General features: G+C 37.0%; 7 protein-coding genes across 7 annotated transcripts; 2 read left to right on the forward strand and 5 right to left on the reverse strand.

Annotated features, from left to right (window-relative positions):
- Positions 1-1,010: 1,010 nt before the first annotated feature.
- On the reverse strand, positions 1,011-3,879 carry LOC112012987 (uncharacterized). Its single transcript, XM_065775040.1, has 3 exons — positions 3,621-3,879; positions 2,221-2,998; positions 1,011-1,654 (listed from the first exon to the last, which is right to left on the reverse strand). The coding sequence occupies exons 2-3, from the start codon at positions 2,937-2,939 to the stop codon at positions 1,483-1,485; spliced, it is 891 nt and encodes a 296-aa protein (XP_065631112.1). The 5' UTR covers positions 2,940-2,998; positions 3,621-3,879; the 3' UTR covers positions 1,011-1,482.
- A 6,554-nt stretch (positions 3,880-10,433) lies between these two features.
- Positions 10,434-15,197, forward strand: LOC112012982 (protein CHLORORESPIRATORY REDUCTION 7, chloroplastic). The gene is made up of 3 exons (XM_024045358.2): positions 10,434-10,541; positions 11,496-11,626; positions 14,730-15,197. Exons 1-3 carry the CDS (start codon positions 10,460-10,462, stop codon positions 15,000-15,002), a joined length of 486 nt encoding a protein of 161 aa, XP_023901126.1. The 5' UTR covers positions 10,434-10,459; the 3' UTR covers positions 15,003-15,197.
- A 611-nt stretch (positions 15,198-15,808) lies between these two features.
- Positions 15,809-16,797, reverse strand: LOC112012983 (uncharacterized). Its single transcript, XM_024045361.2, has 4 exons — positions 16,667-16,797; positions 16,380-16,573; positions 16,179-16,284; positions 15,809-16,064 (listed from the first exon to the last, which is right to left on the reverse strand). The coding sequence occupies exons 2-4, from the start codon at positions 16,562-16,564 to the stop codon at positions 16,020-16,022; spliced, it is 336 nt and encodes a 111-aa protein (XP_023901129.1). The 5' UTR covers positions 16,565-16,573; positions 16,667-16,797; the 3' UTR covers positions 15,809-16,019.
- Positions 16,798-32,516: 15,719 nt separating this feature from the next.
- LOC112017095 (F-box protein SKIP23) lies at positions 32,517-34,631 on the reverse strand. Its single transcript, XM_024049563.2, is given in 7 exon segments — positions 32,517-32,652; positions 33,328-33,483; positions 33,485-33,617; positions 33,620-33,752; positions 33,755-34,182; positions 34,185-34,484; positions 34,487-34,631. Coding segments are annotated over 7 exon segments (1,320 nt in total). The 5' UTR covers positions 34,521-34,631.
- A 7,487-nt stretch (positions 34,632-42,118) lies between these two features.
- LOC136068205 (F-box protein SKIP23-like) lies at positions 42,119-43,556 on the reverse strand. The gene has a single exon (XM_065775046.1). The coding sequence runs from the start codon at positions 43,379-43,381 to the stop codon at positions 42,119-42,121; it is 1,263 nt and encodes a 420-aa protein (XP_065631118.1). The 5' UTR covers positions 43,382-43,556.
- Positions 43,557-51,146: 7,590 nt separating this feature from the next.
- LOC112017134 (uncharacterized) lies at positions 51,147-53,059 on the reverse strand. The gene is made up of 2 exons (XM_024049601.2): positions 51,766-53,059; positions 51,147-51,661 (listed from the first exon to the last, which is right to left on the reverse strand). Exons 1-2 carry the CDS (start codon positions 53,007-53,009, stop codon positions 51,352-51,354), a joined length of 1,554 nt encoding a protein of 517 aa, XP_023905369.1. The 5' UTR covers positions 53,010-53,059; the 3' UTR covers positions 51,147-51,351.
- A 7,174-nt stretch (positions 53,060-60,233) lies between these two features.
- Positions 60,234-62,752, forward strand: LOC136068206 (uncharacterized). The gene is made up of 4 exons (XM_065775047.1): positions 60,234-60,495; positions 60,552-61,096; positions 61,157-61,591; positions 62,297-62,752. The coding sequence occupies exons 1-4, from the start codon at positions 60,234-60,236 to the stop codon at positions 62,750-62,752; spliced, it is 1,698 nt and encodes a 565-aa protein (XP_065631119.1).
- The last annotated feature ends 6,903 nt before the right edge of the window (positions 62,753-69,655 follow it).

Here is a 69,655-nt window from a genome sequence, read left to right on the forward strand (position 1 = left end):
TAATTATTATATAACTTTATTAGGTGTCTGTGTATCTTATGATACATGATTCGATACGATACACGATACAGAAAAATAAAAAATTGATTCATGATACGATTCACGATTTGACAACTATGTCCTCCACTATTTATACATGTTGAATGCATTAATGAGAATTAAGTAGAAAATTAACCAAAAATTTCTATTTCCTCTCATAAGTGTAGGAGATTGGTCATCTCGAATTGACTACACTATCTTTTATTTCTCGGTTCACAACAAGAACAAATTAAGAATACATTATGGTGATAACTTTAAAGTGTGAGAAATTAGAATAATGGTCATTCCGTTTGGCATCAATATATTTTTTTTTTTTTGCTGAAAGTAGCTTAAAGTATAATTTATACTTTTAAAAAGTGAGATTTTAAAAATTGTATTTAAAAAAAAAAAATCTAAAAGTTAAACAAAAAAAAAAATTACAAACAGCGGTTGACATCTTGCATTCCGTTGCATCATGCAAGATGTCAAACTAGTTCATCAAAAGATGTGTGTGGTAGCCCGAAGATCAAGGAAGGGAATGTTAAGCTGCGGTTGTTCTTATTGAGGTATCCTGAGTCCGAAGAAGGGGCTTGCTCGAGTAGAGAAGGAGATAGACATTAGAACAAGAACATTGAGACAAGAGCATGAACAGTGTTTCATACAAGAGCGTGAACATTGTTTCATTTTGTGTATTATTTGCCTCCTCGGGCAAGCTTGTAATAAGCCTGTTACATACATTAATCCATGATCTCTAGCTTTTCTTCCCTGTTTTTGTCCTCAGGCTAAGCCCTCCCTTTTTGTTTGATCCATTCTCTTACAAATATATTGATTTGGGCCTAGTTGAACTGTGCAAACCTCACTGTTCTAAGTGGGTTTTGGCTGTTTGATATTTGAGTCCTTACAATGTGTATTACAATGAGGTAACTACGTACGCTGATCGAATTTCATTCAAGACAAGAAGCAAAATAATATTATGATACAAAAAACAAAAGTATTGATCACAAATTGGTGCTACATGATAACCTGTCTCAGATGAAACATTTCCAGAAGACTAAAAGAAAAATATATAAAAGAATGAGTGACGAGGACTTTATGAAGACACATATCAGGCACAAATATTTCAAGTGATAATGAAATATTTGAGAGAGATATGTACATGAATCTTCTCTTTGACAATCATAGATCCTCTTTCCTCCTATCACTTTTCATCACTGAAAGGTGAAAACAATTACTCTCACATACATAGGTGTAGAGAATGCTTAGGTACATGTTTGATTCACACTATGCACAATGATTTAAATCATGTCTAGTGGAGAGGAGGCCCATCTTGAGATCCGAAGCAAGTGTCTAGTTAGGTAGTCATTCTAAATGAAGTGGGAAAGTCATATAGTGATCCTTTTTTTTTTTTTTTTTTTGAGAGAGGTCATATAGTGATCCTTATAGAACAATTATATAGAAAAATCTCTATCTACAACAACGTGGGAAACAAGAAAAGTGAGAAAACCATTTGATCCTAGCAGGCTTTGAGGTCATTTGCGGCTTTAAAGGCTGCGATTTCTGTAGCAGCTGCTGCTCGGGTTGCTGGATTTCCAATTCCAATATCCTGGGGCTATTTACTGCACTATCACCTGCATAACTGGAAAAAACTAATCTATCATTGCAAGCATATATTTGAATAACTACAAAAACCTCTACAAATTGTATATGACTATCAACCAGGTAAAATCAGTCAAGATATACTAACATTTGGAGTGTATTTAGATATGTATAATGGAAAAAAGAATATTTCAAATGTGAGAATGAAGAAATCTAATCAAAGAAGACACCAGAATAAGTGAATAACTTTTTTTTTTTGGTGTTAAAGAACCTAGTTCTTGGCTAGACTCCAAAACCATTTTTAATTGATTACAATGAAATGATATTGCATGGTTCCTAGGAACAGTAATTGCTAAGCCACGCAAGAAGTGAAATGCTTGAGAAACATTAGAGTTGGAGCACAATGATCACCTTAATTTCTTCCTAATCTATATAGTTCCCATTAAATTTGAGAGAACCTTTCACATACTTACATTAACATTGTATGTTAGAATTCACACATTCATGAATCTTTGTGTGTGTTACATTTAAACTTATATACAGAATGGCATGCATTAAAGGGGAGATAAGATTATTTCTATCTAAAAAGTATAAAATATAGCTTACATAGGGAAATTGAAGGATCGGGTGCTGTTATCACTCGCATCAGAATGGTAAGAGATATTAAAAAAGTTTTGGAACCCCCCTGCAAGATTCACTCTTTCCTTTTTATCATCTCCTGGAGATTCCTTCCTAACCACCTTTGTGGTTTCATTTGATGCTTTGGTTACTCCAAAGTCCTTCCCCACATTGGCACTCTTGCTTTTATCATGCTCTGATTCTGTAAAATGGGGGAAGGTAGCTGGAATAGTTATCAATTCATCCGTCCTTGTTAACTCTTGAGATCTATTGAACATAATAAAATGATCTCTTGAGAAGCTGTTATTTCCGATGTGAATACTAAATAATGATTCATTCGAAGCACTGCTCCATTCCATTGGTGTTGTCGGTTTACTAGCAAATATTGATGATGGAATTCTATTTGGATCATAGCCTGCAGGCCGCCCCATCAACTGAATTGGAGGTAATTGTGTAGTTGATCCACTTTGCGTACTCCAAACAGAGGAAGATAAATTATCTGCTGATGATGTTGGTCCTTGTGTCTGAAGGTCAGGTTGTTCAGATTCAAGAGAGTGGCTATTAAGAACTTTCTCAATTGCATCCAGATCTTCTGAAGAGCCTGACCTGCTATGAGTTACAGGGTCAACTTCATTTGGAGGGACCTCAAAATGCACCCTTTGATTCTTACTATTTTCACTCTTACAACTATGATCCGTGGCATCCATTTTTTCGGTTAAAACCAAATCCTCAAAGTTCCAACACTGATTTGCAACTGGTATTTGTACTACACAACCAGAGGGGGAAAATAAACAAAGCAATTACAAATGTTAGACTTTACAACCCAATTGTGACAGCATAAGTGCCCAATGAAATTAGTGTAGTAATGAAGATCAAAACAAGCATTCTTTCACAAGTTAAACCATGCACATAAATGCCATAACATGATGTGCCTAGACCACTACAAGACAAAAAGAACTATGATGTGAAATTTAATAAACTTCAAGCTTGATGGCCTAGGTTTCTCACAAAATAAACCAACTATTAACTCGGGCTTGTCAAAACAAAGTTGCATTAGTGCAGAGTATGCAATGGTTTGCTCAATGGACATCAAGTACTTGACAATCTAATCCTATTTGGGATTTATTATTTATGAGAAATCCGAATGTTAATAATGAGTTTTTATGCAACCTGCCCAAAAAAGAAAGGAAGAGAGTTTTTGCAACCAAATAACTGGAAGTGTTGCATCTTGTTACATTCTTCACAATTCGGTGCATCACAAAATTAAATAAAGGTTAATAATTGGAAGCATTATTATCTTGGATTTAATGGGTTTTGTGCATGCAAATGCCTTGAACACTAAATAAAACACCATAATAATCAACATAAGTAAACAAAGCAAAGCATACTCGAATCTTCGACAACCCGTTTGATTATTGCCTCTTAGCTTCTTCAGTCAAAACACCCATTCAATCAACCACAAAATCCAAAAAAACCAAGCTATTTTAAAAATCTCAATCAGCCACAGTACCACTGAAAAGACTCATACAAATTTGGAAAAGGCATTGCCTTTAATGTATGAGTAAATTTGGAAAGCGCCTATTATGTGAAATGTAGAGAGGAAGTGTGAAAGAGAGAGAGGGTAGTTAGGACTTAGGAGTTTGGACCAGGCAGGAATCAGAAATAAAAAAGAGTGCAATGAATAGCAAACAACAAACAAGGAGCTTTTGGTTATTTTTGTTAGCTTATGAAAGGGAAAAAAGGGAAGGCCAAGAGAGCAACTCGGGGTTTAGAAATTGTGGAACAAAGTAACAAACTCTTGTACACAATGGAACTATTTTTAAGGATGATACATACAAATAATACTAAATTATTAACACACGCTCTCTCTCTCTCTTTGGAAGGAAGGAGTTCAGTTAGACAGTTTGATTGTTATTTGTTAGTTTTTTAGGGCCAGCCACCTCAACATAAAAATGAAAAGACTAAGGAAGACCAATATATATATATGTCATTTGACCAACCTCATAAGTTAACGGATTCATAATATGTTTTAACTTGTTATAACTTATAACTGGTATGACCTCCATATAGAACCAAAACCAAGCCAGAATCTTCTTATGCAATGTATCAACAAATAAAAGACCTTCTCATGCAAATTTTTTTTTTTTGCCAACAAATTAATTGAGATGATTGATGGGTTGATCATGTTGGCGTGAGCCTTAAGCTTACTATTTACCTATTAAAAAATCTATTAAGGATTACCATTATTAGGGGCATGTATGATTGGGCTGGGTTCAGTTTGGATTATTGTCTAATCTAACTTAATCTTATTGTGTTGAGAAATATCCAAACCAACTTAACCTATGGTACCTCTAAAAGCCAACCTAACCGTAGAGATTAAAGTGGGTTGAGTTGGGGCTATTACCTAAAAAAATTGGGCTTTCATTAATTTTCTTTGTTTTTTGATAATTCGATATTTACATTAGGGGAGGGCGGATTTCAATCTTGGACATCTCAATTGGAAACACTAGAAAGAGCTAATTGAACTAGAGCTAAGTAGGGAATTGCATAACTCAACGAGCTTTGGGCAGGTCAGGTAGGTGTTTGAGATTGGTTCGATTGCTAGGCTCGAGCCTATTTCGTCTTCGGGTCTCACTTGCGTAACTTGACCTACTCGATTTTAAAATCGATTTTTTTCCCCCTTTGAGTTTTTGCTCCTTTGGCGGGCTTAATAGGTTGCTCCTTTTGAGTAAATAAATGTACCATTTTTACAAAGAATTTTCCCATAATGGCTTTGACTATTATGTTCATACATAAAAGTATGACATTATATTCTTAATATAGTGTTTTGAAACCATAAAGGAAAAAAAATTATATTATAAATTCCTTCTTAACATATAGGGTTTCAGTTCATCATTTCTTTCTTAGCCAATTTACACCTCTTGAAATTTTCCTAATGCAAATTCATCTTTTGAAAAGCTAATTTTCATTTTGAGTCATGTTTTCACACGTGGCATATTTAATTTAGTCAAATTTTCTTCTAATTTAAGTTTCCTTTTGAATTATCCACGTGATTTATGGAGCCTAAAATAACAAGTCTTCAAATCAATCCCAATTGCTTGTAGGATACACGGGTATCAGTTGGAGATAATAGTGGGATATGGCTTTGGACTTGGTATCATGAAACAAAGGGATTCAAGGCTGCCCCCAAGTTGTGTTAAGAGTCAGTTTAGTTGGATGAGGACACATTTGTTTAGAACTTAAGTACAAATCATTAGCAACTGGTGACAACTATTCTTTCCAAAAATGACAGAAGTTTCCTTTTGCTGACAATTTTTTTTTTTTTTTTGAGAAAGAGTTTTAACTTATGACATCCATTCCTAATGATAGCTCTTTATCATCAAACCAAGACACTAATTAGTTTTTAGTGTAGGCGGAGATTGAACCCCAAATCTCTTATACAACTATCAGAGACTTTACCAGTTGAGCTAACTGGAACCCACTTCCGTTGACAAATTTTAATTGAATATATTGACCAAATTTTGAATGCAAGACTACATTAAAAGTCTAGGACCACAAAAATTTTCATGACTTTTTGTCACAAATGTGATGTGATAGAGTGTAATTTTTCACAACTTCTTTCTTGAGAGACTTGTTTGGAAATTAAAAAATTTTGTCAACCGTATACCGTGCTTAATAATTTTGAAAAGTTAATAAACAATAGTGTTTATTAACCTTTTTTTTTTTTGGAGGTGATACTATTTATTAACTAAAGATAAAATAAAAATTTACCAGGATGAAATCAACGTATACTATTTATACATACAAAGTTTTTGAGAACAAACTTCCTACAGTTATTCAATCTATATTTATTATCATAGCCATTGCTTTCCTTTTGTGTTTGATTTCCTCATCACACGGAACGACTTTCTAATTTGGTTGATGAATTTTCCTTAACAGATATGTTAAATTGTCTTTCCTTATTTTTGGTCTTCAACAGATAATTCCATATTAGGGAGACATGCATTATTTTTTATTGGGTGGTTATCTTCATTTTAGGCTTTTCTTCTACCCAAAATTATATATCCCTTTTGCATTCAGCTTCTTAAAAAAAAAAAAAAAAAAGTAAATTGCAAATTACACCCCTAAAGTTTAGGGACTTTTGAATTTTACACCCTAAAATTTGGAAGTGTTCGAATTTTACATCTTGAAATTTCAAAATTGCAAGATGTAAAATTCAAACACCTCCAAACTTTATGAGGTAAAATCTAAATTCTGAAATGTCAGGAGCTAAAATCCAGACAACCCTAAAAAAAAAAAAAAGTTTTTAGAAAGAAGTTGGGGATGGTAGCAGTAAAATCTCACAAAGTCTTCTCTTTCCCTCTACAATATGCCAGACACGTAATTCATGATTTGTGGCAAGCTGGCAGCCATGGAAGGTAAAAATTCCCCTCCAATGACCCAACATCTTCTTCCTCCTTCTTCTTCTTCTTTTTTTTTTTTTTTTTTTTTTTTTTACACCCTTTATCAAAAGTTCTATTTTTTTTTTACCACTTCATTTAAAATAATATAAACAACTCATTAAAATAATAAATAAATAAAAACCTCCATAAACACCAAAAGTAATCAGCCACTTCATCTAAGGAATATATATATATATATATAATTTTTTTTTTTTTGGTTGTTGTTGTTGTAAGTTTTAAGCTACAGTAGACTACCATCTACCTCATTTGCCAAAATTTATAAAAATAGCAACATTGTTGTAGTATGTTTTTTGTGGAATGAGTTGCTAAAATTTGACTTTTTAGCTTTTAAGAGCTTTATTCCGAATGCTCTAAAACTTTTTATATCTGTTATTCTCTTCTCTCTTCTCTCTTGAAATGTTCAAATCTTCAGAATGTTATCCTTTTTGAATATTTGGATTTTTTCCATGGATATTTTCCTTCTACATGAACATGAGTCCCTCTATATAAGAATAGTTGCTAAAAATCACAAACACACTACTCTAACATTTTTCCCCTCTCTGTCTTATCAGTGTTGAAAATTGCGTACGTCAAATGTACACAATTATGTACATTCCTTGAAAAATATCGTATATTGAATGAACACAATTGTGTAAGTTTTTTGATGATGTGCAAATTTTTTGAAAATTGTATACTTTGAATGTACAAAATTGTGTACATTGTGTACATTGAGTGTATATAATCGGGTACATTCTTTGATAATGGTGTGTGAGGAATGAATAGAATTATGTGCATTTTTTATAATAAAAAAAATGTGTAAGTTAAATGTACACTATTGTAAACATTCATTTTAAAATTGGTACGTTTAATGTACATAATTGTATAAGTTCTTTGAAAATTGTGTACATTGAATGTACAAAATTGTGTATATTCTTTGAAAATTTTGTAGATTAAATGTACAAAATTGTGTAAATTCTTTGAAAAATTGTGTACGTTAAGTATAACTAACTAAGTACTTTCTTTGAAAAATGTGTACGAAGAAGGTATAGAATTTTGTACATTCCTTAAAAAATTTGTACATTAAATGTACAAAATTATGTACTTTTTTGAAAATTGTGTATGTTGAATGTACATATTTATTTACATTCAACATATGCATTTTTCAAATAATGTACTAAATTCTATATATTTAATTTTCATAATTTTTCAAATAATGTATAATATTTTATACATTTAACATACACAATTTTCAAAGAATGTACAAAAATTATGTACATTTAACGTACACATTTTTCAAAAAATGTACATAATTGTGTAAATTCAACGTACATAGTTTTTAAAGTATGTACACAATCATGTACATTCTACTTACACATTTTTCAAGAAATATACACAATTTTGTATATTTAATGTACACAATTATTAAAGAATGCACATGATTTTGTACATTTAACGTACACATTTTTTAAAGAATGTACATAATTTTACACATTCATTATACATAATTTTCAAATAATGTACTCAATTATATATACTCAACTTACACAAAATTTTTTATTTTTTTTTATTTTATAAAATGTACATAATTATGTACATTCAACATATATAATGGTGTATGTCTTTGAGCTTGGTGAGAAAGTGTAATTAAATGTGTGTGTGCTTTGCAATTAGTTTGTTTCTTAAAATAAAATAAAGTGAGTGTTGTCTCACATCGCTTAAGTGTAACTCTTTTCCATTGCATAAAACCCCACTCTACTACTACAAGAGTTAAGCTCTTTTGTAGTGGTACTTTGGGTTAAGTAATATATTTGAGTTTAGTGAGAGAGTGTAATTAAGTGTATGTATGTGTGTAGGGGTGTTTGCAATGCCGTACGGTGCGGTTTTGAGCAATTTTTAGTATCGCACTTTACGGTGTGGTTTAGCTAAAACCATAACTGTATCGTACCTTATCTTTGTGGTCACATATGTGGTACGGTGCGGTGTGGTGCGGTTTAGAGTTTAGCCAAAACTATAACTGCACCGCACCTCATTTTTGTGGTCACATATTCAGTACTATACATAAGATATGGTTTGAACGGTTTAAAGTCAATATATTTTTCAAATTTTGGGTTTTTCCTATTTAGCCTAAAACTAATTTTTCCTTTTGTTTTGGGCTAAGTTTTAAACTATTGAGCTAGTTTTTCTTTATTTTGGGTTGGTTTTCCTAGTCAACACTTGCTAGGGTTATCAAACATAATATATATATATATATATATTTGAAAACTAGGGTTATTAAACTATTAATAATATATTTAATATTAAAAATAAATAAATATATTAATATATAGAGAGAGTGTAGTGTCGTATAGTGCGGTTATGCCATTTTGTGTGCGGTTTTGGTGCGTTTTTTGTGGTTTGGTGAATACCCCTATGCGTGTGTGTTTAGCAATTAGTTTATTTCTCCAAAAAAAAAAAAAAAAACCAAACGTAACTGTGTAAGTTGTTTGAAAATTGTGTATATTAATAAGTTTACACGTAGGAGGGGTGAGGTCGATTACGAAATGAAAATTGTGGGCTCAGCCCGAGGAGAAAAAAAGGCCCATTTGCACATCAATCCTAGCCCAACACGTGTATTAGAGCCCAAAGTGGAAAGATGAAGAGGCCGACCTTCTGAGGAGCAAGCGTTCCTTGGGAATTACCAAGCAAGTTGATAGTACCAGAAGACAAGAAATCAAAGAAGGTGGAAGAAACGTGTGAGTAAAGAAGAAAGGAAATATTTAGATAAAGTAGTCATTACCTCTGCATTTAATGTACTGTACCAACTCAAATGACCACATTAATGAAAGAATGACCACTAAACAATGAACTCATAACTTGCAGCACATTTTACCAGCTCCAGCACAACCCTGATGGGACAAGCATACAAAAGAAGGCCCCTATCTGTATAAGTGGAGGGCTAAGATGCAATTTAGAGGACCATATAAGGAAAGGAAACCCCTCCAAATGAGGGGGACAAGAGATTGAAAGAAAAGAGAAGAACTGTATAGGGAAACCTTGTATTTGAAAAACTTGAAACTTTTTATAAACATTGGCTCCTCAGCCAAATTCAAGGTAGTGTTATTTTCAGATTTAGTACTTCTTTTTACAATTCACTCAGCCCTATCTCCACTAACCTAATAGTTGGACCATAAGAGAGCATTAAAATTGACCTCGTCAGCCATACTTTAATAAATTAATTGCACTGAGCCTATAAAATCTAACTCCACTATTTTAAGTGAGCTTAGCATTTTTTGGGCCCTTACAGTATACATTTTTGAAAGAAGGTAAACGGTTAAACATTTCAACATAATATTTTGATTTCATCAATATTAAGTAATAAGATATCAAAATAAATTTAACTAGCAATTTAAACTAAATCTTAAAATCCAAAATTAATCGAACTAAAAATTTAAATAATTATTTCTAAAACTATTGGGTCAGATTACTTGGGTTGTAATTTTATTAATCAGAACCCAACCCAATCCAAACCCAAAAAAAAAAAAGAAAAAAAAAAAGAAAAAAAAAACCCCCCACAAAACTTGAAGCATCGGATTGGGTCGAGTTGTTAAGTTGGTGTGCTGAATGTGCACGGTTACAACTGAAGCTCAAGAGGGTAGTTTTGAAAATATAACCCAAAAAAAAAGAGGGTAAGGCATGTAAGGCAGTTGGAGGTTCAGTTTTTTTTTGTAACGTTATCTACAACATTTTTGTTGGTATATATAATATAAGCTCTCACCCACATTTCATTTTAAAGCTAATGAAGAAAGATGTTGAAAATCACAGGCAAACTGGCAATGGAGGGAGCTTTGGAGAAGCAGCTGTTCATCAATGGAATTCAGAACCTCAGTTGTAAGCTCTATTCTTCTCTTTGAACTGCTTATCAGTTTATTAGCTCTCTTGATATTTGTACTATGACAGTCCACGTATGTTTTTTAACTTTATGTAAGTGTGAGCATGAAATGAAAGAAGATAAGGTAATTCTTGGTGATGAATCTGATCATTTAATAAGATGTAATGGGGCACTAGGTTCTGAGTCAATGGTTGTTACATACATGTTTTCCTACTGGTTGCATAGGATTCAAGATAAACTTAAGAATTGGAAAACAAAGAAAAGGGGACCTTATTGAAGGAGTAAACTGTGACTGTGCAAGTGAAATTGCTAATGTATTGTAATATTAAACAATGAACATTGATTTAAGTAGAGTTGTCAAAAATCTGTAAAAAGTACAGTTCTCAAATTAGGATAGCCTGGATGCTATTTTGTCAAGAAGAAAATGACCTCAAAAGTCAAGAGACACAAACAACTTTGTATGGAATTGAAATAGGCTGGCAAGCGTGAGGTCACTAATAGGAAAGTGCATGTTGACAGTCTGAAAATACTTGAACATCAGTACATGTCATTAATCAAAGCATAATTTGGAGCAACTTAATGAATCATGACAATGCTAGCAATGACTAGATTGGAAAGTATACTGTTCATATTTTATAAAATCAACAAAAATTCAACATTATTTACATTGCATTGTAAACTTATAAAAATAGAGTTTGTGACTTCCTGAATAATACAAGGTGGATGTGAGTTCAGACATTTAATGTTGCAAGGAATCCCTCAAGACAAAGTCTTAGCGTTCTCCTCTGTTTAAAAGAAATGGTGAACATGTTAAAAAGTTCCCTTTTGAATAATGTACTTCAATTACTAGCAGAAACAACACCACTAGTTACCTTAAATATATCAGAGAGTATATTTGATTACCTAAGGAAGAAACGTTGTGCAATTCAAAATGATAGCAGCATCACACGCAGGTAAAGAAGCAAGACAACATATTCGAAGTCCATCAATTCACTCAAGACCGGTGGATGTAACTGCATACTGGAATTCTTCAGTCCATCCCAAACTGCCTAAAATGTCAAGCAACAACAGACATGCATTAAAGGTAGCTTACTTCTTTGCCCCCTTATCAACAACAGAAACGCATTGAAGGTTCATCTAATATCCTTGTTCTTTGATTTCTTAGACAATAGATATCCTTATCCTCAAACCTTCCCATGCATTAAGTGAAACCGATAAGTTTTTTGTATATTGTATTGCATATGAAAATCTTTAATACATAATTTTTTACCAAGCAACAAGAAATAGCAAACTGACAAAAAAGTGTCCAAGTCCCCGAGCTAATTTTTCTTCACCAAGATTTGGATACACAGATGGAAATGTCACTCTTAATCTTATAGTGAAAGGAGCATATCAGAAAGGATTGAAAAGTATATATCATAGGGCTCTTTTATACAGCTTTATTGTACAAAAAGTACAATACAGTGGTACTAGTAAATTCAATCTAGACTGATTACAATGGGTTTGGGCCTATAGGACTAAGGATATATTCTAACAGTCCCAGCTAGAGGAAGTGGCCTGGTAGATGGAACTTGGTGAAGATGTATGCCAGCTAATCATTAGAGGAAATCGACCACAACTGCATGTCAAGTACCCTAAAGCAGATGATGACAAGAAAAAATCAATCCCAGTGTGTTTAATTTGTTCATGGAAGATGTAATTGATCGCAGTTTGGATTGAAACCTATTTTTAAATAGATAGTGACTATTGTGGGTAAGGAATTTTCCCAAATCTAGAAAAGCCATAGAAGTTTTGATGTTATATCAGCAAGTGCCTTGTATTTGACTTTTGTGCTAGATTCAGCAACCTCTTGCTATACAAGGAGATGAGAGAGTCGTTGAGCAGGAAGCAAAATCTTGTGGTGGAACGACAATCTATAAAGGTTTCTTGGCTAGTTAACATTAGTAGAGGCACGGATCATCAAAGGTGACACTGAGAAGTTTAGGCCACAAAACAAGTGCCTTTCAAATGGTAAAGAATGCAGAGAATTATGGAAAAATGGGAAGATCACGGCGTTGCCATGAATTTGTTGATGATATCTATTGCATATGAGGTATATAGATGTATAAACTGTGAGATACACTAAACTCCCAAAGAACTTTCTACAGCTGGTAGCATAATGAATAGACTCCCCATCATGAGCATTGGGTCGAACATTAGGCTCAAGAGGTGTATCATACGTCTTATTGTCAGTAAATACAGCTCGAGAAAGGAGCTTCGTGTTATCTTTTGCTTGAGTGAGATAGTAGCCATCAAGAGAAGAGGATACCTCAAGACAAACCAAAGCAATCTCAAATCCTCCATCTCAAATTGTTAATTGAGGAACTACTTGAGCTTGTGAATGCCCCACAAATATTTACCAATAATCATGTCATCAACATAGAGCAAAATATGAATGGTGCCATGGTTTGCGCATCTAATGAACAATGTTGAGTCATAAGAGCTAGCTGAATAACTGAGCTGGGAATGGTTGAGCTGAATTTAGCAGACCAAGCACGTGGTGCTTGCTTTAGTCTATATAATGCTCTACAAATCTGACCTATTATTGAGGATGTCATAAGAGCTAGCTTAATAACCGAGCTCAGAATGGTTGCGCTGAATTTAGAAGATCAAGCACGTGGTACTTGCTTTAGTCTATATAATGTTCTACAAATCCGACCTATTGTTGGGGATGTCATAAGAGCTAGCTGAATAACCGAGCTGGGAATGGTTGAGTTGAATTTAGCAGACCACGCATGTGGTGCTTGCTTTAGTCTATATAATGCTCTACAAATACGACCTATTGTTGAGGATGTCATAAGAGCTAGCTGAATAACCAAGCAGGGAATGGTTGAGCTGAATTTAGCAGACCAAGCATGTGGTGCTTGCTTTAGTCTTATAATGCTTTACAAATCCGACCTATTGTTGAGGATGAGAAAATCCTGGAAGTGGCTGCATATAAACTTCCCTGCTAGATCCTTATTGAGAGAAATTCTTTACATCCATCTGAGAGTAGTCCCTGTGGAAAGTGAAAACCACTGCAATGAGAGTGCAAGCATAGGAGAGATGGGTGACAAGAGCAAAGGTCTCTTTATAATTAATGGCATACTCCTACATAAATCCCTTAGCTATAAGGCATGCTTTGTAGCATTCAATAGATCCATCTGAACAAGTCCTCCCACTTGCATCTTATGGTAGATTTTCCTGGAGGCAGATCAACCATATCCAACACCTTGTTTTTATTAGTACATCCAATTTCCGCTTCATTTCTTGTTGACATAGAAGGTTAGATGAAGCCTCATGAATGGTGTGAGGTATGCATAAGGTGGCTAAGGCATGATAACAATAATCACGAAGGTGGATTGGTGGAGCTTTTACCTGAGAAGATCAATGTTGTTCGCTTGAAAGAGTGCAAATTGGAAGTCATCTGGGATGTATGGTTGATAACCAATGGTTCATGAAAGGGATGCAGTAAGTTTTACAAGCGGCATAGTATGCTAATGTATAGCCAAGTTATTCACTAATGCCAATTTAAGAGTTATTGTAGTTGAGAGTTAGCATAGAGCAAAGTATCTGTACCAAGCTATCATGTTAACTATTGTGCTTAAGTGGGAGATTTAAGTATATGATGGTGACAACATCATAACTTGGTGATATTTGACCCCTGAAGAATTGTTTGCTTTACAATACGGTTGTGTTATTTGGTGATGTTTGCAACCCTTGAAAAAGATATAACTCTTCAAAGAGGTGTAACTCTTCAAAGAGAGACAACTCCCCACAAGATTGTAAACCATCCATGAAGTGGCGTATGCTCAACTATAAATAAGGGGGATGTGTGAGCATTCAGGGTCTACATAGCTCTAATGCTACAAAAAAACTGAAAATTCTGTACATTTTATGTGTCATAATTCTTTAGAGGGGGCTTTTATATAAGGCTTACTGATCTAAGCCTGATAGTACAAGCAATAGAATGTAGTATAAGTGCAATACTGTAATGGGCTTAAGGCTGCTGGGCCTAATACAGTGAACCTACTATACTAACTATAATGGGCTTAGGGCTGGTGGGCCTAGGATATACTCCCAACACTAGTTTAGATTTTAAAAATAACTATTTTCAGATGCATATCTTATTACAAGTGCATTTTCAATTCTCAGTACATTGTTTTCAGGTTTATGCAATTAGAAGAAGTAGGAAATATCAGAAGAGTGAAACTTATGTTCTAATGGAACCAGGACAGGAAGAGAGATTTGTTTCTGAGGAAGAGTTAAAGGCGAAGTTGAAAGATAGGCTGGAAAACTGGCCAGGCGAGGCCCTCCCCCCAGATCTTGCCAGATTCGAAAACATTGACGATGCTGTTTTGTTCCTAGTAAAGTCTGTTTGTGAACTTGAAATCGATGGAAATGTTGGTTCAATCCAATGGTATGAAGTTCGTTTGGATTGAGAAAATGTTAAATTTGCCTGTTCTAAAGATGATGGAACCATGCTACATATAATTTTGCTACAACTAAGAAATAGTTATAATGTAAGAAGCAGCCATTCATTCATGTAAGTTGGACATGTTGAGATAAAAGGTTTGATTACAATTTACTAAAGTTTGCAAACAAGAAAGAAAATATTATTCCTAGGGGGAACTTCATAGAGGCCAGCCTTTACATCCTTAAAACCAAGTATTCACCCACATTCAGTTAGCAAAAATAGAATATTAAAAAAATACTATTCAAAACTTGCTCCAGTTTGGGTCCTAGGGAAAGCAAAACTGAATTGATCCAGTTTGGGTTATGTTTCTCATGTTCTTAAAAGCTGGAATGAATTTGATGTTGCTTGTGGGGCATTTTATGGAACTTTTATGCCTGTTGTACTCTAGTTGTCCTGCCTAGCAGGCTTTTCTCTTCTGGTTTGAATAAAATTTCTTACTCCATCATCGAAAGAAAATACAGAATTTAGTAAGGAGAATAGACATCCTTTTTAACCATGATTTTATTCAATGCGCGCGACTGAGCAATGCATTGGGAAGTGGGCTGTTGCCTAGTCATGACTTAGAACTGTTTCATTAGAGTGTGTACTGCACCTTTAGCCTTCAGTATATAGGCTGTACTAAGGTTGCATTGTGTTCACCAATCTTAGGACCAGTCAAGACTCAATAGTACTCCTAGTTTTCTTCATCATTTGCATTCTTCTAAACAAGTACAAACCCACTCGTTTCCCTGTCAATCATTTTCTTCAACAGAAGCATTTGCACATAGACTCTAAAGAGTGAACAATTTCTTTATTACAAAACTGCAGTCAACTTACATATGAAGCCTCAGAGAATTACAACATTACACGCATCTTACTTAAATGGAAAGCAATAGGGTTTCTGCACATACAATCCCATCAAATGTTCTTGAATTTGATGACATCGTTAGGATCAAGAAATCCATCTGATCTTAAAGCATTTATCCAACAGCTTTAAACTTCTTCACTTTTCAATGAGACCCACGTCCTGAACACGCAAGTCCTGGATCTAAAGCAATGACACAACACAAACAAGAAAAAAACAAATGGGTCAATTATCTGAACCCCAAACTCCAAAGTTTGCTAAAAGTAAAGTTCCATAGTTCAATAACATCTTATATACCTTGGTTTGATTTATACTAGGTGGTAAAAGCATGCCACCTTTTCTGCTTCTGGCAAGAAGGCCTTTTGTAACTGGGGACATCATCGAATCAGTTGGGCTTCTATACCTGCCAAAGAAATATACACAAAAAAAGTTACAAATTGCAATACTAAACATGAAGTGTATTGCTAAAACTGCAGGAAACACTGAAAAAAAGTGTACCTTTCGGGGAACTTGAAAGCCTTGGGGACTTCAAGGCGTTCTGGGGTGCTAGGTTTGCGCAATTCATTGCTGGGATTTCGATTGTTTTCATCATTTTGTTGAATCTGGGGTGGCGTTTTACAGTCGATAATGGTGTTTTCTGGTTGGATTGGGCTCTTGGGAAGCATAGTGAGCACGTTCTCCATTGAATTTACCTGTGAAAAACGCAAAGCATTAATTAAGCATCTTGAAGAAAAGTACTAATTAATGTCAGACCTTGGTGAGAGATAGGGATTAAGAAGTATAACCTCTGATCAGAGAGAGAGAGAGAGAAGAGAGGGAGAGAGTTTTACTGGAAAATTGAAATAAGCTTAAAGCGAAATTTAATGTATGAAGGAAATTTGAGTGGTAGAGATAACCGTTGAGGGGGTGGTGCTATTTGGTTGGTTCAACGGTCGAATTTAGACCTTGGATTTGTTTGAGGATTCAAAATAAAGTTGCCCGTTGAGGGTGCTGAGGGAGAAAGTATATCCTGTTCTGCCACCTCAGCATATGGTCCACCATATAAAAATATGAATGAAGTTAAAAATAAAAATAAAAATATGATATGGGTAATTGGGAAAGACCCAGCAAAATTGGATTGAAGGAAAATATCAAATCCTTTTTTAGCTATTTTCGGATTAACTCGTATGACCCGCAATTTGACCATTTTTTTCAGAAATATTTTATTATGATTATTATTTTTAAAATTGATGGGATTTTAGGAGATGGCATTGTGTGTTTCCAGTGCATGCTTCTTTACCCTCACATGAGGGTAAACTCCACACTTATGAGAGTGAAAAAGCATGCACTTGAAACACACAAAAGTTTCTCGGATTTTAGGGCTAGGTTTAATTGGTATGGGAAAATTTATATGGTAGATAACAGTTCTCAAATATTAAGATTTTTAAGTGCTAGATCTACTATTTACAGTGAGTAGATTAAGGTATAATTCGTATTCAATATATACTTATTTTTCATTATCTAATATTATCTAATATGTTATGTTTTATTTTTAAAACATTTTTTCTATATTTATATTTTTAGGTAATATAACTTTATTATTATTATTTTACAAGTAATAGGAACAGATGTATCTAAGAAGGTTGATAACTTGACATGATCCACAATACTTAGTGAAAAAAAAAAAAAAAAAACACTAATATAATAATCACTTGAGATTTTTTTGTAAACTTAAAAATTTATTTTTGAGTTTTAATTTTTAATTTTTACATTTATTACTTTTTTCATTTATTTATTTATTTATTTTTGAATGTGAAAAAATACAGGTCACTCATAACCTAACCAATCCAACCCATTTACAACACATTTGGGATTGTATGTTTTTTTTACCTAAACATGATTATCACGGCCCAATCTTAATTCGACCCAACTCGTTTCTAGGCATTTGTATTGTTAATTGTGAGGAATCCCCAATTTAAGATCAAATTATGAATGAAATAGATTTTTAATAAATAAATAGGGTTTGGAACACACAAATTCTTCATAACCTAATCTCTCTCTCTCTCTCATACATCCAAGTAAGAAAAAGAAAAGGCAAGCAAACCCCAATAAACCATGGCCGACAAGAAAGAAGAAAAGTTAAAAATACAAAAACAATTTACAAAATACAATGTACATGTTGAAAAATCACAACTGAAAATACAGAAATACATGTTGAAAATATGAAAAATGTGTAGAGAAAAATACAATGTACAATATAAAAAGACTAATCTAAAATACAATTTCCAATTGATTCTAGCTCTAGTTCCATTCAAACCCCTCTATCCAACACATTTCTCTCATTTAATTGTTGACGGTCATCTAGACAAAAATAGGGGAGAATGAGAGAGTTTTGAACGGGAAGAAAGCTGAACCCAACAAAAATAAACTACATCAAACAAAAGCTTAAGATAATCATCAAGGCAGTTGCTACCAACTTTTTAGCCATGTTCTTATGGCTTACAATTGCATGACCCCAGTAATTCATGGATCTAGGAGATATTCCCAAAACAGGGACCCAATTCTTCTTGAACTAGAAGCAAAGGAGATGACACTAAGAAGCTGACAGCCCTCTTTATTTGACTAGTGAGTTGTGACTAACTGGAGAGAATATCATTCATTTGGTGAGCTTGATCTTTCCAAACAAACCACCATTAATCAATTTGCACATCTGTGTCAATTTTAAAATTATAAGTCTTAAGATTCTCAAATCTTTTCGCTTAAGTTGTTAACCCTTGACTGTAGATATCAATTGAATTGACTCAGAACTCTCTTTATTTTTTTGTGACTCAGACCCAGCTTTCATGGCCACAATCATGGAAAACATTTACGACATATCGTATATTAACTAGATTGTTGTTATCCCAAAAACAAAAAAAAAAAATCTAGATTATTTGAACTCTTTGTGGTTGGAATCTAGTTAGGAAACAAGACGCTTGCTTAGGTAGATCTTTTTATTATGGAGTATCTGATTCTTGATGGGGAGTTCTCGTTTATTGCCTAAAATTTTGTCTTTGGACTAGTGTACTCCAATTACCCAAAAAAATATACACCTTGATTGTTTTTTTTTTTTTTTTTTTTTTTTTTTTTTTTTTTTTTTTTTTTTTTTTTTTTTTTTTTTTTTTTTTTATTTTTTGGGTTTACATTAAGTTATAACTAGCTGGCATTATATTTATTTGGCGAAAAAAAAAAAAAAAAAAAACTGACCTTATTTGGCTTTTGAGAAGTTAATTATTCCTCCAAGTGTGTTTCGCCCTCCATATACACTGTAATTATAGAAATGAATTCTTTGAGGTAGTTCCAAAATGTTGGTTAGGAGATTTAAAATTAAGATCTCATCAATCACATGAGACCTAAAAACCATTAAACCTACGATAGATATTGATGTAAATGTTTACGGTCAAGTTCGGCTCCAATTGGCCAAAGTCCAAGAATTTAATAGGCGGAGTAGTTAAAAATTTAAATAATTCTGTCCATGATAGATTATTAATTGCAATTTGGAAGTATGCTTAAAATTAAATTGGGATGATTGTGTTTTCAAACGCAGAATGAAATATTTGCTAAGGTGGGGTTTCAAATTTGATGGTTCTAGTTACCTAACTTTTCCTGTCTTCATCTAATGAATGGTGATAGAGATTAAACAGGTGGTCAAGGCAGCCCTAAACAAAGTATTCACGTAAAGACAGTGGATCGATCCAGATAATAGACAAAGTACATTATAGAGAATCCTACAATCTGGACTTTACTTGTAAAGCATTAATCATTCATAAAAGAACTTTAGATTTTTTTTATTGAATACTTAACAACTGGTTCTTTAAAAATAACCAAAAATGTGAATTAAGAATTTGAAACATAGCATAGCAGTCAGAAGTCTGAGTTTCTATAAGAAATGAGATTAACAATTGTTTTTTGTTAAAGGAAAACTCTTTTGCAGTGGTTTAAACTCTAGAGATTGAGCTGTATGAAACAAATTGTATTGACAAGGTTGTTCTAAAAGCAGCGCCTCTATAACAAAACTCATTAATTATTGAGAGATAAGTTTGGTGGTTAGACTTTTTATTCAATTTATGAACTACAAAATAACAAAAACAATTATATGTGTAAAATGTCTTTATTTGGTAGTGGACTCATCCTATTCTATGTTAATTATGCGGGTAAAATACAAAAATCACCCAGATGTTTGAATTAATACCAAATACCATTAAATTTTTTTTTATATAAAAATGTTCAATTCGCTCCATGCATGAGTACAGACGGCACTTGATACCGTTTGTGAGTTCCCTAAGTACATAAACTACCTTTTTTTAATACACTATCTCACTAATTAAATCCCCTCATCCAAGCTTTCAACTAATGCAATTGATGGAAATATGAAGAACAAGCTAATCCTAACTCAAATGCATGAATGTCAAAAAAAATTGATGAACATTAAGAGCAAGACACAAATTAGGATGTACCAATTGAGAATAATCAAGAATTAATTCTTGAAGAAATATGCCTCAATCCAGGATTTTGACAATTGGAGATTGAATAGGCCAAAGGAAGAGTAGAGAGAGAGTGAAATAAATAAAAACCTATTCAAATGATCACGGAAGAGAAGTTTGAACTCTTAAATCCGGAGTCTCAATCAAGCGAGAGGCAATCCAGACTCAATTGAGAAAGAAGAAAGTTTAGGAACTTTTTGTTGAACTACCTTGTTCAAGCAAGGGTGAAAAGAGGCTCAGTTGAGCATGCTCTTGATCAATCGAGAGTTAATAATAATAATAATAAATAAATAAATAAATAAAAAACTTCTAGAGATTGGCTCATGATATTTTCGATTGGTCAAGGATCGATAAAAAAAAAAAAAAGTCTAAAAATGCAGAAAATTGCAGTATGCATTATATTTCTAAATGAGACTTAAAAACTATGATACTAATGAAATGAATACATGCAATGTATGCATGGCTCAATATCATGAAATTTAAGCTTTCATTCTCTCAAGAATCACTTTAACCACACCAAAAAAAAAAAAAAAAATTCAAGATTTATCCCATCAATCACATGAAATTCACTAAGCACATATGTAACCACAGCTGACCACATACATGACAAAAGTGCAGTGAACCAAATTAACAAAGTTTGCAAGTAGTGTGCGAGAGGCATATCAAGATCAAGGCAGTGTATGTAAGCATGAAGATCAGAAGAAGTAGCAGATGTCCAAGATAAAATGTGTGAAGATAAAGCTGTTGTAGTTTAGCTTTTATATTTGTATCATAAGTAGAATACGACTTGTAGCTTTTGTTAGTTTCCATTGTAAGTGATAACACGTGAGTGGAAGTAAGGCACGTGAGAGAGTTTGTTATTCTGTTATTAGGCCTAACTGCTTCTGTTATTGGTGCTTAGTGATACTAACTGTATATAAGGCATAAGCTAAGTTAATAAGAATCAGTTTTTAGATTTTCCCAATTATATTTTTTTCATATGGTATCAGAGCTCTCTAGAAACCCAAAATTCTAGGGTTCGACATTTGGGAATTTTCTTTCATCTTTGTCTGCCATTGTTGCTTCTCTTCAAGCTTCTCATATCCTTTCAAAGTTTTCTTTCTCTTCAAATGGCAAACACAACAGCCACAAACACTTCCACTGAATCATCATCTTCTTCGCAAGACTCATATCTTTTCAGTGATCCTCTGTTTTTACATCCTAGAGAAAATCCAGGTGCTGTTCTTACCTCTCAGCCTTTAATTGGAGAAGAAAACTACTTTGCTTGGGCAAGGTCAGTGAGGAAGTCTTTGATTGGCAAAAATAAACTTGGCTTTATAGATGGTTCCATTACCATCTCTTCTCCATTGTTGAATTCATCTACTGCAATTCAAGCATGGATCCGTGCTGATAATATTGTTGGTACGTGGATCATTAACTCAGTGTCACCAAAGCTTCAAGGTAGTATTATATACAGGGATACTGCACTTGAAATTTGGACTGAGCTTCGGGATACATTCAGTCAAGGAAATGGCACCAAGATTTTCAACATCTAGAAACAAGTTGTTGAGACTCATCAGGGAGAGCAATCACTCACTGAATACTTCACTCAGCTTAAAGTCTTGTGGGATCAGCTTCAGAATTTGAGTCCATTTCCTCAATGTACTTGTGGTAAGTGTGTATGCAACATCAATCAGAAATTGAAAGACCTTCAAGCCAAAGAAGCCATAATGAAATTCCTTATGGGAGTCAATGATGTGTTTTCTCAGGTTAGAACACAAATTCTCCTCATGGATCCATTGCCTTCTGTTAATAAGGCTCATTCTTTGTTTGTTCAAGAAGAAATGCAAAAATCAGTTACAAATTCTGTTAGAGTTGAGTCTACAATCTTGGCTACCAAGAGCTCAGGCAATAATTCAAGAGGAAAGGAAAGACCATTATGTACCCACTGTGGAAAGTTAGGTCACACTGTGGATAAATGTTACAAACTCCATGGTTTTCCCCTGGGTTACAAATTCAAGAACAGAAATGTGATGGCTCATCAAGTTTCAACCCTTGCAAATCAGTTTCAAGGTCATTGCTTGGCTCCAAATACTGATCACAATCATGCTACAAATCAATTTCAAGGTTTTTGCTTGACTCCAAATGCTGATCACAATCATGCCCCAAATTTTGTCACTGCTCAAGCACCTACATTTACTCCTGGTCAGTACCAGCAGCTTCTGTCCTTAATTGGAATTCCTCACAATTCAACAGCTCAGGAACCTCACATGGTCAATGCTATCTCTTTACCATCCAATGCTGTAGCAGGTAATGTTTCTCACTCACCACACTCAGTCTTTTCTGCTAAAGTTGTGAATAGAAAGGCTTTTGGTGTGGAAACTTGGGTTATAGATACTGGTGCTACAGATCATATAGTCTGTTCAGTGAATTTATTGACTTCCTTTGCTGCAATTGCACACACTGTGGTTGAATTGCCTAATGGGGAGACTGCTCTTGTGACTCATGTTGGTACAATTAAGCTTTCCCCACATATTACCTTAACCAATGTTCTGTGTGTCCCTTCCTTTTCTTTCAATTTGATATCTGTCAGTGCTTTAACTCAATCTCAAACTCTTTGTGTTGTTTTCCTTTCAAATTACTGCTTTATACAGGCCCTTACCTCTTGGAACACGATTGGAATGGGCCAAATGCATGATGGACTCTATCTGTTACAAAGATCTAGCCTTTCCAAAGCTTCAAGTCTCTTAATGATTTCTTCTTACAAAATAAGCTCAGTTCTTTCACTGCTTTTTCATCTACTGTTTCTCATGCCAATTTGTATTCTCTATGGCATTCTAGATTAGGACATCCCTCGGACATAAAAGTTCATTCTTTAAGTCATCTTTATCCTTTCTTACAAAATTGTTGTACTAAAGACTGCCTTGTATGTCCTTTGGCCAAACAAAAGAGATTACCATTTCCTTTTGATAATAAAAGAGCTATTCATTCCTTTGATCTTATTCACATGGATGTTTGGGGGCCATTTTCCATTCCTACTACTGCTGGTCATAAATATTTCCTTACAATTGTTGATGATACATCAAGGGCCACTTGGGTTTTTCTCATGAAAACTAAATCTGAGGTCAGACCTTTGATTCTCTCTTTTTACAATATGATATACACTCAGTTTCAAACCAGAATTAAGGCCATTAGAACTGATAATGCTTTGGAATTTAATATGCTTGAATTTTACAATTCCAAAGGCATCATTCATCAACAAAGCTGTGTTTACACTCCACAACAGAATTCAATTGTGGAGAGAAAACATCAGCACATTCTAGCAACAGCTAGGGCTTTACAAATTCAGTCCAAGCTTCCTCTTGTTTTCTGGGGAGATTGTGTGCTCACTGCTGTCTATTTGATTAATAGACTCCCCACTCCTCTTCTCCAAAATAAGTCCCCATATGAGGTGTTGTTCAATAAAATTCCTTCTTATTCTCACCTTAGGATTTTTGGCTGCCTCTGTTTTGCTACTAATGTCAACCCTCATAAGAATAAATTCACTCCTAGAGCTAGGAAGGCAGTTTTCTTAGGATATCCTTTTAACATCAAAGGCTACAAACTCTTTGACCTTCAATCTCATTCTATTTTCATCTCTAGAGATGTCATCTTTCATGAAAAGGTTTTTCCTTTTGATTCTAATCATTCTCTTACTTCTTCTGCCTTAATTCCTTTGCCCAGTTTTCCTTCTATTTCCCATATTCCTCTTGCTTCTGTTCCCTCTGTCAGTGCTGATTCTCTTCCCTCTGTCAGTGCTGATTCTTTCATCCAAATTCATCATGATCTTGACAAAGATGACCAGGCTTTTCCTGATGCCTTTGATCATCTTGCTACTGATGTTCTTGATCATGATATTCCTGTTGTTCCAAATGTGCACCCTGATGCTCCTAGAAAGTCTAGTAGGGTCTCTAAACCTCCATCCTACCTTAAGGCTTATCATTGTAACCAAGTTTCCTCAGCATCCATTGCCAATCAGTTCCAATCAGGTACTTCACACCATCTTTCTTCTTATCTCTCTTATGCCACCTTATCTCCTTCCTACAAATCCTTTTGTTGCTCAATTTGTACTAACACAGAACCACAGTTTTTCTTACAAGCAGTGGTTGATCCTAAGTGGCAAGCTGCCATGGACACTGAAATTGCTGCCTTAGAGGCCAATAACACATGGACTGTCACTCCTTTGCCTCCTCATAAACATCCTATAGGGTGCAAATGGGTCTATAGGATTAAATATAAAGCTGATGGGTCTATTGAAAGATATAAAGCTAGGCTGGTTGCAAAAGGTTTCACTCAAAAGGAAGGATTGGATTACCTTGAAACCTTCAGTCCTGTTGCCAAAATGGTTTCTGTGAAGTGTGTGCTTGCTGTGGCTGCTGTGAAAGGCTGGTTCCTTAGCCAACTTGATGTTAACAATGCATTTCTTCATGGTGACTTACATGAAGAAGTGTACATGGCTCTTCCACCTGGTTTTCACAGCAAGGGGGAGCATGGTGAGCAACTTGTATGCAGACTGAACAAGTCTCTCTATGGCCTTAAACAAGCCTCAAGACAATGGTTCTCAAAGTTTTCAAGCACACTGATCCAGCTTGGGTTCATTCAGTCCAAGGCAGACTACTCACTCTTTACCAGGCAACAAGGAGTTCATTCATTGTTTTGTTAGTATATGTTGATGATGTGCTCATAGCCAGCAATGATAAGGAGCAGGTTGATCAGTTTAAGGTGATGCTGAATCAGAAATTTCAGTTAAAGGACTTGGGTGCATTAAGATATTTCCTTGGTTTGGAAGTAGCTAGGACAGAAAAAGGCATCTCCTTGTGTCAAAGGAAGTATGCTCTTGAGATCTTAGAAGATGCAGGGCTTCTTGGATGCAAACCTGTCAAAATTCCTATGGATCCAAATCTCAAACTCAGCAAACATGAAGGTTTATTACTTGATGACCCAGGGCAGTATAGAAGGTTGGTGGGAAGGCTATTGTACTTAAGCATCACTAGACCAGATATTACATTTGCAGTCCACAAATTAAGCCAATTTATGGCTAAACCAAGAAAACCACACCTTGAAGCAGCACTGAAGATTCTGCAGTACTTGAAAAATGAACCTGGCAGAGGTATTTTCTTCTCAGCCAAATCAGAGTTGCATGTGAAAGGCTTTACAGATTCGGACTGGGCTTCATGTCCAGATACCAGAAAGTCAGTCACTGGATATTGTATATTCATTGGAGATTCTTTAGTTTCCTGGAAATCAAAGAAACAGTCTACTGTTTCTAGATCCTCTGCAGAAGTGGAATACAGGGCAATGGTAGTCTCCACTTGTGAAATAGTTTGGATTCTCTATTTGCTAAAGGATCTTCAGGTCAATCACAGTAGGGAAGCATTGCTATTCTGTGATAGTCAGGCAACTCTCCACATAGGTACTAACCCTGTTTTCCATGAACGAACGAAGCATATAGAAATTGATTGCCATGTTGTAAGGAATAAAGTGTTGGAGAAGGTTGTCAAGCTGATTCATGTTAGAACTCAATCCCAGTTAGCAGACCTGCTTACTAAAGCCTTGAGTCATAAACAGTTTTCAGAACTATTATCCAAGATGGGACTTATCAACATTTATCAACCTGAAGTCCATCTTGAGGGGGAGTATCAAGATCAAGGCAGTGTATGTAAGCATGAAGATCAGAAGAAGTAGCAGATGTCCAAGATAAAATGTGTGAAGATAAAGCTGTTGTAGTTTAGCTTTTATATTTGTATCATAAGTAGAATACGACTTGTAGCTTTTGTTAGTTTCCATTGTAAGTGATAACACGTGAGTGGAAGTAAGGCACGTGAGAGAGTTTGTTATTCTGTTATTAGGTGTAGCTGCTTCTGTTATTGGTGCTTAGTGATACTAACTGTATATAAGGCATAAGCTAAGTTAATAAGAATCAGTTTTTAGATTTTCCCAATTATATTTTTTCATAAGGCATGCCAGTGATCAAGTTACAAAACATTTGTGAGATGGTTTAGGTGATAAAAGAAACCAGTCAAATGACTTACACACCTCACACCACAAAGGCTTAAGGAACATTATTCTTTAAAAGAGTTACATCATATGACTCCTCCTTACTATATGTTGTTTCCAAGAGAGCAACAAGTATGAAGACAATTAACTTTATGTTCAAGTGCAACTTTAACCATTCACCCATTTTATCATGCAATGCTCACCTTTTGCCTAGTATTTGAGGATAATTTTTTTAAGAACAAACAAATATAGTAGCAGTAAGATAGTCATGTATAACTTTCTCTTCAGAGTGACAATGTAGTGTATGGTTTTACAGTGTGACACATGAATGATTACCCTCAACTCATTCACACACAGCCAAAACTTAAATCATTAAGGGCCTATTTGGTTTAGACATGACTTAGTTTTCATACCTCATAACTCAAACTCATAACTCAACACCCATAACTCATAACTCAAAACTCACTCTTACTCAAAAACCCCAAAATTTTTGTTTGTTAACAAAACCTAGTCATATATGTCCACTTTTAAGTCCACCTTTTGCCAAAATGGTGGAGCCCACCGATCAGTCTTTTTCAATTGTCTTCTTCCCTTACCCGCGTGACTCTACACGAAGAACATGAAATCCACACCCAAACCTAGTATCATCACCACCACCAACGACAAACCCGGATTCCACTACCATCAACACCACCAACAGCCACACAAAAAAGCCAAAAGAATGCACAGGAAACCCACAACCACAACCAAAATTCCAAACCCACCAGCAGCCCTCAACCACAATCATAACCTTCCACAGAAAATCCAAATGAATATACAAACAACATCCACCACTGCCCAAACCTTACCAACCACAACCAAAAACCCAAACCCACTAACACACAAATGCATAGCAAACCCAAACCACAAACATAGCAAACTCAAACTCAGAATCCTTAGATCAGAAACCCAAATCACGAAATTAGACACAGGGATGAACCGATCTGGCAAAAGGGATGAGAGAGAGAAAAAAATGCCTAAGAGAGAAACCGATCTACAAAGGGAGGAGAGAGAGAGAGAGAGAGAGAGAGAGAGAGAGAGAGATAGAAAAACGAAGTCCCGATCTGGGCTGAGCTTGAACTAATCTCACGGTGACTCATAGTGGTTGCTTATGATGGTGATGATCTAGCAAAAGGGATGAAAGAGAGAAAAAACGTCTAAGAGAGAAACCGATCTGGTAAAGGGAGGAAAGAAAGGAAAAAAAAAATGAAGGCCCGATCTAGTGGTTGCTCATGATGGTGATGATTGGTGTACTGGTGGCGGCTTGTGGAGAAGCAATGAAGGGTCAGTGAGAAGAGAGAACTCTAAGTAAAAGAAAAAAAAAATAAAGAAGGAGAAGAGATAGAGAGAAGAACGGGTTGGAGTAAAAATGCCAAACTAATTTTTAGAGAGAGACGTTATGTGATGGGACAAGTCATACGGGTGGGTCCCATTCTTTGCTTAATTTTACAAAAATGTCATTGAAACTCAATTCTCAAAAACTGAAAACACCAAAATCTTGTTTTCATTTTCTATCATCCAATCCAAAATTTTGAGTATTTGAGTCATGAAAACAATGATTCAAAATTAAGCCAAATAGATGGTCATCTGTAAGACATACTCAGTTTAGATGATGGATCAAGAAAACTGAGTAATATTACTCAATTTTCATGTTATCCAAACATGCTCTAACTAGCTAGTGCATTAAAATGCATAACTAGGGCAAAAATTGGTCATATGTCTTTTAAAATAAATAAAATAAAAATCTGGGATATAACTTAAAAACATGATATAGATTTTAAGCCTTTTAATATAATATAATTTATTATCTAGGTAATCACCCAAAAAACAAAAAACAAATTTAAGAGATGGCTTTTTTTCTCTTCTGAAAAGATGTGAACTTGTCCGGTTGTCCCGACGTGAAAAACGAAACTTTTAATCAAAAAGTTGATGTACGTTCATCCCTATTGCACGTGCGCCATGGAAACATATCGTCATAAATTCAACGTGCGATTGTCTTCTTTTATGATAGTTAGTGAGTCAAGCAATCAAGCTAATCACTTTCTTCGTGTGTATTGAGATGTGTCGGTCGGCGTAAATATAGAGAAAAAGAAAAAGCAGACCAAACAGTGACTGCTTACTAACTCTCTCCCAGCTGATAAAGAAGCTCCTTTCAACAAAATTTTAAAGAAATGGTCCAAGTATTCATTCATGTGTATTAATTAAAGTAAAAAGTGCGGTATTAGTTTATGATTTTTTTTAATAAAAAATTATGGAGAAAAAGTAATTAATTTTTTTATAGATTTTAATATTGCTTATAAAATAATGTGAAAATTTGTCTAAAATAATTTATTAATAATTTTCTTAAAACACCATTAACATAATCCTTAATTAAATAATTTAAATAAATCATATGACTATTAACGTACCTGCAGAGTTTTGAGTTGCTACATAAGAGATTGGAAGAAAGCGCAACTTTCCTCCAAAATCATTTGGGTGAAAAATTTGTCTAAATGGTAAGAAATACGTGCCAGTTTGCTTCCAAGACTGAAAAATGTTATGCGTGATTAAAGACTATCTACCTATATATTAGTACAAATTACAAAATGATTTTTTAGGGTGTGGGTCAATTAGAAAAGAAAATATTCAATTTAGTGTTATTGACTCTGAGAATTAAAAAATATAAATTGACCAATTTGTTATATCTTCATTAATTTTAAGTGATAGGAGGTGGTTATGTGTAGGCAGGTGACCACTTTATTATAAAATAAAATTCATTTTTAATGAAAATTTATTTAAAGCATTTTATTATTTTTGTTCTTTCTCTTTCTCTCTTTCTCTCTCTCTCTTGAGTCTTTTTTTTATTATTTTTTTTTATTTTTATAATATTTTTTTTTTTTTTTTTTTTTTTTTGCTTTTATCTTAGGAATTTCCTTTTGGTTTTGTAGGTATTTTAGGTTTTGTGTTTAGCAAATTGTGTTTGGCAACTAAGAAAGCTTTAGACTTCTTTTGTGAGTTTTTGTGTTTACTTTGTGGAGGGCTTTAGAACATAAAAGAAAATTAAAGTTTAAATTAGTATGAATTTCCTTATATATGTTTCTTATGTCCTTTTGGTTTTCTACGGATGAAAAAGTTTAGGCTAAGTTCAGCGGTATATTTTTTTAATTTATCGGTTTAGTAAAATGGAATTGTTATCAAATTTTAAAAATTATTTCATTAAATTTAATAAATAAAATTTAATAATTAAAAAGGTGGAGGTCGTCGCTCAAAACTAACGAAAGTGAATATAGATGGATCAATTTTATCATTGCTTAGATTTAGATGCCAATAGCACTAAATTAAGCGTAATGATTTTTTTGAAAATTTACCCTGCCCCTAAATAATAAATATAGCTATCGGGTGCTTATTTAATTGTTGTTGTTGTTGTTGTTGGTGGTGGTGGTTGTTTATTTGTTCTTTAGCAACCGTGGAACCATGCATAGACGCGCTATATAATTGTGGGATCCCTTTTGTGTGAGTGTTTTTTTTTTTTTTTTGGATTGGAAGTTTGGAACTTATGTTTTTCTCTATAGACTGTGAACTATATATAGAGGCAGAGTCACCATTATTTAATTTTTTTTATGATATTATTTTGATATATAATATCCTAATATATTTTAGAGATATATTATGGTTACAACATTTTCATAACACTTTCGTAACAAATTCTAAGTGATAAATTATTATAAGCGATTACTAATTGGCAAAGAAGTAATTTTAGTAATAGATTTAAATTAAAAATTTGTAACAACTTGCCACTTAAGATTTATTGTAAAATATTGTGGATATAACACTTCTCTATATTTTAATATCTCTTCTTAAGCTCAAGGTGGAGATTTGACTAAAATTGGATTTTAGAAGAAAAATCTTCAATATGAGAAAGGTCTTTAATGCCTATCAAATGAATTAAAAACCACCAAAAAATGCCTAAAAATAAAAAGAAGAAGATCACAATGGAGGAAGAAAAAGTTCGTGAAGCGAGTTATGCATGTGAAAGAGTTCATCTTGTTGGGACCATGCAAAAACAATTTTAATGAGTGTTTGCTGTGTTGCTTGGGTAAAGAAAACATGAAGAAGATGCTTAAATACAAAGACTAGCTCAATACAATGGCAATAGGGCTCTAGCAGTAGCACGGGAGCATAAGTAGAAGCGTCTCCAACACACACTACAACAAACAAGATTTATAGTGATGAAATTTTTTTATCACGGAATTTCCTTATTTCATTGCCTAAGACATATGGTGATGAAACACCATCCATCACGTAATCTCAGTCACCGAATGTCCTAGTGATGAAAATATTCGTTACTAAAATGTTTAATTTTTTTTAATGAAAAAAATGATAGGTGATGAAATGTTTTCATGACCTAATATTTTCGTCACGAAACATTATATTCAAAAATGAAATAAATTCGTCACCAATGATTTTTAATTTGTAATTTTTTTATTTGACCATATTAGATGACCAAATATTTCATTGCTGATTGTATTTTATTTTATTTTTTCAATTTTGAACCAAAAAACCCACAATATCAAAATTAAAACTAGGAACCAAAAAAAAAAAAAAAAAAGCTTATAATCATGGCAGTCTTAGGGCTTCATGCTTTCTTAACATGGAGGAAAAACATTCAAAATTGAAAAAACAAACTGAATAAAAATTGTAGCTCTGAGAGAGAACAGCAAAGAGTGAACATCAAAAGTGTAGATCCAAATTGAATGTAAACTTTCAGAACTAAAAAAGAAAAGCATGTACAATTCTTACGAGATCGCACACAAACACAACTAGCTCCAAATTATAGATGAATATTCAGAATTGAAAAAAAAAAAAAAAATCAATCACAGCTTTTGTTATGAAGCAGAAACTGATGCTATGAAATTAGGAACCCTAGAACTACACGAGAAAGAGAGAAAATAGAGTTAAGGAATGGAGAAGATACCTGAGAGAGAGCTCTAAACAAAGAGTAACGATGAGAGAGAGAGAGAGAGAGAGAGAGAGAGAGAGAGAGAGAGAGAGTGATAGGGTGTTTGGGGTTTTTTTACAAAAAATATTAGGTACTGGAAAAAAATTAAGTATGTGCCCAAAAATTGGCACTGTGCACTGGTATTTGTACCAAATAGGTGATGAAAAATTATTTTGTCACCAACAATGCCTAAATCTTAATATTGGATGACGAGATTAGAATTTCATCACCTCTGGTAAGTAATTGGTGACGTGAATATTTCATCACCATAGACACCCCTAGATCTAGCGTCCTTTTTCCCATGACCTACAATGACGAACAAAATATTTTGTCACCAATTTGAATATCTTTAAAGACAAAATATTGATTTTGTCACTGTACGGCCCCCGCGTCGTATCCTACATTGGGCATTGGACCCTGGCTTGGGTATATGGCCCATGAGGCCAATCCCCTTATACCCGGCAGCCCACCCCCGGGCCACGCGTACTGCAAGCCCGAGCCTTGCTTCTTCATCGTTTCTCGGCAACACCTTTCCATGGAGTAATAGATATTTGACTCACAGGAAGACCCGCACTGTACCTACCCGGCCGCGCCCCGGAGAGCCACCGCTCCCGAGGACTACCGTGGAGGCAGGAACCAAGTTCCAACGCCACCCTCACAATTTCCCACTCCTACCTGACCACCCACTTACGATCGATAATAGTGGACTGCCGATTGCACTCGTTGGCAAGTAATTATGACCTCTCCACTAAACTATGGCCTATAAATGCAGGAAGTTTGGAGAAGAGAGGGGTTGGAAAAAATGGCGCGCAGTAAGGAGAGTGTATGAAAAGAGTGAGCAAAAAGAGAAGGTGACTCAGACCCACGAGGAAAGAAAAGAAAGGGCCTTAGGTCTTAGCGGGAAGAACGACCCAGTGTGGGAAATCCAAACCCACTATACAAGTAAGTTGTGAGCCCAAGTGAGGCCCAGTCCAACGGGTTTCGGTATCGGGCGCGCACAACAAACATTATGTTCATTTATACATCATTACTTATATGTATCGATTTTAATCCAATTTTCAGAATATGCCAATTTTATATCCTGAGGGTTATCAGGCAAGCCTACCATATTTGCATCACGAGGTCCAGATCTCTTGCCTCATTCACCGAGTAAAAGAGACATATATTATCATCCTCATATATCATAGCCAAAAACCCAAGTTTCGCATCAAAGCACACTTTGCTTATTATATCCCTTCTACAGTAAAATTTTCAGATATTGTCATAAAGTTAATCTGTTCAAAGACCTTATGATCGCTAGGATTCCCATCTGAAATAAATATCTAAACCATCATGTAGAAATCCAATAAACAAAGTCACTTCAGGTAAATGTAATTACTAAAAGCATGCTAAAATCATCAATTGAATTCAAAGCAATTTTACAAGCAACATATATGTACATATAAAAGAAAGAAAGGACTAAAGGATTAGGACCCCCAGAAGTGAATAACTTACATCAATTCAAGGCTTCAAGCTCCAATATTATTATTTAGCATGGATTGGGTGAAACCCAAAGAGGAGGCCAATGTAACTGTTAAATATTAGCTCTGATACCATGTTAAATGGAGAATATTATCAAACGCAATGTGTTATACCATGTTGTGTATGCTAGAGTGGATGCGGAAGAGGAAGTATAGAATAGGAACATCAAGAACACGAGGGTTACGTGGTTCAGCCTTGACGGCCTACATCCACGGAGGAATCCCTTAAGGGCTACATCTTTATTGTGTAGGAGTGTAGTACAATAACCTGTGTTACAATGAACCCTAACCTGAGTATATATAGGCGACTAAACCCTAGACTACTAGTACAAGCAGGAATGGGCTTGGGCCTATTACATTGGGCTAATATATGTTTAATATATATCTCTAACAGTAACTGAGAATGTGAATTTGGGTGATAACATGGTAAAGCTTCAATACTTCCATCCCATAATTTAAAGATCCCTATATCATAATCTCGAAAAGCACCATCATAATTCGATTCACAGTAATCATCCGTGTAATAGATACAATTCCTAAACATCCCGGAAATCCGAAGCCGACAACGACAACGATGAATTCTCTCCAACGAACAACATTCGATCACCTAAGTCCCAAACCCTCTCCCACATCGGCGGTCCTCCGCTAAAATCCATTCTAAAAACCTCAAACTGCACCGTTTGTAGAACACAGTGGGACTGTTGTAAGGGTCTCCGTCTTCGTATCCAAGATCCAAGTACCGTGTAACCAACAACAAATCGCCCCCAGATTTCACCAAGTATTGCATATCGCCCCCGAATATTCTCGGGGTTCGAATCTTTCGATAATCGAAAACCTCGGCGAGTTCTCACCGTGTACATCGCACACAGCAACACCACCGTTCTTGTCCACCGCGTAGAATAGGTCGTTATGGTATATCACATCCTCGCAGAAAAACCTTGCGTCGTGTATGAAAGTCCAAGCTTGATCACCATTCTTACAGAAAACTAAATCGCCGGTTTGATTGAGAATCGCCAGCGCAATGAAGTTGGTATTTAGAGCGGGACTCGAGGAGAGGACGAGTTTTTTGATGAAAGAGTCACGCATTTCTTTCAAACTACGGCGGTAGATGTTTCCAGACAAGGATCGGAGGGCGTATTCTTTGCCGACTTCGGAGTAGTTGAAGGTGACAACGTTGGGGAAAGTGAAGAGAGGAGGCAAATTGAGCTTGGCTCGAGTGAGAGGGTTAAGGAGAAGAATTGTCGGGTTTCGTCGAGGATTACGAGCCAGCCGTGTGAAGACCCACATCGGCGTTTAAGGTGGGAAGCAGCTTCGGGGAGGTTGAGGAGGTGGATTTTGTGGTCGGAGAGGTCGAGGAAAGGTCGGTGGGATTGAGATCGGGATTGTTGAGAGAGTGGGAGCATGAGCCATGGGAGTTGAGGAGGGAGGTGGCGAGGGATCTTTGGGACAGAGATTCGCCACGTGTGACATACGGCTTGGAATCGGAGGTAGTCGGTGTAAATTGTGAGATTCTTGGATATTGTTTCCAGGATGTCTCGCGGGAGTTGGTCCAGTCAACCGCCATTTCTATTTCCCTGGAATTCATGTTTTTCCAGGAATTCCGATTCTCAGACTAATTTGGAATCTCAGAGAGTCAATGCCCCGTAACAATTGATGCCGACCTCGAAGAGGCCCATTACTGACGCTGGCGGTGAGTGTTGCATTATTGCATACCAACAATTTTAATAGGAAAATGCTAAAGTTTCTAACCAATGATTGATCGCCACATCATCATAAAATAAGTATCAATGACTCCATTCCTTTCACAAATGCTTATCGTTTGCTTGCTTCTTCCATTTTATTTATTTATTTATTTTTTATTTTTTATTTTTTTGCCTAATGGCAATGTACGGGCCTTTCCCTCTCAATTGGGTGCCTAATCCTATCATTTTTCAATGCCCCGTGATAATTGATAATTTGATATTGACCTCGAAGAGGCCTATGCTTAAGTTAGCGGTGAGTATTGCATTATTGCATACCAACAATTTATTGAGAAAATGCTAATGTTTTCTAACCAATGTTTGATCGCCACATCATCATAAAAATAAGAGTCATTGACTCTATGCCCTTCACAAATGTTTTTTTTTTTCTTTTTTTTTTTTTTGAATAACATCATTTTATTGCAAAGAAGGCCAAAACCAACCAGCTTCGGCCCCAACCTATCTCATTCCAAAGCTTGAGCTAAAATAGTAGGAGGGCAAGAGAGCGGAATAGGCCCAGATTTATGCCAGAAGGCAGCCCGACAGGCTAAGAGATGGGCTGAAGAATTGCCCCCTCTTCTAACAAAAGAGAGAGATTCACAAATGCTTATTGTTTGCTTGCATTTTTTGTTGCCTAACCTATAAACGGGTCTTTTGCCTCTCAATTCCTAAAAGAAAGTCTTTTGCCTCTTAAATTCTTAAAAAAAAAAAAAAAAAATACTACGTCCACAATATTTTAATAAATCCCAAGTAGGTACACAAGTTATTTTCTTTTTTGCCTATCCATAAAAGGCTAAACAACAATTAACAATTTAGTACTTAAATTTTATTGTGAAAGTGTTTTAAACATAGCATTTCTCATTTCCAAAAGCTTCATTTGTGATTTTATCACCCACAGAATTTTTCTTCTGCTATTTTGTGTCTAATATGAAGACAGTACAAAATTAATTCTGTGTTTTTTTTATTCTCCAGCTCTAATGTATTCTTTGTACTTGATGAATTTTTTTTTTTTCTTTTGAAAGGGAAAGAAATTCTCATTAAACTGAATCCTGAAATTGAAGTACAACAGAGGGGAGAAAGGACAAAATATAGAAAACTAACATTTCACCCTATCAATGATGAGCAAACTTTGCAGCAAAGGTGGGTCTATTCCTTCCCATGACTGAGTAGCCCCAACAGTTTTTGCTAACTGTGCTAAATCATGTGCAGCTCTGTTGAAATCCCTTTTCAGATGTTTCAAGTTCTAACTTCCAAACACCCTTAATAAGCCAATGATTCCTTGAATAATTGAACCCAGCTCTCCCAAGTTTGAGTTTGAATTGATTGCTTGGACAACTGACAGCGAGTCTGACTCAATGACAACTTGATTGAGTCCTCTTTCACGGGCAAGAAGGATACCTTCTTCGACTGCAAAAGCTTCAGTAGTTGCTGCAACATACATGTCGTTCAACACCTTGCTCCATGTTACTACTACCCTGCCCTCACAGTCCCGAATGATCACACCCATACTAGACAGCCTTCTATTCTCATCAATTGCACCATCAACATTAATCTTATAAGATCCCGGTGGTGGTGCTGTCCACCCAACTTCTGTATGCTGCTGTCTTATCTGGTGTACAACCAAAGCTCCTTTGTAGTCCTCTCGAGTTCGCTGCGCAAACCCCCAGATTTTAGATGGAGCAAGGCAAAGGGATTCATGGACCACTTTATTCCTTCTATACCAAATGGACCAAGCCGTGGCACAAAGAATTTCTAGGTCATTAAGTGTTCCCCTGCACAAAATCTGCAATGCAACTTCCACAAAAGTCATATTCATTGCCAGCAAGCTTATTGGGCACTCATGCCAATACCACCACACATCCCAATTTCTTTCACAATACAGTAAAGCATGACTAGTGCTTTCTATACCTTTCTCACATAAAGGGCAGTTCACTTTGGTGTTTATCCCCCTCTTATGCATATTCAATCTTGTTGGCAATCCTTCCATGCATGCTCTCCAAGCGAAAATTCTGATCTTGGAGGGGAGTTTGAGCTGCCACATTTTCTTCCATAGTGGGGTTCTACCATCCTCACTTGAGCATTCACCCAATTTAGATTTTTCCACCAATGGCAAGGCCACATAGTATGCACTCTTGACAGAAAACTTGCCATGTTTGTTTCCTACCCAAATTATTTTGTCTTCTGGCAGGTTATAACTAAGCGGAATGTTAAGTATGGTATCAGCCTCAAAAGGTAGGAAAAACCTTCTGATTCTGTCCATTTTCCGCCGCCTTGTTTCTTCATCTATTAGGGACGATACCATTGGGAAATCACCAATATCTTGCTGGGGAGAGCAAATTTTATATGTGGTTGGGGTCGGCAGCCATTTGTCCTCCCATATATGTATCATCCTTCCATTTCCCACTCTCCATCTAGTGCCTTTCCTAATTACCTCTAGGCTACTATGGATACTCCGCCAAGCATAAGAAGGGATGCCCCTAATTTTGACCCTAAAATGTCACTGTAGGGAAAATACCTTCCTTGTATATTCGTGCAACCAAGGATGTTGGATTTGCCAAAATGCGTCATGCTTGCTTTGCTAACATTGCTAAGTTGAAAGCCCGGAGATTGCGGAAGCCCATACCCCCATGTGTCTTTGGCATGCACATTTTCCTCCAACTAACCCAGGACATTTTGGTCTCCTGGTCTTTTTAGCCCCACCAGAAATTCCTCTCCATCCCCTCCAAATCCTCACACAAGCCTTTTGGCAACAAAAAACAGCTCATGGTATACGTGGGTATTGCCTGAGTTACTGCTTTGATGAGAATTTCCTTCCCACCCATTGAGAGTATTTTTTCCTTCGAACCCGATAATTTCTTCCCAACCTTCTCTTTTATTTCTGCAAAAACTTGATTCTTTAACTTGCCAATAACCGATGGGAGGCCAAGGTATTTTCCTTGTCTTATGTCTTGCATGGGTCCCAGAATTTCCAAAACTTCACTTCTTGCTTCCGGGGTTGTATTATGGCTAAAATTCATTGCTGACTTATCTGCATTTACTTTTTGTCCCGAAGCTGCCTCATAGAGTTTTAGGATTTCAACCAATTTGGTGCATTCTTGTCTTTCTGCCTGACAAAACAGTAGGCTATCGTCCGCGAAGAACAAATAGTAACCCTCGGACAGCCCCTACATATAGATACTCCAGTGAGACTTTGGCTGTTATTTGCTTCCCCAATAAGGGCTGAAAAAGCTTCTATGCAAAGGAGGAACAGATAGGGAGACAGAGGGTCTCCTTGTCGAAGCTCCCTGCTCGGACATATTGTACCATGAGCTTCCCCATTGATCAAGACTGAATACGTGACAGTTGTGATGCATTTCAGCACCCATTCAATCCATTTTCCATGAAAACCCAGCCTCCTCATCACCTCTTCAACAAAAACCCATTCAACCCTGTCATATGCCTCGCTCATATCGAGTTTAACTGCCATAAAACTCTCTTTTTCATGTTTTTTGTGATCTAGATAGTGCATAAGCTCAAAAGCTACGAGCACATTATCCGTTATCAACCTCTCCGATATAAATGCACTTTGGTTCTCTGAGATTATCTATGGAAGAATTGTTCTCAAACGGTTTGCAAGGACCTTGGAAATTAGCTTGTAACATACGTTGCTAAGGTTGGCAGGACGAAAATCTTTCATTCTAGTGGGTTTTTCACTTTTGGCACCAAAGCAATGTTAGTGTTGTTTATGTCAGTTATGGGAACATCAGAATTAAGCACATTAAATAGCATATTTGTGACATCATTTCCTACAATATCCCAAAATTTTGGTAGAAGATAGCAGACATACCATCCGGGCCAGGCGCCTTAGTTGGATGCATTTGGCTAAGAGCTATTCTGACCTCCTCCATGGTGAAATCCCGAGTTAGATCAGCATTCATCTCCATAGTAACTCTGCGAAGGAGCAGGTTCGTTACTTCTTCAACTTGGGTTGGGCGTGTGGTTGTATATATCTCCTCAAAATATGCAATAGCTGCACTGGCAATACTTTCTTTACTATCACACCATACCCCCTTTTCATTCCATAAGCCATTGATTGAGTTCTTTTTCCTTCGTTCTGATGCTCTATGATGGAAGTATTTTGTGTTGCGATCTCCCTCGCCCAACCACTGCACCCTAGATCTTTGTTGCCACCACATTTCCTCCTCATCCAGTAACTCATTAATCTCCCTCCTACATCTATTAATTTCAACTCCATTCTGTCTGTCAATATCATCCTTGGTCAAGGCACTTAGAACTTTCTTTTTCTCTTGAATCTTCTTTGGTATTTGGCCAAAAGCTGAATAGCTCCATTTGGAAAGAGCATCAGCACATTGCCTCAGCCCAGTGATGAGCCCACTCGGATTATTCAAACCTGTACCTTCATTCCAAACTTGCTCAATTATATCCTTACAATCCACCCGTCTAGTCCACATTGCTTCAAAGTGGAATCTACGCTTACCCCGTTGTTGCAAGACCCGTGATTCCGCAAGTATCAGAGGGCAATGGTCAGATGTTGTATCTACCAAATGTCTAACCTTAATGTCTTGGAAATATTCCACCCAGTCCATTGTGGCAAAAGCTCTGTCTAACCTCAAATACATCCTGTTTTCCTCTTCATGTTGATTGCACCATGTGTACTTTGGCCTGCTATATCCCATGTCTTTGAACCCACATCTGTTAACCACATTGCAAAAGGCATCCATCTGTTGCTGAGGCTCGGAGCTCCACCCAACTTATCTTCACTCGACAGAATTTCATTGAAGTCGCCAAGACATAACCATGGCAGATGGTCTTGTTGGTTCAGCGTATTTAGGAAACTCCATGATTCCTTTCTACGATGGGTCTCTGGGTGACCATAAAAACCAGTTATCCTCCATTTAAAACCCGTTGCTTCTTCAATAATCACAGCATCAATATGGTGTTTAGAATAACTTTTGATCTCCTTCTCTCCAAAACATTGCTAAGCCCCCTCCCTTTCCTTGCCGTTGGACATAAAACCATTCACAAAATCAAGTTTCACTTTCACCCTTTTCATTCCTGCAATACTCTTCTTTGTCTCCAATAAGAAGACTACCTTGGGATCCCAACGCAGCACACACCTGCGCAACGCTCTAACTGACCGGGGGGTCCCAAGCCCCGCAGTTCCAACACATGGCAATCATGGCTTTCGGCGGGGCTGTCTCTCAGCCTCCGCCGTTTTTTCAAGTACCAGAATATCACCAGTAATGACTTCAACACATTTCCTTTTAAGCTTTCTATCTTCCTCTTCTTCTAAATTTTCTAACTTACCTTTCCGTTTAAGTCCAATTTCTCCTTCGTGGTCCAACATTACTTCATCTCCTGGTGGGCCTCTTTCTCTTGCTAATTTCTTTAATCTTCCTTTTTTTGGGCTTTTTTTCTTGCACTGTCCCATATCAAGGTAGCCCATTTCACTCTCAACCTTTGTGCTTTGCTTGGACTTTAATGGGCTGGTGACCTCGTGCTCTTCACTTAAGCCCACTAACTGTGAGCCCACTGCCGAGTTTGCATCAGTACAAACTTTTATTTTCCTTTAGCTAGTTCAAAATTTAAAAACTTGTTTTGAGGCACGTACCTGTTCTATGGTTGGTGTTCCCTCCTCAGTGCTGTCCCATCCTCTAGGGTGACTAGCTTCCTGCCTTCCTGACACCACACCATCACCTAGAGCTCCCCAATTTTCAGATTTTTCTTTTCTTCTGTCACTATCAAATCTTTTGCTTCCGCCTCCATCGTCAATCCTCACCAGATTTTTTGTCCCTCCATTGACGGTTGAGAGCTTGGTTTTCCACCATCACCACTTGACTGGTTATCTTCGTTTTTCATGGACTTCATCTTCTCGTTACTTCCTTTGTAATTCCCATTGACTCTAATCCAATCACCATACTAATACTCCTCTTGATGACCATCCATGGCACTATTACAGTGCCTCTTATCATGGCCTATTTTTCCACAAAGAAAGCAAAACGTTGGGAGTCTCATACTTGAAAGTGACCCATGTTTTGTCTCTCCTTCCATATCCATCAAGTATCCACCTCGACGAAGTGGCTTGTCTATTGGTAGTTCAATTCTGACTCTCATAAACTTGGCTTGGTCCATCTGCCATGATCTCTTATCCATTTCAACAAAAAACCCATTCTGTTCCTAATGTCTCTTCCAGTTTCCTTTGTTATTAACTCAAAAGGCACTCCCCACACCTGAACCCAGATGGTGTGTGTGAGAAAGTAATGTTTGCAACTGTTAGACCTTTGCGCCATCTACCTAGGAGCAGGAGATTATTGTCGAAATTCCATGGACCATTCTTCTCCACCCATTCCAACTGGTGCTTCAAACAAAACTTGAACTGGAGGATGTCATTTCCTACATCCACAATCCTCAAATCTAACCCCATTCTCCAAACTGATCTTAGAGTGCTTTTCAAAGCACGTTGATTTTGCTGCCGATCTGATAAAAGCTTCCCAAAAAGACTCAGATGGCACTCCTCCAATAATTCGTTTCTGCCGTGGCTTGAGATCTGTATGCTATCTTCTTCCTCCTTGGTGAGTTGCAAGTTTTGCAACCCATCCAGCACTGCTTGTTCCATGTTATGAGGTTATAGACTGACCATACTCTGGCCGGTGACAACAAAGTAGTCTAGGGAAAGACCCACAGTCAGTGACTATGGGAGATGACTCTTACTCGAGAGAGAAAAGGCTCCTACTTGGGAGAGTACGGTAATTTGCTACTTGATGAATTAAAGCATGAAAGATGTAAGTATCAATGTATCATGCCTCTACAGTGTAATCCAAGTGCTTTACAGTAAGTTTGACCATGCCAAGATGTTTTCTGCCTAATACTTGATGGCTATTTGCATTTGTGAGAAATTGCCTGTCTCTTCAATATTTTATTTGAATATAATATTGATGTAATGATGAAATCCATATATCCAATACAAATATTACCTTATTACAACTCATTAATATCTACATCTGTGTGGCGCATATAAGATAGAACATGATATTTTCGATGTTGAAATCTTGATTTTGCCTCTGGTGTTTACCCAGTTCTAGTGCTCATAATACGCTTTGGCCTCTCCACTCCTGGAGGCTTAATCATCCTAAAAAAAAGTACCAAGCAACATGATATCCAAAATGCTCAACTAGCATTAGGCTCCTCTAATTATCCAACCATCTAAACACAAAAAGGGTGGGAAAGAAAAGGTTAAAAAACTTTCACATACCGAAGGAGCATGCCTCAGATTTTTTCCCCCTTTTTTAAACAATAATTTTGAGTAATAATTTGGTGGCACATGCAAGGCATGTGTTTGTTTCTTTTTCTCCAAAAAAATTACTAATAAAAGCTTATTAGGAGAATGATAACTTAACAAAGCTAAAATGAGTAAAATGAATTAAATTTTGATTCATCAATTTTCTCAAAAACATAATTCGGCTTCATAAATGCCACAAATGAAGAAACTGAAAAAGATGCTGCAGAAAAGTAACTGAGAATGTGAATTTGGGTGATAACATGGTAAAGCTTCAATACTTCCATCCCATAATTTAAAGATCCCTATATCATAATCTCGAAAAGCACCATCATAATTCGATTCACAGTAATCATCCGTGTAATAGATACAATTCCCTAAACATCCCCGGAAATCCGAAGCCGACAACGACAACGATGAATTCTCTCCAACGAACAACATTCGATCACCTAAGTCCCAAACCCTCTCCCACATCGGCGGTCCTCCGCTAAAATCCATTCTAAAAACCTCAAACTGCACCGTTTTGTAGAACACAGTGGGACTGTTGTAAGGGTCTCCGTCTTCGTATCCAAGATCCAAGTACCGTGTAACCAACAACAAATCGCCCCCAGATTTCACCAAGTATTGCATATCGCCCCCGAATATTCTCGGGGTTTCGAATCTTTCGATAATCGAAACACTCGGCGAGTTCTCACCGTGTACATCGCACACAGCAACACCACCGTTCTTGTCCACCGCGTAGAATAGGTCGTTATGGTATATCACATCCTCGCAGAAAAACCTTGCGTCGTGTATGAAAGTCCAAGCTTGATCACCATTCTTACAGAAAACTAAATCGCCGGTTTGATTGAGAATCGCCAGCGCAATGAAGTTGGTATTTAGAGCGGGACTCGAGGAGAGGACGAGTTTTTTGATGAAAGAGTCACGCATTTCTTTCAAACTACGGCGGTAGATGTTTCCAGACAAGGATCGGAGGGCGTATTCTTTGCCGACTTCGGAGTAGTTGAAGGTGACAACGTTGGGGAAAGTGAAGAGAGGAGGCAAATTGAGCTTGGCTCGAGTGAGAGGGTTAAGGAGAAGAATTGTCGGGGTTTCGTCGAGGATTACGAGCCAGCCGTGTGAAGACCCACATCGGCGTTTAAGGTGGGAAGCAGCTTCGGGGAGGTTGAGGAGGTGGATTTTGTGGTCGGAGAGGTCGAGGAAAGGTCGGTGGGATTGAGATCGGGATTGTTGAGAGAGTGGGAGCATGAGCCATGGGAGTTGAGGAGGGAGGTGGCGAGGGATCTTTGGGACAGAGATTCGCCACGTGTGACATACGGCTTGGAATCGGAGGTAGTCGGTGTAAATTGTGAGATTCTTGGATATTGTTTCCAGGATGTCTCGCGGGAGTTGGGTCCAGTCAACCGCCATTTCTATTTCCCTGGAATTCATGTTTTTCCAGGAATTCCGATTCTCAGACTAATTTGGAATCTCAGAGAGTCAATGCCCCGTAACAATTGATGCCGACCTCGAAGAGGCCCATTACTGACGCTGGCGGTGAGTGTTGCATTATTGCATACCAACAATTTTAATAGGGAAAATGCTAAAGTTTCTAACCAATGATTGATCGCCACATCATCATAAATAAGTATCAATGACTCCATTCCTTTCACAAATGCTTATCGTTTGCTTGCTTCTTCCATTTTTTTTTTTTTTTTTTTTTTTTTTTTTTGCCTAATGGCAATGTACGGGCCTTTCCCTCTCAATTGGGTGCCTAATCCTATCATTTTTCAATGCCCCGTGATAATTGATAATTTGATATGACCTCGAAGAGGCCTATGCTTAAGTTAGCGGTGAGTATTGCATTATTGCATACCAACAATTTATTGAGAAAATGCTAATGTTTTCTAACCAATGTTTGATCGCCACATCATCATAAAAATAAGAGTCATTGACTCTATGCCCTTCACAAATGTTTTTTTTTTCTTTTTTCTTTTTTTTTGAATAACATCATTTTATTGCAAAGAAGGCCAAAACCAACCAGCTTCGGCCCCAACCTATCTCATTCCAAAGCTTGAGCTAAAATAGTAGGAGGGCAAGAGAGCGGAATAGGCCCAGATTTATGCCAGAAGGCAGCCCGACAGGCTAAGAGATGGGCTGAAGAATTGCCCCCTCTTCTAACAAAAGAGAGAGATTCACAAATGCTTATTGTTTGCTTGCATTTTTTGTTGCCTAACCTATAAACGGGTCTTTTGCCTCTCAATTCCTAAAAAGAAAGTCTTTTGCCTCTTAAATTCTTAAAAAAAAAAAAAAAAAATACTACGTCTACAATATTTTAATAAATCCCAAGTAGGTACACAAGTTATTTTCTTTTTTGCCTATCAATAAAAGGCTAAACAACAATTAACAATTTAGTACTTAAATTTTATTGCGAAAGTGTTTTAAACATAGCATTTCTCATTTCCAAAAGCTTCATTTGTGATTTTATCACCCACAGAATTTTTCTTCTGCTATTTTGTGTCTAATATGAAGACAGTACAAAATTAATTCTGTGTTTTTTTTATTCTCCAGCTCTAATGTATTCTTTGTTATTTGATGAATTTTTTTTTTTTTTCTTTTGAAAGGGAAATGAAATTCTCATTAAACTGAATCCGAAATTGAAGTACAACAGAGGGGAGAAAGGACAAAATATAGAAAACTAACATTTCGCCCTATCAATGATGAGCAAACTTTGCAGCAAAGGTGGGTCTATTCCTTCCCATGACTGAGTAGCCCCAACAGTTTTTGCTAACTGTGCTAAATCATGTGCAGCTCTGTTGAAATCCCTTTTCAGATGTTTCAAGTTCTAACTTCCAAACACCCTTAATAAGCCAATGATTCCTTGAATAATTGAACCCAGCTCTCCCAAGTTTGAGTTTGAATTGATTGCTTGGACAACTGACAGCGAGTCTGACTCAATGACAACTTGATTGAGTCCTCTTTCACGGGCAAGAAGGATACCTTCTTCGACTGCAAAAGCTTCAGTAGTTGCTGCAACATACATGCCGTTCAACACCTTGCTCCATGTTACTACTACCCTGCCCTCACAGTCCCGAATGATCACACCCATACTAGACAGCCTTCTATTCTCATCAATTGCACCATCAACATTAATCTTATAAGATCCCGGTGGTGGTGCTGTCCACCCAACTTCTGTATGCTGCTGTCTTATCTGGTGTACAACCAAAGCTCCTTTGTAGTCCTCTCGAGTTCGCTGCGCAAACCCCCAGATTTTAGATGGAGCAAGGCAAAGGGATTCATGGACCACTTTATTCCTTCTATACCAAATGGACCAAGCCGTGGCACAAAGAATTTCTAGGTCATTAAGTGTTCCCCTGCACTAAATCTGCAATGCAACTTCCACAAAAGTCATATTCATTGCCAGCAAGCTTATTGGGCACTCATGCCAATACCACCACACATCCCAATTTCTTTCACAATACAGTAAAGCATGACTAGTGCTTTCTATACCTTTCTCACATAAAGGGCAGTTCACTTCGGTGTTTATCCCCCTCTTATGCATATTCAATCTTGTTGGCAATCCTTCCATGCATGCTCTCCAAGCGAAAATTCTGATCTTGGAGGGGAGTTTGAGCTGCCACATTTTCTTCCATAGTGGGGTTCTACCATCCTCACTTGAGCATTCACCCAATTTAGATTTTTCCACCAATGGCAAGGCCACATAGTATGCACTCTTGACAGAAAACTTGCCATGTTTGTTTCCTACCCAAATTATTTTGTCTTCTGGCAGGTTATAACTAAGCGGAATGTTAAGTATGGTATCAGCCTCAAAAGGTAGGAAAAACCTTCTGATTCTGTCCATTTTCCGCCGCCTTGTTTCTTCATCTATTAGGGACGATACCATTGGGAAATCACCAATATCTTGCTGGGGAGAGCAAATTTTATATGTGGTTGGGGTCGGCAGCCATTTGTCCTCCCATATATGTATCATCCTTCCATTTCCCACTCTCCATCTAGTGCCTTTCCTAATTACCTCTAGGCTACTATGGATACTCCGCCAAGCATAAGAAGGGATGCCCCTAATTTTGACCCTAAAATGTCACTGTAGGGAAAATACCTTACCTTGTATATTCGTGCAACCAAGGATGTTGGATTTGCCAAAATGCGTCATGCTTGCTTTGCTAACATTGCTAAGTTGAAAGCCCGGAGATTGCGGAAGCCCATACCCCCATGTGTCTTTGGCATGCACATTTTCCTCCAACTAACCCAGGACATTTTGGTCTCCTGGTCTTTTTAGCCCCACCAGAAATTCCTCTCCATCCCCTCCAAATCCTCACACAAGCCTTTTGGCAACAAAAAACAGCTCATGGTATACGTGGGTATTGCCTGAGTTACTGCTTTGATGAGAATTTCCTTCCCACCCATTGAGAGTATTTTTTCCTTCGAACCCGATAATTTCTTCCCAACCTTCTCTTTTATTTCTGCAAAAACTTGATTCTTTAACTTGCCAATAACCGATGGGAGGCCAAGGTATTTTCCTTGTCTTATGTCTTGCATGGGTCCCAGAATTTCCAAAACTTCACTTCTTGCTTCCGGGGTTGTATTATGGCTAAAATTCATTGCTGACTTATCTGCATTTACTTTTTGTCCCGAAGCTACCTCATAGAGTTTTAGGATTTCAACCAATTTGGTGCATTCTTGTCTTTCTGCCTGACAAAACAGTAGGCTATCGTCCGCGAAGAACAAATAAGTAACCCTTGGACAGCCCCTACATATAGATACTCCAGTGAGACTTTGGCTGTTATTTGCTTCCCCAATAAAGGCTGAAAAAGCTTCTATGCAAAGGAGGAACAGATAGGGAGACAGAGGGTCTCCTTGTCGAAGCTCCCTGCTCGGACATATTGTACCATGAGCTTCCCCATTGGTCAAGACTGAATACGTGACAGTTGTGATGCATTTCAGCACCCATTCAATCCATTTTCCATGAAAACCCAGCCTCCTCATCACCTCTTCAACAAAAACCCATTCAACTCTGTCATATGCCTCGCTCATATCGAGTTTAACTGCCATAAAACTCTCTTTTTCATGTTTTTTGTGATCTAGATAGTGCATAAGCTTAAAAGCTACGAGCACATTATCCGTTATCAACCTCTTCGATATAAATGCACTTTGGTTCTCTGAGATTATCTATGGAAGAATTGTTCTCAAACGGTTTGCAAGGACCTTGGAAATTAGCTTGTAACATACGTTGCTAAGGTTGACAGGACGAAAATCTTTCATTCTAGTGGGGTTTTTCACTTTTGGCACCAAAGCAATGTTAGTGTTGTTTATGTCAGTTATGGGAACATCAGAATTAAGCACATTAAATACCATATTTGTGACATCATTTCCTACAATATCCCAAAATTTTTGGTAGAAGATAGCAGACATACCATCCGGGCCAGGCGCCTTAGTTGGATGCATTTGGCTAAGAGCTATTCTGACCTCCTCCATGGTGAAATCCCGAGTTAGATCTGCATTCATCTTTATAGTAACTCTGCGAAGGAGCAGGTTCGTTACTTCTTCAACTTGGGTTGGGCGTGTGGTTGTATATATCTCCTCAAAATATGCAATAGCTGCACTGGCAATACTTTCTTTACTATCACACCATACCCCCTTTTCATTCCATAAGCCATTGATTGAGTTCTTTTTCCTTCGTTCTGATGCTCTATGATGGAAGTATTTTGTGTTGCGATCTCCCTCGCCCAACCACTGCACCCTAGATCTTTGTTGCCACCACATTTCCTCCTCATCCAGTAACTCATTAATCTCCCTTCTACATCTATTAATTTCAACTCCATTCTGTCTGTCAATATCATCCTTGGTCAGGGCACTTAGAACTTTCTTTTTCTCCTTAATCTTCTTTGGTATTTGGCCAAAAGCTGAATAGCTCCATTTGGAAAGAGCATCAGCACATTGCCTCAGCCCAGTGATGAGCCCACTCGGATTATTCAAACCTGTACCTTCATTCCAAACTTGCTCAATTATATCCTTACAATCCACCCGTCTAGTCCACATTGCTTCAAAGTGGAATCTACGCTTACCCCGTTGTTGCAAGACCCGTGATTCCGCAAGTATCAGAGGGCAATGGTCAGATGTTGTATCTACCAAATGTCTAACCTTAATGTCTTGGAAATATTCCACCCAGTCCATTGTGGCAAAAGCTCTGTCTAACCTCAAATACATCCTGTTTTCCTCTTCCTGTTGATTGCACCATGTGTACTTTGGCCTGCTATATCCCATGTCTTTGAACCCACATCTGTTAACCACATTGCAAAAGGCATCCATCTGTTGCTGAGGCCTCGGAGCTCCACCCAACTTTTCTTCGCTCGACAGAATTTCATTGAAGTCGCCAAGACATAACCATGGCAGATGGTCTTGTTGGTTCAGCGTATTTAGGAAACTCCATGATTCCTTTCTACGATGGGTCTCTGGGTGACCATAAAACCCAGTTATCCTCCATTTAAAACCCGTTGCTTCTTCAATAATCACAGCATCAATATGGTGTTTAGAATAACTTTTGATCTCCAGATTGATCTCCTTCCTCCAAAACATTGCTAAGCCCCCTCCCTTTCCTTGCCGTTGGACATAAAAACCATTCACAAAATCAAGTTTCACTTTCACCCTTTTCATTCCTGCAATACTCTTCTTTGTCTCCAATAAGAAGACTACCTTGGGATCCCAACGCAGCACACACCTGCGCAACGCTCTAACTGACCGGGGGGTCCCAAGCCCCCGGCAGTTCCAACACATGGCAATCATGGCTTTCGGCGGGGCTGTCTCTCAGCCTCCGCCGTTTTTTCAAGTACCAGAATATCACCGGTAATGACTTCAACACATTTCCTTTTAAGCTTTCTATCTTCCTCTTCTTCTAAATTTTCTAACTTACCTTTCCGTTTAAGTCCAATTTCTCCTTCGTGGTCCAACATTACTTCATCTCCTGGTGGGCCTCTTTCTCTTGCTAATTTCTTTAATCTTCCCTTTGTTTTGGGCTTTTTTTCTTTGCACTGTCCCATATCAAGGTAGCCCATTTCACTCTCAACCTTTGTGCTTTGCTTGGACTTTAATGGGCTGGTGACCTCGTGCTCTTCACTTAAGCCCACTAACTGTGAGCCCACTGCCGAGTTTGCATCAGTACAAACTTTTTCTTTTCCTTTAGCTAGTTCAAAATTTAAAACTTGTTTTGAGGCACGTACCTGTTCTATGGTTGGTGTTCCCTCCTCAGTGCTGTCCCATCCTCTAGGGTGACTAGCTTCCTGCCTTCCTGACACCACACCATCACCTAGAGCTCCCCAATTTTCAGATTTTTCTTTTCTTCTGTCACTATCAAATCTTTTGCTTCCGCCTCCATCGTCAATCCTCACCAGATTTTTTGTCCCCTCCATTGACGGTTGAGAGCTTGGTTTTCCACCATCACCACTTGATTGGTTATCTTCGTTTTTCATGGACTTCATCTTCTCGTTACTTCCTTTGTAATTCCCATTGACTCTAATCCAATCACCATACTAATACTCCTCTTGATGACCATCCATGGCACTATTACAGTGCCTCTTATCATGGCCTATTTTTCCACAAAGAAAGCAAAACGTTGGGAGTCTCTCATACTTGAAAGTGACCCATGTTTTGTCTCTCCTTCCATATCCATCAAGTATCCACCTCGACGAAGTGGCTTGTCTATTGGTAGTTCAATTCTGACTCTCATAAACTTGGCTTGGTCCATCTGCCATGATCTCTTATCCATTTCAACAAAAAAAACCCATTCTGTTCCTAATGTCTCTTCCAGTTTCCTTTGTTATTAACTCAAAAGGCACTCCCCACACCTGAACCCAGAATGGTGTGTGTGAGAAAGTAATGTTTGCAACTGTTAGACCTTTGCGCCATCTACCTAGGAGTAGGAGATTATTGTCGAAATTCCGTGGACCATTCTTCTCCACCCATTCCAACTGGTGCTTCAAACAAAACTTGAACTGGAGGATGTCATTTCCTACATCCACAATCCTCAAATCTAACCCCATTCTCCAAACTGATCTTAGAGTGCTTTTCAAAGCACGTTGATTTTGCTGCCGATCTGATAAAAGCTTCCCAAAAAGACTCAGATGGCACTCCTCCAATAATTCGTTTCTGCCGTGGCTTGAGATCTGTATGCTATCTTCTTCCTCCTTGGTGAGTTGCAGGTTTTGCAACCCATCCAGCACTGCTTGTTCCATGTTATGAGGTTATAGACTGACCATACTCTGGCCGGTGACAACAAAGTAGTCTAGGGAAAGACCCACAGTCAGTGACTATGGGAGATGACTCTTACTCGAGAGAGAAAAGGCTCCTACTTGGGAGAGTACGGTAATTTGCTACTTGATGAATTAAAGCATGAAAGATGTAAGTATCAATGTATCATGCCTCTACAGTGTAATCCAAGTGCTTTACAGTAAGTTTGACCATGCCAAGATGTTTTCTGCCTACTACTTGATGGCTATTTGCATTTGTGAGAAATTGCCTGTCTCTTCAATATTTTATTTGAATATAATATTGATGTAATGATGAAATCCATATATCCAATACAAATATTACCTTATTACAACTCATACATATCTACATCTGTGTGGCGCATATAAGATAGAACATGATATTTTCGATGTTGAAATCTTGATTTTGCCTCTGGTGTTTACCCAGTTCTAGTGCTCATAATACGCTTTGGCCTCTCCACTCCTGGAGGCTTAATCATCCTAAAAATAAGTACCAAGCAACATGATATCCAAAATGCTCAACTAGCATTAGGCTCCTCTAATTATCCAACCATCTAAACCACAAAAAGGGTGGGAAAGAAAAGGTTAAAAAACTTTCACATACCGAAGGAGCATGCCTCAGATTTTTTCCCCCTTTTTAAACAATAATTTTGAGTAATAATTTTGGTGGCACATGCAAGGCATGTGTTTGTTTCTTTTTTCTCCAAAAAATTACTAATAAAGCTTTAGGAGAATGACTTAACAAAGCTAAAATGAGTAAAATTTAAATTTTGATTCATCAATTTTCTCAAAAAACAAATTCGGCTTCATGAAAATGCCACAAATGAAGAAACTGAAAAAGATGCTGCAGAAAATTTTCCCAAGAAGTTGAAAAAATCAATAAATTCCCAAGTATTTCTAATATCCATATGCTATAAAAGAACCACCAACAGTTGCAGTAATCCTATCAAAACTTGTCAATAATCATATAAATTATGTAAATGGATTACCTCAAATGATTAACTGAAACAGAATACATATTGGGGTCATACATCCAACACGTGATTTTTTTTCATGGTGATCAATTAGCATATGAATATTGTAAATAAGGGCACACATAAAAGACGATGCAGTGCTCCAAATCGTCTTCCCTGCAGTACCAATTCACTCAGCCATGTTCACTACTTCAGTACTTTTCCCATTACTGGTGTCTTCATTGTTGTCAATGCGTAAATCTGGATAATTCCGGTGGTTGAGAGAATGCAACCAAAGGGCCACAGCTCCCTCTTTATGCTCTGTTAAAGCAATATGAGAGTAGATTTGCTTCATTTTGAACTCTTCCGCCTCTTCTTCATATGCTTTCATCGACAGCTCTTCATGAGTGTCTTTCCACTTCTGGTTATATGAGCTAAAGAGGCATTCCTCCAAGAACAAACCAACCTCAGGAGCCGTAGGCACATTAATGTTCACATCCCTGCAATTGTTTTTTTTTTTTTTGGGTACATAATGTTATGAGAATCACATTGTAAGTTTTCAAACAAAAGTGCAAGCAATAAATACAAAGAAGGGAGCACTTACTTCTGAAAAGCTTTTTCTATCAATGACTCCGTAGCACAATTCCTCATGATAGCCACCGCAAGCCCAATCATTTTACGAATCTGATGAAGCATGAAGCTCTGTCCCACAACCTCACACTTGACAAATTCAATGCCCTCAACCGTAACCACAGTGTTTGCTTCGAACGAAATGATAAAGCGCTTAGCAGCAGGGTCCTCGGCTTTTGTTCTGGTGGTGAAGTTATGGAAGTTATGAGTCCCCACGTAATGCTTCAAAATTCCACTAAACCTCTCTCTCTCCTTCTCACCATAGCAAAACCCACTTCCCTTTGCACCCTTCTCCTCTCCATTTGCTTTCTCATCAGTAACCTCATTCTGGTCAGAACTTACAGTTTCAACCACAATTTCAGAAACTTCCTTGTGATCTACAACCTTAGGTTCCTCCACAGATTCAGAATTTGACTTATCAGCATCACCATTTTCAACAGAACCCCTATTTTCATTGTTAATGTTAGATTCTACTATAGCATCCTCACTGTTCGACGAAATGCCTGACTCAGGACTCACAGGTTTAAACTCAAAACTACGCTTACCCATTATACCTACGACCTTACGGCCTCTCTCGGAGCATTCCAAACACTTAACAAGCTCATTCCCAGACCCTACACTAGCCAAAACGCTCTCTCTATCAGGATGCGAAGAGGAATCAAGCGCAAACACAGGTATCAAATACACATACCTCCTTCGATCGCAAAACTTCTTGGCATTAAACGACGCCGTCACACGCTTGAACCCAAAGATCCGAATCTGAGGGGAGAGATTCGAATTGAGCCGCTCGACGAGACCCGGCGGGTCGATATAGAACCTGCCCGAGACTACCTGGCCCACGGCGCTGACACCCTTATCGGTTCGGGCCGAGCGGGCCCAGTCGTAGCGTTTCGGGTTGTTTCGGTCCTGTTCGGGCACCGCACCGGAGAGGAAGAGCGCTTCTTCGAGGTCGGATTCGATGGTTTTGGCACCTGGGTTCTTTTGCATGCCTTGGTAGCCCACGCCACAGTAGGCGAAGAAGATCGCGATTTTGCGGCGCTTGTATCTTTGCTTTTTGGGGCTTGTGGTGGTGTTAGTGTCTTCGTCGTCCGAAGTGGTGGTGGTGGACATTTTAAGCTTTTTGGGTTCGGGTTCGGGTTCGGGTTCGGGTTCGGGTTCTTGTTGTGGTGGTGGCAGTGGTGGAGGAGATCTTGTGGTTTTTGAATCTGGGCTTTCCATTTTCAGTGGTTTGTGTGGGGTTTGGACAAGGTGGTTGTCGATGTATCCATTACGGAAAAAAAAAAAAAAAAAAGAGTGTAGAGTCGAGGTTTGTGTTCTACACTTGCTTCTATACCCTCATAAAACCCTAGGATGAAAACAAATTTAAAAATTAAATAAGGATTTTGGCGAAGAAATGATCGAATAGTCAATATCTCAATTGTGTGAGTGGAGGGGTCACAACAAAATCTAAGGTGTAAATGAATTCATTTCAAAGCAATTCGGCATGATTTAAAGTGATTAATTAATGAGGTAATTTCATGTTAACATTCTTAACCAGTAATCAATCCAAAATGATTCATATGATAAAAAATAAAAAATAAAGTCAATTTTATTTAACATAAACCTGAATTATAAATATTAAATATATTTGATTGACTGGAAGATTTTTTTTTTTAATGGTTAGGTTGATAAAAGTTTTCATTGAGAATATATAATCCCTAACCATCTTATCTAAAATAAAAAATAAAAAATAAAAATTCTCCTTTTGCTTTTGTAAGACCTCAATTTGGTTCCTAAGTTCAAAAGGTAAAAGGATCTAGACTCAAATAGTCCAATACAATGAATTTGTAGAGAGTATGTTAGAAAACTATGCTCTAATGAGTTGGGTAACAATTATAATGAATCCAGATGACAAGAAAGTAAAAATAGACTAGTTTTATCTAAAGAAAATTGTCATCAGTGTAATCCGAGGAGATCAGTTCTTGTATATATCTTTTTTGAATTTGGTTACAAGTCTAGCTCTTGTTCCTATAGTGTTTTTTTCTTAATTCCCGATCTTTTTCCCTCAAGATCTTCTTTCTATTTTATATTATCTTCTTTCTTTCATCTCCACCCTCCATGTGTAGATCAGATCGCTGGTATCGATCCCTGTCCTATCAACACCTTCTTGAAGTATTTGGGAGTAGCTGTAAGACTGAGAACTACTATTTAGGTATCATTTTCTCATTAATGTGGCAAAAGAGTTAGCTACAGAGTATTCAATGCAGTGGTAGTAGCTTTCTCTTAGATATTTCATGGCTTCTCTCTATCCTGTGCTTTCATGATATGTATTCTTATCAATAGAATCTCCCAAAACATTACCCTCGATGGCTGACCACGCATTCAAACCTCTACTTTACTCAACTGAGGAGACATTACTCCTCGGGCCACCTTCTTGGACTTTTATGACCAAACCCTACCTCTTCATTCACTAACGTGGACTCCCAAGACAGCGTTTACTGGTCCTCGGACTACTGGCTGTCTTCGGACTGGGCCCCCGACCCAACATATATATAGATATATACTACTGGCCCTATCACACCTACAACTTTATTTATATAGACACACATAACACATTTCGAATGATGTGAGCAAGACATGACCAAAAGTGGGCAAAACAAGAGTAAAAATCACATGAAATAGAGGAGACAAAAGGATCGTGCAGGGATTTTTGTAGTGTTAGCTATTTGTGTTAATACATATTGGTTCTTGTCATTTTGAGGTAAGAGTATTATAATACATAGCTCAATCCTAAATTAACCAAAATCATAATTGTGTCAAAACCCCTAAAGTCTAACATTTTCGTTTAATAAATGGAATGACACGACATGACCTATTTAACCCGTTTAATATACAACCTAGGAAAATATTGTGTTTAATCTCTCTCTCTCTCTCTCTCTCTCTCAAGATAACAAAATACCTTCAACCTACCCTCTTTTCGCCCCATGCGAGTTTTCTCTACTCGTTGTAAGCAGTACTACTAGCTTACTTGTAATTATGGGCCTTGAAATTCAAAACCCAAGTAACAGAGAAAATATGGAACAATGGCCCAACCCGGGAAGTGAAGAAATTTGTGTCAAAAGCCCAATGTCTTATGAAGAGGAAATAAATGGGCTAGAGCTTATTTAAGCCGAATATTGCATGTCCATGGTTGTGAGCTTACTTGTAATTATGGGTCTTGAAATTCAAAACCCAAGTAACAGAGAAAATATGGAACAATGGCCCAACCTGGGAAGTGAAGAAATTTGTGTTAAAAGCCCAATATCTCATGAAGAGGAAATAAATGGGCTAGAGCTTATTTAAGCCCAATATTGCATGTCCAATAATTGCTCCTAAACAGCTTTTAAAATGTCATGATGTACCCATTTTGAAGGCCATATTTCATTGCATTCGGCCTCCTTCATAGGGCATCCCCCTAAACACAATATCCCTATCTTTCAAACTCCCTGACTTTGCATACATGATTGAAGAGAGCACTTCCATTTGGGACTTCAAGTTTTTTTTTTTGTTTTTTGTTTTTTTTTTCTCTTAATGATCTACACAAAACAACATCAAGTTCTTGTAAATAATCAAATCAACTATACGTCACCACATTTGTTCGTTTGATAGCAACTTTTTCGTTTAGTTTTTACTTTATTTTGTTTAATGTATGACTTTTTAAAGCATCATTTTTTTCCAAAAAAAAAAGTATACTTGAACCAATTCTTTGGCAATAAGCAATCAGCAAAAAAGCCAACATACATATCAAAAGGAGCTTGCTTAAGGAATACCGTGCACTTGCTTTCCTAATGTAATAGCACAAACGCCACAATAAGCATTGATGTCGCAACAAAAGTGAACTCACTAGGCTTAATCCCAACAAAATGCAGTTGTGAACACAATTTCAAAGCCTAATGAGAATCCCTTTTTGTGCATAACCATCCATAGTCTGTAGTCCTCGCTGACCATGTAGTAGAATCCTTTTCATTGAATCTCTCAAAAGCTTTAAATGCCTCATCTAACCTCCCATCTTTCGACGAGTGCTTTCAACATAAACAAACTATAACAGCCCATTTCTAAATGCAAGACAATGGATTTTCTTACCATTATTTGCAAGTTCATGACTTGCCAATGCACTAAAAACAATTGTCAAGACAAACTCATTCGCATCCTCCTCTTCCTGACGCATGAATTCAAAAAGTATCAAAGTATTTCAGTCATTTGTCTCATTGCATACCTAGAAATCGTTTTAGCCCAAGAACTGAATTCCTCTTGCATTTTATCAAACATCTTGCGAGTTTCCAATATAAGCCCTAATAGTACAAACCTTAGTGGGCTCTAAACAAATTACAAAATCATCATAAAAACTCGCAGTTTAAACTGCAAGTGCATGGGTAGATGTCTATCATATTCGAAATTTTAGTGAAAATGTTGGCAAATATGGGCATTTGGCAAAGCATTCTCTACTCATACATTGGAAGAGTTCCATGACAAAATACACTGCAGGCCCCGTTGAGAGTAATCATTGATGCGGCATGCAGTTCCATGAGACCACGTCTTTGTCGCTTATATTATCGAGTTACACTTGGCATTAAAGTTGACATGGCTTATTTGCAAGGTATACGTAGATAGAAGAATTGCTTTTTCTAGGTATATTGGAAAAGCATGGTGACAAAAGAATGATGCTGAGAAGAAAGTGACTGATCAATTTTTTTTCATGCGTGACCATTTCTAATTATGGCGCCTAATATATATATATATATATATGTGTGTATGTGTGTGTATGTATATTACAAAGCACTATAATCACATTGGTATCCGAACACTAGTAAACTATATCCTACCAACACAAGAAGACAAAACTAGTAAACAATATTTCCACAAAATATTGTTCATAAACAATCTTGTTGGCACTCTGGACATTCGCTTTCAGCTCCAATAGCAAAAGCAGATTTGCTTTCGATGCATTTCACCCCAATAGATGTGATGATGAATATAAACATGAATAATTAAATTATTATTGATGGTGCAAGGAAAACACCAAGTCAATTACTCGTCCATATGGCCGTCCATAGCAATGTACAAAGCGAAGAACGAATGGTTGGTACACTCGTCCTTCCTTAACCGTCCTCTTTCATCCTCCATTCACTCGTCCAATGAAGGACGAGTAAGCAGTGAACCTCGTCCTTCCTTAATGATGGACGAGTGAGTATGGACGAGTGAGGTTCACCAAGAGTTACACTTCAACACACTTCCAACCAAGAGTCATGTTGAAAAGTCATATTGTTTTAATCTCAACACAGGTCTCGATGAGGTGACTCCTATGATAGTTATGGAGGTTACTCTCTGAATCCTCCAAACTCTACGATGATAGGAGAAATAACTGATTTCTAACACTATATAAAGACCCTTCGGCATAGAGGTAAGGGGATATTTTTCTCTCTTTTGGAATTCTAGATAAAAAAATTAGTGAAGCCTTTGAAGGCTCTTTTTTCTACTTCAATCCACTAACTTTACCATCGGAGGATTAAAGGCCGGCTTCCACCGGTCTTCTCTGATTTTCTTTGGTTTTCCAGGACTCATTCTTCAAGATCAACAGCATCCGAAGACTTTTCAGCCCACTGATCCTTAAGAACTTATTAGTTGGCGTCGTCTGTGGGAAAGAAATGTAAGAAATTTGTTGTCTTTTGAACTTAGTTTATTAAGTTCTGTAGTTTCTTTCTCCAATAAAGGGTTGAAATGGTTCGGACAAGATCTAGGGCTACAAGTCCAGGCCCTCAGCAAAGCAGGGATGCATCTAGTAACCCTCACCGCGACCATCAGTCAGCACCCACTATGCAACCACCCTCATTCCAACATATGCAATCCATGGCCGCTGCTATGGCAGAGTTAACCCGTCAAAAACAAGAGTTGGTTAAACAACTTGAGTTAAGGAAGCAGCCTCGTGAATGGAATGCCGAAGAACGGGCCCAAAGTCAAGAAGAGGAAAGGAATGTTGAAACTGAAAATCAGTCAAGAGGTACCGTTTCACGGAGGGTACCTCATTTAGAAAGGGAAATGGATCAAATGAGAAGGGTCATGGACGAGATGAGGGAAAACATGAGGGAAACAAACCCTATGGAAGACTTAGTTCACAGAACTGATTCCCCCTTTGTGGCGTCCATCAATGCTCATCCTTTGCCACCTAAGTTCAAGATGCCTCCTTTAGATTCGTATGATGGGACGCGAAATCCTTTTGACCCTATTGCCACCTTCAAAACTACTATGCATCTTCAAGGAGTTCCAGATGAAATAATGTGCAGAGCTTTTCCTACTACCCTCAAAGGACCTGCACGAGTGTGGTTCAGCAAAATACCTCCTAATACAGTAACGCCCTTCGAAGAGTTAAGCAAGTTGTTCGTTAACAATTTCATTGGAGGGCAGAGGCACAAACGTTCTTCGTCTAGCTTGCTAACCATAGAGCAAGGGGAGAATGAAAGTTTGCGGTCCTTCATCACGCGTTTCAACAGGGATGCCTTGGCGGTGGACGAGGTGGATGATAAACTCCTCCTGGCAGCATTTTATAATGGAGTTCATTCTGACTTATTTATCCATAAGCTATATGAACAGGCACCTCAAACTATGGCTGAGCTAGTTCATTCAGACCAGAACTTCATGAATGTAGAGGATGCTATCATAGCCAAGAAGAGGAAGAGAGTTGAGAAGGTTGAAGCCAACACAATGCGTCAGTCGGAGCAAAGCCCTCGTCCTAAGAAGGGACGGACGGAAGATAAGAGGGATCGAGAAAAGAAAGCAGGCCCTTCAGCGCGAAATCAACAGTATACCCCCTTGAACGTGCCACTTGAGCAAGTTCTTATGCAAATCAAAGACGAGCCTTCTTTGAAGTGGCCAGAGAAGATGAAGGGAGATCCCAACAAGCGCAACAGGAATAAGTATTGTCGCTTTCATAGGGATCATGGGCATGATACGAATGAATGCTTTGATTTGAAGCAGCAAATTGAGAATCTCATCAGGTAAGGAAAGTTGAGAAATTTCCTTGGACGAGACCACAAGGATGAGAAATTGAAAGCGAAGGTAGAGGAGTTATCACGACCACCGCTTGGAGAAATAAGAATCATCCTAGGGGGAAGTCCTACAGGACAGTCGTCCAAGTCGAAGAAAGCATACTTGAAAGCAGTACAGAACGTTCAACTCTCTGGACGATTACCGAGTGAGAGAACTACGGATGAGCAGGCGATCACCTTCACGGACGAGGACGCAGAGAAAATTCACCATCCCCATGACGATGTTATTGTCATCACCCTCCTTATTGCTGATTACAAGACCAGAAGGGTGTTGATAGATAACAGAAGCTCGGCTGATATTTTGTATTATCCAGCCTTTCAGCAGATGAGGTTAGGACGAGATCGGCTACGACAAGCGAGCTCCCCTCTAGTGGGTTTTGGTGGAATGAAGATACAACATGTGGGCAACATTTTATTACCAGTGACAGTGGGGGCATATCCGCAGCAAGTTACCAAGGAGGTGAACTTCCTTGTGGTCGATTGTTCATCCTCTTACAATGCAATAATTGGGAGGCCAACCCTACATAGGTGGAAGGCAGTTACATCTACCTACCACTTGTCAGTCAAGTTCCCGACGGAACATGGGGTAGGCCAAGTACAGGGAGACCAACTAACAGCAAGAGAGTGTTATCTAGCCATGCTGGCCGCGGACGAGCAAATTCAAACAATGAGCATCGAAGAAAAGAAAGTTATGGTAGAACCTATTGAAGCGTTGGAAGACATTCCTTTAGATGATAATAACCCTGAGAGGTGTACCAGGGTTGGAGCAGATTTGGAAGCAAAGATCAAGAAAGATCTCATTTGTTTTTTAAAAAGAAACAGAGATGTGTTTGCATGGAGTCACGAAGACATGCCGGGTATAGATCCTAGTGTCATTACCCATCATCTGAGTGTATGCCCTTCCTCCAAACCAGTACAGCAAAAGAAGAGGGTGTTCACCCCAGAGAGAGACAATGCTGTTAAGGAGGAAGTTCAGAAGCTAATTATGGCGAAGTTCATTCGAGAGGTATACTATCCTGAGTGGTTGGCCAACGTAGTCATGGTCAAGAAGGCGAATGGCAAGTGGAGAATGTGCGTTGATTTCACTGACTTAAACAAGGCTTGTCCCAAGGATAGTTACCCATTACCACGCATTGATCAGCTGGTAGATTCTACTGCAGGCCACAAATTACTCATTTTTCTCGATGCTTTCTCTGGATACAATCAGATTAGGATGGACGAAGCGGACCAAGAGAAGACGTCCTTTGTCACCAGTCAGGGATAATTTTGTTATGAAGTGATGCCTTTCGGTTTGAAAAATGCTGGAGCAACATACCAACGACTGGTCAATCATATGTTTCGTCCACAGATCGGGCGGAATATGGAAGTCTATATAGACGATATGTTGGTGAAAACTCAGGACGAAGATAGGCATCTGGACGACTTGCAGGAAACATTTGATACACTGAGACAGTATCACATGAAGTTGAAACCTAGCAAATGTGCTTTTGGAGTATCATCAGGAAAATTCCTGAGGTTTATGGTCTCCTACAGAGGAATTGAAGCAAACACTGACAAAATTCAAGCAATATTGAATATGAAGCCTCCAAGTAGTGTTAAAAAAGTCCAGTCCCCCTCACCAGACGAGTCACTACCCTCAACAGGTTTGTTTCTAAAGCTACTGATAAATGTCTGCCGTTTTTTAAGGTTCTTAAAAAAGCATTTGAATGGACCGACGAGTGTCAGAAAGCTTTTGAAGATTTGAAGACATACCTCACCAAAGCCCCTTTGTTAAGCCCGTCCGTGCAAGGGGAAGAGTTGTATTTATATTTGGCAGTCACCCCACACGTCGTGAGTTCAGCATTAGTGAGGGAAGAAGACAAGGTACAAAGACCTGTATACTATACCAGCAAAGCACTGAGGGGGGCAGAAGAACGATATCCATTGATGGAGAAATTGGCTTTTGCACTGATAACAGCCTCCAGAAAACTAAGGCATTATTTTCAGGCTCACATCATTAACCTCATGACAGATCACCCACTCAAGAAGGCAATGAACAAACTAGAGGCTGCGGGACATTTGATCCAATGGGCCGTCGAGCTCAGTGAGTTTGACATAAAGTATCAACCGAGGCATGCCATAAAAGCTCAAGCTCTAGCAGATTTCATTGCAGAGTTTACCTTAAATTGTGACGAGGTGGGTGAGAAGGAAAATATTAAGTGGGTCGTCTATGTGGATGGTTCATCTACACAGTACGCAGGAGGAGTAGGTGTGGTTTTACAATCTCTAGAGGGGGACAAGTTAAAACACAAAGTTCGTTTGTAGTACCAGACAACTAATAGTGAAGCTGAGTATGAAGTTCTTCTCAAAGGGATGGAATTGGCCAAGTCCGTAAAAGCGAAGTCACTCCTCGTCTTGGGAGATTCTCAGTTAATCATAGGCCAAGTGAATGGCATGTTTGAAGCCAAAAAAGAGCGAATGAGGAAGTATCTAGACAGAGTGATGTGCCTTATAAAAAAGTTTGAGAAAGTTAACTTCGTTCAAATCCCAAGGGAGGAAAACATGGAAGCTGATGCCTTGGCGAAAGAAGCCTCAACGAGTGAAGTCGTAGATGAATTTGATGAAATTCAGTATATGCCAAGTATAGACATCCCAGAAGTACAACAAGTGGAAGTTAGAGCAAATTGGATGACTCCAATTATGTCGTACCTAAAAGACGGACGACTCCCAGAAGAGAAGGATGAAGCGAGAAAGTTGAGGGTAAGGGCGGCCAGGTACGTTCTTATGGACGAGATTCTTTATAAAAGAGGTTTTTCCCAGCCTTATCTCAGTTGTTTGGCCCCAGACAAAGCAAACTACATAATAAGGAAAATTCATGAAGGAGCATGTGGCAATCACTCAGGAGCCAGGTCGCTCGTCCACAAAATCGTCCGTGCAGGATATTATTGGCCAAGCATGCAAGCTGATGCTAAGGCTTACGTCAAGGTCTACGATCAATGCCAAAGGTTTAGCAACGTCCCGAGGTAACCATCAAAGTATTTGACTCCAATGACGGCCCCCTAGCCTTTTGCACAATGGGGACTAGACATTCTAGGTCCATTTCCACTGGGCGTAAGACAAATGAAATTCCTCGTGGTTGGTATTGATTATTTTACCAAATGGGTAGAAGCGGAATCCTTGGCTAACATCACACAATAGAACGTCAAAAACTTCGTGTGGAAGAACATTGTGTGCAGATTTGGAGTACCCAGGGTGCTGGTATCGGACAACGGACGACAATTTGATAATGCACTTTTCAGAGATTTTTGCGTACACTTTGGAATTCAAAATCACTACTCCTCACCAGCCCACCCACAAGCTAACGGCCAAGCAGAAGTTGCAAACCGATCCTTGTTAAAATTAATCAAGACTCGGCTTGAGGGGGCTAAGGGAGTATGGCCAGATGAGCTACTAGGTGTTCTGTAGGCATATAGAACAACAGCAAGAACTCCTACAGGGGAAACTCCTTTCAAGCTAGCCTATGGAACAGAAGCAGTCATACCTGCAGAAGTGCATATGACTAATCATAGAGTGGCGGCGTATCAAGACAAAGACAATGAGGAGCAACTCCGTTTGAACCTTGATCTCATAGACGAGGTAAGGATGGACGTTGAACAAAGGATGGTGAGGTACAAAAACCTTATGGCTAGACAGTATGATGCAATGGTGAAGCCAAGGCGTTTCAGCGTAGGAGACCTCGTCCTAAAAAGGGTTTCCTTAGCAACAAAGAACCCAGCTCATAGGAAGTTGGGACCAAATTGGGAAGGCCCCTACAGAGTCGTCAACTGTAAAAGACAAGGGTCCTATTACTTGGAAGCCCTTGATGGGAGGAAGTTAGAGCATCCTTGGAATGTGGAACACTTGAGGAAGTACTATCAGTAAAATGCAAGCTTAGATGAACATGACTTTGGACGAGTCTGGAGGCTGTCTATCTACATAAAAAACTATTCTACATAAAAGACTTTGTTTATCTATTTGTCTTATTATTATGTTAAGGACAAGATTATGGTTTGGCTTGTGTTTGTTTTTCTTTTAAGGCAGGCATTAGTTTCTTAAAACATGCCTCGTCTATGAACAATGTTTGTATTGTGAACAATATTTGTGGAATGTACATAATGTTGTGTGAATCCATGATTCAAGTATTGCTTTTTGTTCATATTAACTTGAAAACAGCTGAAAAGCTCAAAACGAGAAAATTCTCTGGACGCAGAGATGTAATCTCAAGATTTCCTAAGCAAAGGATGAGATAAAGCATGATCGTCCAAAGCGAAGGACGAGATAGAGCTTGTATAGATCAAATTACAAGTAAAACCAAGGCATGCTCGTCCATAAAATGGGGCAAGGTAGAACATAATACCTAACCATACCATGGACGAGGAAAAACATGGGCGTTTTAAACTTGTTTAAATCACCTACTTTAAAGGAGAGGGCATCTCATGGACGAGACAAAAGCACAGACAAGTTTAAGGACGAGTAATGCTTATTTACTTAACCATTTCAAGTGAAGTTTTTGTTACCATTTCACATGGACAAATCACACTCAAGTGGGAATTCCAATAAAAATGGTTTGAGTTTGTGTATGAAATGTAGACGAGTAAAACAGGAAATCAAGTATAGGAGATAAACACTCGTCCATGCACATAAAACAAACAGTATTCATTTAATTGTTTTCAAGGGCAAAAGACCACAAACTGACATGACATGATCCATGTACATCAAGTGATAAAACCCTTAACCTTGTGTAATAAAGAGATTCAAGCAATAGCCTAATGGTAATAATATATTTTATAGTATTTTGTGTATGTGGTTCAAATCTTATCTACCCCTCCCTCGCTATCTATCTAAAAAAAATTGTGTACACTAACTTAACAATTTTAAAGTATACTCTCCAAATTTATATAGTTTTTATGAATATCTACTAGATTTACATTAAAATTTACGAAATAACTAAATATATGAATCAAATTCTGACATTATTATTATTATTATTATTCAAATTTTCTATTTTGAGTATCTGAAAGAATGAAAAGAAAAAGGAAAAATGTTATAGCACTCAAGCTTTATGCTCACTACGGGCTCCTTCAATTAGGCCCCATTTTTTTATTAAATTTTTTTTTTTTTATTAAATTTATCACAGACCTACAGCAGCCCAAGCTTCGACTAAAATGGAAACCTAAAAGCCTAAGCCCTGACCTGATAGATCTACACAAGTATATCTCTTGTAATCTCTTGTTTTTGTATAGGTCATATTAACAGATACCTTTAGAATAATTGTTAATAAATTATATTAGAAAAATTTTAATACCATTATCATGAGAAATATATAAAACTGTCAAAAAAATTGTTTTAGCATTTTTCCTTAAAATATTTGTAAAAATAGATCCTAAACTAATGCCCTTAAGGTATTTGTTTACATTTCCTTAAAAACAAACCCTTTAAAAAAAGATAAGAAAATATTGTCCTACAAAATAAAATAGAAAATAATCATACACATGAGATGCGACTTTTCATAATGACAAATTATTCTCACAATATAATAAAATATAGATATTTAAATTATTACTATGAGGTTTCTAATTTTTTTTTATTACTATGAGACATCTGATTAAGTCAAATACTTCTACATTGTATGAAATGGTGTATTGATAATATCGCTTTTCTAATTACTTTTTGAGAGGAACATGTTATCTGTGGGACTCACATCCCTTAAATCCAAGTACATTTACAATCAAATTTGAACAATCTTAATTGTTCAATTTACAATTATAATTATAATCATTTCCTACTAATTAAAAAGGATTATTCATTAATTGTTGATGAAATATAATTTTTCATGGACAAATAACCAACGTCTATAATCTTTTCTTGTTAATCAAAAAAATTATAAAGCCTTATTCTATATTTTCTTACTTTGTGGGTGTTATATTATGCAAGCCAAAGCTTTGATTTATAAATGAAGTACATCAAGGGTCAAAGCCTTAAAAAAAAAAAAAAAACACAAAGATTGAGTCTTTTGGCTCAATATTGTAAAAATTAGAGTTTATTGGATTTATGTATACAGTGCAAAGTTTTTTTAGCTAAATAAGGAGAGATGCAAATTTCAGTATTGGTGTTGCCGAAATACAAATAAAAGAAGAGAGAGAAATTGACAAATCTAACATAATTTTGATATTTCTGTATAGATGCTGTCAAAATTCAAGAAAAAGGTGTAGAGAGTAACTGACATCAATTTCGTCAATTGGATTGCCGAAATTCGATTGTCCTTTTGCTCTTGTTAAATTCTTCTTTTTTTTTTTTTGTTAGTTTTCCGTTTGGTTAGTTTCTCCATAGTTTATTTTAGTTTAAAAAATAAAGATGAGCAACCCAAGGGGATTGAACCCTTGAGCAAGGGTTATTCCACATAGGAAGCAGCCAGTAGTCTTTAGCAAAACTTGTTTAATCTATATGGAAACTAAATTAACTTATTCCAAAACTGATAGATATTTCAAGCTTTCAATAACACAAAAAACACACATTTTTTTATATACTTTCCAAAAATTGATAGTTATGATAACAAGAATGGAAAATTCAAATTATAGTTCATCCACGATGATGTCAAAATTAATTAATATTAACTAAATAAAATATAATAACTGCAACTGATTTTTTTTTTTTTTTCTAAAGGTTAATGATTTATATTCATCATAATTGGGAATTTCTACATTTTCCAATTACAAAAATACTCGGGTGTGATGATATTTAGGCATTTATGGGTGAAATTTTTTTTTTTGCATGATTCTCATCACACCCTAGTTATTTTTGTGATTGGAAAATGTAGAAATTCCAAATTATAATGAATGTAAATCATTAGCATTCAAGAAAAAAAAATAGAAGGGTCTCTAAGTACGAGCGTGATAAGTATTAATAATCCCAACCATACAAAACTTGAGGATAGCACTATAAAAATATCTAAAGATGTGATAAAAAAATTATTTCACCTACAAACACATAATATTCATCATATGTATTTTATGATTACAAAATGTAGTAATCTCTTAAAAAAAATAGAAAGCCGCTGAGAAGCGCATGATAATTACAGAATACTAGCTTTTGAGCGTGTGCTCAGAGGCTTTTCTATTTTTTTTTTTTTTTGGTAGATATTAATAATTTACATCTATTATAATTTAGAATTACTACTGTAGGGATGGCAGGCCCAGAAGTGTATGTTGGGTCGTGGACCTTATCCGAGAACACTTATTAGTTCGAGGACAAGTAAACGCTGATGTAGAAGTGCGAGCTAGTGAATGGAGGAAGGTAACTGGTCATGAGAGTTCAGGAAGGTGGTTTGAGAATAAACTCCTCCTCTGCTTTGACGGTGCAAAGGTCAAAATGATTGACTTGCCATCAAGAGTAACGTTCCAGGCAGTTCCACTGTTAAGGATAAGTATCAGGAATGAATGAGACAAGGGGAAGGTAAGAAGTATCTAAAGGAAAGCTGCTATCACCGCATTAAATACTCTACAGCTAACTCTCTGGCCGCATTAATGTAGAAGTGATGCTTGAACAGCGATGTTTAGCCTTATAACTACCACTAAAAGTTTCAAGAATGTGCTAATGGAATAAGGACAAAAGCCAACCATTTGATCTACATGTGGAGGACTGAGATAGAGTAAAGGGGGTAATATAAAGGAGAAGAAGCCCATTACAAGAGGGGCATCTGATAAAGGAAAGAAAGAAAAAACATTGTAGCTCGAAGAACTATAATTGTAACCAAGTCTAAGAAAAATATAGATATCCAAGAATTACTCTCCTCGGACATTGCCGAGGAAGAATTTCTTTGCACAAACTTGTTTTTTCATTGTTTTTCTTACTTTCTCACTATCTTTAGTTTATTGTGAGTGTTGTCTAATTCATTAAAGCCTAGTTTTTAGTCCACTATCTACAAATTCACTGTATTGGGCTCTTTGGGCCTTAATCCATCTATCTTTTGAGCTGAGGATACAAAATTTGCCCTAACAACTACATTTTTCAATCACAAAAATACCTAGGGGTGTGATAAAAATATTATTTCAACCACAAATGCATAACACTCATCATACCCCTAAATATTTTTTGTGATTGGAAAATGTAGTAATCCCAAATTATAATGGATGTAAATTAATACATATTAAAAAAAAATTTACTCTTGAAATAAAATATTATTTTCCAAAAATTTAAACTATATTACCAATTTTAATCTATTTATAATGAGCCATATGAATTTTCAAAAGAAAAAAAAAAGTTATGGAAAAATTATGTTATACAACTCAAGACACATCATGCAAGTATGACTTGTATTGCCAACTTTGATTACTAAAAAAATTCTTATGATATACTATAAAAATAATATAAATAAATAAAAAAATTTATCTTAAATTGAAAAATATTAACAATATCATCTTCTTTTTTAATTCATGTAATATGTTTGTAAAATATTCATTTTTTTTCGATAATTTTTTAATTGGACAAAGTTTAGTTACAAAATTGATTGTGGGCTTACTCAATAAAATAAATATTACAACATATTTTGATAATCTAACCGTTGAATTGTATGTTCTTTATGCTTTTAATACACATGTCAAATTTTGTGTTAGTCTAATATTATTTACTATATGATCTATAAGTTTATATTTTATGCATAATTTTAAACTACAAAAATTTGCAATTTAAATAATTTATTGATGATATAGCTATTGATCTTTAATTTTCTAAAATTTTTGCAAGTATAGAGAATATAAGAAGATGTAATTCCATTGATGAATTTGTCAAAATTCACCTCTAATAAAAATTTATTAAATAAGGTTATAACCTTAAGTTACAACTCATTTTGTAACTAAATTTTGTTCTTTTTAATTAAGGTTACTAGTTTTTACAAAACTGTTATTTTTATTTAGTTAATATTAATTAATTTTAACATCATCGTGGATGACCTATAATTTCAATTTACCATTCTTGTTATCATAACTATCAATTTTTGGAAAGTATATAAAAAAAACATGTGTGTGTGTGTGTGTGTTTTTTTTTTTTTTTTTTTTTTTGTGTTTTTGAAAACTTGAAATCTCTATCAGTTTTAGAATAACAGGTTGTGTGGTAGTCTGCTGGCTGCTTCTTATATGGAATAACCCTTGCTCAAGGGTTCAATCCCCCTGGGTTGCTTATCTTTATTTTTTAAACAAAAATAAACTATGAAAAAACTAACAAAACGGAAAACTAACGAAAAAAAGAATCTAACAGAAGCAAAATGACAATTGAATTTCGGCAAGCAAAATGACAATTGAATTTTGCCAATCCAATTGACGAAATTGATGTCAGTTTCTTCCTCCACCTTTTCCTTGAATTTCGGCAACATCTATACCAAAATTATGTCAGATTTGTCAGTTTCTCTCTCTTCTTTTACTTGTATTTTGACAACACCAATATTGAAATTTGCATATTTTCTCATTTAGCTAAAAAATTTTGCACAGTACACATAAATCCAATAAACTCTAATTTTTACAATGGAAAGCCTCTCTCAGATAAGTACAATTTGAATTTTTTTTAAATTTTTTTATTAAGATTCGGTGCAATTTAAACCCTTATCTAAGTGTTTTTTTTTTTTTTTTCCTATCATTTAGCTTTGATGGTGCAAGGAAAACACCAAGTCAATTACTCGTCCATATGGTCATCCATAGCAATGTACAAAGCGGAGAACGAATGGTTGGTGCACTCGTCCTTCCTTAACCGTCCTCTTTCATCCTCCATTCACTCGTCCAATGAAGGACGAGTAAGCAGTGAACCTCGTCCTTACTTAATGATGGACGAGTGAGTATGGACGAGTGAGGTTCACCGAGAGTTACACTTCAACACACTTCCAACCAAGAGTCATGTTGAAAAGTCATATTGTTTGAATCTCAACACAAGTCCCGATGAGGTGACTCCTATGACAGTTATGGAGGTTACCCTCTGAATCCTCCAAACTCTACGACGATAGGAGAAATAACTGATTTCTAACACTATATAAAGACCCTTCGGCGCAGAGGTAAGGGGATATTTTTCTCTCTTTTGGAATTCTAGATAAAAAAATTAGTGAAGCCTTTGAAGGCTCTTTTTTCTACTTCAATCCACTAACTTTACCGTCGGAGGATTAAAGGCCGGCTTCCACCGGTCTTCTCTGATTTTCTTTGGTTTTCCAAGACTCATTCTTCAAGATCAATAGCATCCGAAGACTTTTCAGCCCGCTGATCCTTAAGAACTTATCAATTATTTTTATTATGATATTCATATTATGTATAATAAAATTTGTAACATACGCATTATCATTTTTTTTAAAGGAAATGGACCTCACAACTAGGTAAAACTAGTGTCCACATGTTGATTTAGGTCTAGTTTGGAGTCAAACTGCTAGTCAACTAGATTAACGAGGGTCTAGAATCATGCCACCCATCGCTAACTGTGGATCTTCAATTACCACACCTTAACGGGTCTAACGGTCGAATCTATCAAAACACTTTAGTTAGACAAAGCTGTTACTTTCGTTATTGTTTTGATGGATCTTGTGTTTTTCCATTAAGATCTCGTTGTATTGGTCAGGATATTGTCAGACCTAGTTAAGATCTCACAAGAATTTCGATTTATGGACGACACACATAAAGAACAGCAAAGATTGACGAAGGTAGAAGGCCAACATCGATTGTATCGAGCTCATCAAGTTTTGAAAGAGGAAACTCGCTACTTGACCCGATCTCACCGAATTTCAAAAAGGAGGCAACCCGCTGTCAACAACCACAT

This window comes from Quercus suber, unplaced genomic scaffold (genome assembly GCF_002906115.3).
Source record: "Quercus suber isolate HL8 unplaced genomic scaffold, Cork oak 2.0 scaffold_104, whole genome shotgun sequence".
Classification (NCBI taxonomy): Eukaryota; Viridiplantae; Streptophyta; class Magnoliopsida; order Fagales; family Fagaceae; genus Quercus; species Quercus suber.

What these genes read in the sequence shown, in the direction of transcription:
- LOC136068206 (XM_065775047.1), top strand. Translation starts at nt 60,234, where the DNA reads ATGTTGGTGAAAACTCAGGACGAAGATAGGCATCTGGACGACTTGCAG. An exon ending in CGAGTCACTACCCTCAACAG is followed by an intron (nt 60,496 to 60,551) that starts GTTTGTTTCTAA and finishes TTCTTAAAAAAG; the next exon opens with CATTTGAATGGACCGACGAG. An exon ending in ATGAAGCGAGAAAGTTGAGG is followed by an intron (nt 61,592 to 62,296) that starts GTAAGGGCGGCC and finishes GGTGTTCTGTAG; the next exon opens with GCATATAGAACAACAGCAAG.
- LOC136068205 (XM_065775046.1), bottom strand. Translation starts at nt 43,381, where the DNA reads ATGAATTCCAGGGAAATAGAAATGGCGGTTGACTGGACCCAACTCCCG.
- LOC112012983 (XM_024045361.2), bottom strand. Translation starts at nt 16,564, where the DNA reads ATGGAGAACGTGCTCACTATGCTTCCCAAGAGCCCAATCCAACCAGAA. An exon ending in GCTTTCAAGTTCCCCGAAAG is followed by an intron (nt 16,285 to 16,379) that starts GTACACTTTTTT and finishes TTTCTTTGGCAG; the next exon opens with GTATAGAAGCCCAACTGATT. An exon ending in CTAGTATAAATCAAACCAAG is followed by an intron (nt 16,065 to 16,178) that starts GTATATAAGATG and finishes TCATTGCTTTAG; the next exon opens with ATCCAGGACTTGCGTGTTCA.
- LOC112017134 (XM_024049601.2), bottom strand. Translation starts at nt 53,009, where the DNA reads ATGGAAAGCCCAGATTCAAAAACCACAAGATCTCCTCCACCACTGCCA. An exon ending in ATAGAAAAAGCTTTTCAGAA is followed by an intron (nt 51,662 to 51,765) that starts GTAAGTGCTCCC and finishes AAACAATTGCAG; the next exon opens with GGATGTGAACATTAATGTGC.
- LOC112012987 (XM_065775040.1), bottom strand. Translation starts at nt 2,939, where the DNA reads ATGGATGCCACGGATCATAGTTGTAAGAGTGAAAATAGTAAGAATCAA. An exon ending in CGATCCTTCAATTTCCCTAT is followed by an intron (nt 1,655 to 2,220) that starts GTAAGCTATATT and finishes AGTTTTTTCCAG; the next exon opens with TTATGCAGGTGATAGTGCAG.
- LOC112012982 (XM_024045358.2), top strand. Translation starts at nt 10,460, where the DNA reads ATGTTGAAAATCACAGGCAAACTGGCAATGGAGGGAGCTTTGGAGAAG. An exon ending in TGGAATTCAGAACCTCAGTT is followed by an intron (nt 10,542 to 11,495) that starts GTAAGCTCTATT and finishes CATCACACGCAG; the next exon opens with GTAAAGAAGCAAGACAACAT. An exon ending in ACAACAGACATGCATTAAAG is followed by an intron (nt 11,627 to 14,729) that starts GTAGCTTACTTC and finishes CATTGTTTTCAG; the next exon opens with GTTTATGCAATTAGAAGAAG.